At 40.1% G+C, this 72,089-nt stretch overlaps 2 protein-coding genes across 2 annotated transcripts; both read right to left on the bottom strand.

Moving 5' to 3' along the window:
* Positions 1–2,851: 2,851 nt before the first annotated feature.
* Positions 2,852–15,647, bottom strand: cnmd (chondromodulin). Its single transcript, XM_057851663.1, has 7 exons — positions 15,343–15,647; positions 15,126–15,251; positions 9,022–9,162; positions 8,816–8,929; positions 8,568–8,721; positions 5,337–5,512; positions 2,852–4,288 (listed from the first exon to the last, which is right to left on the bottom strand). The coding sequence occupies exons 1-7, from the start codon at positions 15,397–15,399 to the stop codon at positions 4,043–4,045; spliced, it is 1,014 nt and encodes a 337-aa protein (XP_057707646.1). The 5' UTR covers positions 15,400–15,647; the 3' UTR covers positions 2,852–4,042.
* A 2,282-nt stretch (positions 15,648–17,929) lies between these two features.
* Positions 17,930–23,402, bottom strand: si:ch211-199f5.1 (protocadherin-8). Its single transcript, XM_057851656.1, has 3 exons — positions 20,754–23,402; positions 19,618–19,816; positions 17,930–19,548 (listed from the first exon to the last, which is right to left on the bottom strand). The coding sequence occupies exons 1-3, from the start codon at positions 23,187–23,189 to the stop codon at positions 19,235–19,237; spliced, it is 2,949 nt and encodes a 982-aa protein (XP_057707639.1). The 5' UTR covers positions 23,190–23,402; the 3' UTR covers positions 17,930–19,234.
* Between the last annotated feature and the right edge of the window lie 48,687 nt (positions 23,403–72,089).

A 72,089-nucleotide genomic window follows, 5' to 3' on the forward strand; every position in this document is an offset into this window, starting at 1 on the left:
GCTAGTGTGGGTAGCTCGCGGCATCTCAAAAAATATACACATATATATATATATATATTTTTTTTAATGTACCTAGTTAATTATGATTATGTTGTGTGTATGTTTTGTGTTGTGTTCGCACCCTCTCTATCTAAGCAGCTTCTTGCTCACATTTTTCTAGCTCTATAATTTCCAGCAGAGTTCACCACATTTCTCACAGTTTAATTAACGATAACAGTCGAAAAGAAGGAAACTGCTCTCTAAGCAGCTTCCTATACATTACATTACTTACAGTGGCTGCTGCTGGCCGGGAAAAAAAAAAAAAAATCCTTCTAATATTCCCCTCTTCGAAGGGGGCGAAAGAGGTGGCATGTTGTCGGCATGTATTTTTGTCGGGGCTGTGCGTGAGGGTGCATGTGTGGGCTGGGTCAGGTCATCAGCAAATGTAAGTTCAAACATAATGAAAATAATTCAATAATGGTAGGCTCAATTTTATCCTTACAATATATGGGAAGACAATCTAAATGACCTACTGAATATAACTGAACTAATTCTCTCATGCATATGAGGTTGCTTAAAATTTGGTGGGGACAATTTGAGCACTTGAGAAGTTGGTAGTGTTATGTCCCTACTGTCCCTATGCAAACCTACGCCCTTGTAGACGTCCAATCCATTTTCACTGGGCAGGGTTGGCAGCAATCGCTGATCTTCACTGGCATCCCTTCAGTGTGATCCCTTCACACCACCCAGGTCGGAAAGTCACCCTTGTTGTAGGAGACCGCAATCTTCAGTCCACGTATAAATCGGTGATTGAAGGGAGCGGTGTGACACGCAGCGGGATGATTTACTTTAATGACCGTGGCGGTGACAGTGCTGTGATGGAAATTGGACTCCCCCTGCAAATTTACATCACTGGAGGCTACTTCAGGGGGCTCTTTTGGCGGCTGCCATCCAGAGCACGAGCCGTCAGGAGGTCCTGGATATGTCACGCTTGTCACCTTCCTTTAAGTGCATGCGCAGATGTGGGAGAGGGATTAATATTCTATAGCCTACGGAAGAGCAGAGGACGTCTTATCAGCGACGCAGATGTGATAAGCACCTCTACCCACATGAAAACCCGCACAAATCTCCCGCAGAAGCGACAAGCATCTCTTTGTGTCGTTTCCTCACACCGCTGAGTTTCAATGCGCTTCTACGTGTCGCCAGATATGATGCAATTTCACATCTGTTGTAGTTTGATGTGCCTGGATCACACTGTGTGAAATCATCCTGATCGCAACACGGCTCCTCTCAATTATTTAGAGAGGTGGCATATGGCTTTGGAGATAGTAATCAGGTTTCTTTTGATTTTTTTTGGTCTAAGCTATTCAGAATAGCCTAAAAGCTCAAATAATAGCAGAGCAATAAAAGCCTGTGATCACGTTATTGGACCTATCAGCATCCACACCCTCTTCTCCTTTCACTGGGGTAAAGAAAAGAAAAAGGTTTAATCAAAATGTCACTTTTATAGAAATATTTTCCATCATCGCCGCGACACTCATCTCACATTAGTTCACATCAATACAGATGTCAGCATGCACAAATTGCATTGCCTTCAAACACATTGGTAGCTGTGAATGGAGGACGCGGCAGACCTCGCTGTCACTTCAGTTTTATCACAGGAATAGAGAGTGGAACCATGGAAACAACATGTGACACACAAAAACACATCAAGGCCAGCCAATACTTAAATGACAATTTATTGAAGATGCTGGACTCACAAAAGCGACTTGCTGCTTTGCTGACATCTTGCAGTCAGCTTCATTGTATATGAAGGCACTACTATGATACATACATTGGTTAAGTGAAAGACATTATTCAGTGTGTGCATAAAAGAATGGCTGCTTCCACCAACTGTGACATGTCTGCCTGTGATGTTTCACATGTTAAATGCAAAAAAATTAGGGAAACCATATGCAGCATGACAAATGCAGTATAGATACTTTAAAAGTATTGCAAAAAGATGGGGAAAAAATATAGTTAAGAAGATAGGGACTGCAATAATATTCCGGCAATATTATATTATATTATATTATATTATATTATATTATATTATATTATATTATATTATATTATATTATATTATATTATATTATATTATACTATATTATATCCATTACTTGCTGAAAATGTTTTGCCCAAATTCCTTGTACCTTAAGATGTGTGAAATGTTTAATTGTCAAAAATGTCAAAATTGATGTTTGTCTTGCTTAAGGTTTACAATGTAACCATTAAATATGTACAGTACATAAATTGATCAAAGCTTCTTGAATCGAATCAAATTAAATCTTGACAGATATCTTTGATATTGGCAAATATCACATTGTCCCAAAAATCAATATTGTATCATGTTGTCATAATTTGAGTTGGAAAGTCACAGGATTGTCTTTTTCAACTCTTCTAATTGGTACAAAACACCCAGGACATAAGACAGCACCAAAATTTTCAAAACATCGAAATTTCTTTGTATTTCATTGCTTTAGGCGAAATCTAACTGTTAAAAATGTACAAAGTCAATAAAACTCTACATTAAATCAATCAAAAGAAGGCCTTTGAATTAAATCATGCACACTTTGTAATACCGAAAAATATCGTATCATTGTTCAAAGAATCAATGTCTAAGGCTAGGTTCAGACCGCAGGTCTTAAAGCATGAATCCGATTTTTTCATGTTTTTCCGACTCGAGTGAGCCATTAAGTAGACGGTCTGAACTGGACAAGTCGCATATAAGTGGGCCATTTCAAATCCGATCTCGGTCACTTTCGTATGTGGTTTAAATCCGATCTGGGCCACATTTTTCCAGAATGTGGAGGCGGTCTGAACTGTCAAGTCTCCCAAATCAGAATTCATGCAGCAATTACGTCAGCAAAGAGCAAGAGCTGCAGGCAGGACAGCAGCGATAGCTCTGCATTAGCGTTTGCGCCTAGCTAACGGACTTGACCACAGCCATAAAAAATAATATGAAGAAAAGGATAAGCCTGATAGTGGTCGGTTTTCTTTCTGTGTGCCTAATATTAATACTTCAGTATTGCTTACATGGCCGAGTCGAGGCAAACTGACTTATGTGTGTGAGTCACGTACACACAGTGGATGCATGCGTTCTATCAATCCATGTTAACTTTGAATATAAGACTAAACGGGGATTATTAATGTCTGTTATTTGTGTCCTCTTTTTGGAAATCAAAATATGATCACCATGCAAACGTACAGCCAGCATGTGTAGTCATTTTTTTTAATGCTTCTGCGCATGTGGGTGAGTTTGCTCAGCGCGTGTCGGACAGCGAATTAGTGTGGATGGGTAATACTTGAAGAGGTTCAATGGACAAAGGCTGTCTAAACGGGCAAAAAAAAAACAAAAAAAAACAATGTGACAAAAAGTCGAGTTGTGCATTAAGACCTGGAGTATGAACCTAGCATAAGTGATGCAAAAGGTTTAGGGGCACTGATGTACATCGTGAACAGAAGGCAAAACCCTTTTTTCTATTGATAGTACCAGAAAAAAACCTGTTCTCCTTAAAATTTATTTGGAGCTTAAGCAGCCAGATTGTACCAATTGACTTACACATCAGCTCGACAAAGCATTTTTAAAATTCCAAGTGTGCTTAATCTTTTTCATGCATTTCTATGACATTGACAAGTCTAAAAAAATCCTTGTTTCTAGGATTTCCAGGATGCCTGGGATGTCTGTGAATCACACCTCTGTGGTGTTTGTTCAGTTATTTTCAATACGGATGGGAGAATCCTCATAAATGGACAGTGGACATGAACAGTACACAAGTCCGGGCATTCTTACAATAGATTTATTCCCCAAACATGAGAAGATGGGTGCACTAGAGATTTTAGGGTTGCATACACAAATGCAAAACTTGCTGATTTTTCAGGCCCAATCTCATCATTTTAAAAACCAGGGAGTCAAATTCGCAAGTAGTTCTCTGCAAGTAAGTTAACAGTCTAACTGAAAAAGAAAGTGTAGCTGCACACAAGCAAAAAGTTAAAGGACCTTTAGGGCAGTTTGCGTGCGCGCCTACACGATGCCTAAAATGCGTGCTACCCACCAGCGACAAGGCATAATAACTCTGCAAGCTACCTGACATCCTCTGTAGTTGTACGGCCACGGCCAGTGACCGCGCAGCGGCTCGCATATTCGCTGACAGTGCGTGTAGCTGCGCTGGCACTCGGCGCAGCAGATCCCCTGGTGGTCCAACATGGAGTCAAAGGTCATGCCGCCTTCTTCGCCGGCGCCGGCTACCGCCCCAGCACCTCCGCCACGCTGCAAGTTTTTCAAGCGGCGTTAATCTTGATGAGTGATCTTTTTTAAAATTCATGCTCATTTGCAATTTAGATGGTTTGAAGCAGAAAAAAATGTCCAAAGCTCTCATCCGGCCAAACATGTGACTGGGGTTCTCTTAGGCAATATGAATTTTTATAAGCAATGGGAGTTTTGGCGTCACTTTTTAAAGTCGAAAACTTGGGGTGGCAGCTGTTGCCTGGGAGACCTGCAATTAGAGTTGTTAATGCCACGCTTAACACCAAGCTTCTAAGGATTACCACTCTTGAAACTCTTGTTTATAGTTTTCTTTCTTGTCAGTGCTTCCCTCTGTTATTAATGCCTGACTGTCTCTTGCAGTTTGTCTGTTGACTATGTTATCTGCAACTATCTGTCTAGTTTTTCGTACGTTCACCCAGCTACTTAATGACTGAACAACCAACCTACTCTCTATTAATCCATTCATCCATCTGAAGAGTCTGATGTCATGTCTTTTTATGTCATACTCACCATTCATCCATTCATTCAACCGATCTTTGTCTCGCCACACTACTAACTTCTTTTCCGTCCATCTGTCCAGCTATTGATCTGTTAATCTTTATGTCAATCTTTTTGGACTGACCTATCATCATCCATCTATTAACTGTATACTCTATCCATCCACTCTAGTCCTTCCTTCTAAGCCTTTATCTTGGTATGTTTATCTGGTAAGCATCCATCAATTCATCCATCCGCCACTCTATCTGTCCTTTCAACCATCCAGTCATCTATTGAAATAATCATGCAACGGCCTTCCTTTCCATCCATTTCATTCATCTTCTCATTTTTACAAGTGTGTTGATAACCAAGCAATTTCGTTTAAAACGCTCTTTTTAACAAGGCAAGACACTTCCAAAGCAGTCATGTGTAAACGTGTTGACAAAACAGCCAAATTTGAATGGTTGACGTTGCTTTCAAGGGTTGCTGCAGGGCTTCATAAATGCCTCTTGATGGCTCATGTTAAATTCAGCAGCTTTGAAGCCTTGTTTCCAGTACGCCACGCTCTACTCACATGATACGGATTCTCAGGGTTGAATCCCGATCCCACATCCGACTGAAGCCCCTCTTCTCTTCGCCGTTCCCCCAACCTGGAGGAGTCTTCCTTTCTCGTCACCTCCGACAACTCCACACGGGTCTGCCGCTTGGCCCGCTGTGAGTCCCTCCTCCTTCTCTTCCTCCTCACCCCATCTGTCAGGGCAGCCACAAGAGGCGAGAGTATTGGGTCAGTGTTCACTAGACGCCCACCGTGTTCTCCCAAGTGCAATCCTGCATGGGCCCCAACCTCCGCAGACATTCTGAATTATTCAATTAGCAGCAGTGATATGAAGTGGCCTTGCATATTTTATAAGCATTATTTTTTCTATACAATACTTCAGTCTTTGTCGCTGTGTGTTCACATGTGTTTCACTCGCTTCTGTGACTGTCACAACTTTGTGCCGACATACAGCAGAAGCAAAGCTATCCAACAATTGAGACCTGAATAAATCATAAGCAACTTTCAGTGGTGAGCCGTTAATCACTTGGGTAGAGCGTCATACCAGAAAAAAACTACTGTACAAACAACAGTCTAAATCATTTGTAATTCAATTTATTTGAGGCAAAGTAACAGAATTTCATCTATTATTATTCCTGGTTGACATTAGCGATGGCTGAGTCAATTAGTGAGATTCACATCATATTTAAAAAGTCACGTCAGTCATCGGATATATAATTTCTTACACGTGTGGCATGACTCTGATGTTGGTGTATCGCTTTGCTGTACTGTGACAAATAACAATGCGATATGTTGTATCATGTTGTTCACAACAGCCAATCAAAGGCTGGTCATGCCCTTTCAATTTGTGGCTGACAGTTTTGCGATACTGGGCGGAAAGACAGATGAGGAAGAGGAAGTATAAATGACACGTTACCCCTTAAAGGGGAACGTTATTATTATTATTTTTTTGTAACTGTTTTGCTGCATTGACAGTGCTAGACGTCCAATCCATTTTAACTGGGAGAGGCTGGCATCGAATGGTCGCTCCTAGCCCAGTCTCCTGCTGTCAATGGCAGCCAATGATTTGATTACTGTAAAACACACACACACAAAAAAAGTATTGATTTTGATCAACATTTTATTCTAATTCTATTTATTTATTTGAAATTAATATATGAAAATACAATACAATATTGTAATAATAAAAAATAACAATGAATGATGATTTTTTTTTAAATAACCAAAGCTAGCTATTTGCGCTATAAAGGGTTAAATGTTTTGAAGAAAATTGAGACATATGATTTAGAATAAATGTGAAAATTAAAACCGTCAATACTTACAGAATACCATAGTTACTGCAAGGTCAGAGCACGCCAATTATTGTTTGATTATAAAATTACAGGTCTTTGGAAGATTAATGTCTTTCTTCTCAGAATGATACGACGGCAAATTATCACCCGTTCATAAGAGCTATCAGCACACCTTTTGAAGCTGGCTTTTCCTCTGAAAAGACCACTCACAATCTAAACAGATGAGTTTAGTGAATACCATAGACTTCATAATGTATTGACGGGACACGGGGCCAATTCACAGGAGGCCTATCTCCGTCAAAGCTGACCGAGTGGAAACACAGACAAAGAGCTTTTTCTGTTGAAAATTCCTGTGAATAAATGCTTAAATCCCTGAATTCTTTATAGATATGGACGTAAAACAGTCTCAATTCTTGGTTAAAAGCAAAAATACGTGCAGGTAACATTTATTTTACGTATACATTGTAAACTATGGGGCCAGTCAGTAAGGAAATTAACGCCCGCCATATGTGAACAAAGAGCTTTTTCCATTGAAAATTCTTGTGAATAATGCTTAAATCCCTAAATGCTTTATAGATATGGACGTAAAACAATCTCAATTATTGGTTAAAAGCAAAAAAAAAAAAAAAAAAAAAAACGTGCAGGTAGCATTTATTTTACATAAATATTGCGAAAAATGAGGCCAGTCAGTAAGGAAATTAGCGGCCGCCATATGTAAACAAAGAGCTTTTTCCGTTGAAAATTCTTGTGAATAATGCTTAAATCCCTAACTTCTTTACAGATATGGATGTAAAAGAGTCTCGATTCATAGTTAAAAGCAAGAAAACCGTGCAGGTAGCATTTATTTTACGTAAATATTGCGAACTATGAGGCTAGTCAGTAAGCAAATTAGCGGCTGCCATTTGTAAACAAAGAGAATTTTCCGTTGAAAATTCTTGTGAATAAATGCTTAAATCTCTGAATTCTTTATAGATATGGACGTAAAACAGTCTCAAATCTTGGTTGAAAGCAAAAACATCTGTGCTGTTAGCAGTTATTTTATGTAAATATTGCAAAGTATAATGCCAATGCTGTAGCGGCTAATAATGTTTCAAAATGCATTCATGGTACGAAAAATACAACAATTATCACTCCTCAGACAATCCTTCCTGTTTGTATGCGTACAGCTTTCGTACTTTTTCAACATAAATCCGGCATTGGATCCCTGCATGTGTTGACTAACTGCGACCGACTGCGAATAACTGAAGTGGACTGTAGGACAGCCCCCTACTTGAAGGTGTTGCGCAGTGCCTGACGGATGTGACCTGTTAACACAATTATGAAGTTTATGGCGAATACTTTAATCCAACGTTAAAGTAAAAATACGGTACAAATTCAATCGTTTCTTATTTTCAACATCGTCATATGATATTGTTCAGCCACAACTGGATTCATTACTCCATTACTATTCATCCTTAACACAGACGCTGGAAACAGAAATGTTATTCAATCCAACTGCAGGCGAATGGGAGATCAGGAGTTTACCATACTGTGCGCTGGTCCTCATGGGAAATGCAGTCTTCCTTCAGCCAAAACACTACCGCTTTTGTCCACTTGAACCGCTAAAATCAACCAAAACGGAAAGTTTCCTAGTGTTGCTTTAAATAAAGGAATTTAATTTGAATCTCTTGTGACTGCCGTCCTGCTTTTCAAACAATCTGTTATTGTTGTTTGACACCAACTGAGCAATAGACTGCTATTAGTTTCTTCCCTTGCCACCAGCCAACGTTACAGAGTGGATTTTGGTCCAACTTATTAAATGCCAAATAATATAATGATCTAGTGGGGCACTTTCCTCCATGCAGGGCTCCACTGGGATAAAATATGAAAGACTTTTGAAATAGACCAAAGCTGGCCAATACCGGGTCAGTTTTTCCCCAGACTTTGGAAAGCTGTGAGTCACTTTCTGAAATCAAACCTTTGGGAACGAGCGGTTGGAGCCAGTAAATAGGTAGCTCTCTGCACAGAGCCAGAATCTTGGGGCTCAAGAAAGAGATGTCCTTCAGCGGCTGTTCTGAAGAAACCCAGATGAGGAACTCTTCATCAAACCTCACTGGCATGTCTTCATCCGTCTGCCAGGAAAGGGACGAGAAGAGTTACTCGAACTGAAAAGTACTGATAAAAAGTGGAAATGGTGACATTCAGGAGAACGCGGCATGCATATACCAGGTCAGACATCAGTGAGTCTTTGTTGTGAGCTCCCAAGCGAGGAAGGTTGCCTTTGATTTGGGATTTTATATAACACTTGTCTCCCCTGAAGAATCGGATTGCAGTTATTCCCTGCGCCAAATCACAGAGACGTCATGTTTACACTCACTGCTCTGCGAAAGTGCGCAGACGGAGTTTTTTCACACAGGGGCAAAGTCACTCACGCTTTGAAAATCCCGAACCTCCACGGCCTCCTGGTCTCCGCTGCCCGTTTTGAACGTCTCCACATTGTCGTCGGAATCAATTTCTACAGAGCCTTCCCTCACCTCCCCGTTGATGTTCATGCTGTAATGAGCGCTGTATACCTGCAAGCATGCAACACAGGACGTTAAACGACTCATTAGTTGAAGCGGGAAGCGGTGGAAGTGCAACGGGGCATAGAAAGAAGCATGCTTCTGCTTTTACTTTCATCACGTTGGCTTCAATTCAAGAAGTCCTATGTGCTTTGTGCTCAGTGGGAACCCAGCGAAGGGCACCATAGGGGGGTGAAACCCACTGCTGATCTTTGCCTTACTGGTGAGTTCATTAAAACGAGTCAATTTTGAAAATATGCAGTGGGCTCCGTAACCTTTGTTGTGCTTTCAAAAACATTTCAAAATGTACATTTCGCATTTGCATTCAGGTGATTGACAGGTAAGCTTCATTATATTTTTCGTTATAAAACAACGTGGCAAGGAAAAACAATTCAATCGTGGTTTATACTGTCAAACTGGAACTCTCAATTCACAGCAGAAACAGCAGTCTGGCTTTTGCTACTTTTTCCCAGGTTAACTCTAGCTACTTCAGTTTCATTCCACCCTACACCCCCAAATTTCAACATATGCTAACTCATTGGATGCCATTGACGGCGATAGATATCCAATCCATTTTGACTTGAGGTTTTTGCACTGTAAAAACATTCTTACATATCATACTGTTTCATTAAGCATGTGGCGGTATTAGATTCTGACGGTATAATAACTTTAAGCCAAAATATCACGGTTTCACGGTATCACGGTATTGCAATGACAGCTCTAAAATGTGTTACTTTGGGATACCTGGGTTCAAAAAAACAAACTTTTTTCCATTGAACAGAATTTTTTTCAAAACGTATTAGCAAATTGGAACATAAGTATAATGTTAAGTTAAAATGAATTTTAAAAGTTACAATAAACAACTTAAATAGTAAAATTAAAATAAATGCAATCCTTTAGGTGAGCCTAAACCCACAGCCACAGCTCAACATTATTACCATTAGAACAAAATAATTGAATTATTTCCCATAAAAAGCACATGTGTATGACTCGCATCATGTTTACATTATACACACATATACCGTATTATTCGGACAGTTTTTTTCATAGTTTGGCTGGGGGTGCGACTTATACTCAGGATTGACTTATGTGTGAAATTATTAACACATTAGGATATCATTCACATGTTGTTTTGGTGTTTTGGAGTGACAGTGATGGTTTGGTAAACTTGTTAGCATGTTCTTTATGCTATAGTTATCTTAATAACTCATAGTAGCTATGTTACGTTGTCATACTGGCCACGTTCGCATTTCGTCGTTCATGCATCATGTAACATTATCATTCACTTATCACTTATTCAGCATGTTGTTCTCTATTGTATTTTAATATTAAATTGCCTTTCGAGATGACATATCTGTTCTATGTGTTGGATTTTATCAAGTAAATTTCCCCCAAAAATGCGACTTATACTCCGGTGTGACTTATATATGTTTTTTTCCTCTTCGTTGGACATTTTATGGCTGGTGCAACTTATACTCAGGTGCGACTAATAGTCTGAAAAATAAGGTATACTCACACTCTCAACCAACACAGACAGTTGTCACAAAGAAAACAACAGGTTTTACCACCGTTAGTGTTGTGATGGCAAGCCGTTGATGTGGATCCCAATCACAGACCGGAGACAAGGATTAGTGAACGTTTGTATTTAAAAACTGTAACAAAGAGAGCACGCCAAAAATGCGACTATGACAAAGTACAACTAAAGGAGAGCAACAGAAAACGCGAAATATAACGGTACAAAAAAAAAAAAAATCTGATTACAAAGTCTAAAATAGCACAAAAATAAAAAAGGATCAAACTAGGACACAACCATAGAAATGTCAAGAAGCACAAAGATGATAAGCCACACACAGCGGTAAGCAAGGCCAGCAAGCAAGCAATAGTCCGACCAGGGGCGTTACTCTGCCCACCCAAAGAAAACTGGATGTAGTACTAATGGCAGTCTGGGCACCGCGTATGGTATCCCATTCATATAGTACTGATGTGTTCTAAGTTTTAACCTTTGCGTTGTTACCTCCTTTTTGACCTGAAAAAAAAAAACAAAACAAAAAAAAAACACATTTACGCATATTTTGATTTTATTTTTTTTTTTATTTTTTTTTTACATTTTATCAAAGTTTTCACCAGTGTTCACCTGGCTGTTGAGTTTGGTGAGTTTTGAAGCATTCTGAGGGGGTCAAAGTAGAGCTCAAAGCGTCGACGGGACAAAGAATGACTGCTAGGGGGCGCTACATAGTGTATTTGGAATTGTTCTTCACACAGTATCAAAGATTGCATCTGTTTTGACCTGCCTGCCGATTTTTGTGCATTTTGAAGCATTCTTAGGGGATCAAATTGAGCTCAAAGGGGCTGCGGAACAAAGAATAACTATAATAATAATAATAATAATACTGAGGAACCACAATAGGTTACCTAAAAAACATTGTCACCTGCATGTCCATACTGTTCAGTTATGGATGTGTTCTAAGTCAAATAAAATCAAATAAACTTTTATTTGTTTTGACCAAATCACAACAACAGTTATCTCAAGGAGAAAACAAAATATGTTTTAAGGTGCAGAAGCCCTATGCTGGATTTTGACCTACTTGAGCATTGTAGCTTTTTTAGCCCCCCCCCCCCCCCCCCCCCCCCAATGCTCACCCACACCTGGCATCCTGGTAACACCACTGAGTCCGCCACTTGCAGATACATATTGCAGATAAATATTAAGTGTTCCTAATGTGCCACAAGTGAGTCGTATGGCCTCGCCCATTCGGCTCAATCAGGTGCTAAATGAGAAAAAGGAACTGAGAACAAACACATAACAGCTAGACACACTAAACATGCTGGAGTTAACTATCGTAGCTAGTGGGAAATGTTAATGAGAGTTTTTATTAACCTTTAATTTTGTACAAATGTGAAATCATATTGGAGGTAGGCTATTGCCTTCTCGGCAGCCACACTCCGCAAACATTTTTTACATGTCGGTTGGCCCTCCTCCTCTAAGCCACGGCCATCTGTAACTTTTCTGTAGCCGAAGTATTCCTATTCCAGCGATTTAGTTTTACCTCCTCCAGCCATCATATAGCACAGCTGACTCACTGACACTGAGCACCAACCGGTGGGGCAGGGTTTAGCCTTGCAGTTGCAAGCGCGGGATTTCTCCCATTTTTGGGACATTAAAAATAGCTAATACCTTAGGGACAGTATGACGGAAAATTTTTTGCGGTTTAGGAACCGTGACCATTTTCATACCACGGCATACCTTGAAACCGGTAATCGGCAAATGTCTACGTTTCATTATTCAATTTCAGAATGTCAGACCACATGACTAAAAAAGTCAATTTAAAATATCATTTTTTTAAATGTAGTAAACTATTCTTTTTAGGTTTACATAATTTACCTTCAGATTAGTTTTAAAGCTGTTCATATTTGAGATTGCTTGGAATTAGACGATTACAGGGTTTCACCATCATATACAATCCTCCGCTCTGCTGACAATATATGTCGTTAAAGTTAAAATGTATAGGTTTTGTGCTATAGGGTTTCTTTCTGTATTTCTTTCTTTTAAAAAATATTGATTTATTTACTTATTTTCAAATAATCCCTGAAAGCCCTCCCAGTCAAAATAGATTGAGCGTCCATTACGCTGAGTGGCACTGAAACATGATCATTCACTGCCAGCCCTGAAAACTCTAAACTGCCTGTAGGTATCTTTGACGCAATGCGCCACCCAATGAGCTTTCAAGCATTTTTTTGCAGCCAGATGTATTCATCAATTGAATAATAACCACGGCGAATCCAAAAGAGCCTGCACATTGCCTAGTGACCTCGAAAGCCCTTTACTAGCTCCTTAGTAAACATACCTTGCGACTTGAGTCAATGTGATGGTGTAGAGTGGGTTGACAACCCTTGAGGGGAGTCAAGGATTTGGCCTCGACCACAAAAGAACTTGCGGCATGGGTCTCTTCTTGAAAAGTGTTGAGCTTTTTTTTTTTTACTTTGGCGATTGCACTTCAGCTCAATTATAGTAAAGTTGAAGTGAGGAAAAACATGTGAGTGTTAGCTGGGTTTGTCCATTCACATCGGCATAAGAACATAGTTGTCTTTTGCGGAAAATACTCCGAGTGGAATTCTGCTGTGAGGCCTTAATTTGGGCGAATGACGGAAGTGAGGACAACTGTAAAACTTAATATAGACATTTATTGGCAGTTTCATCTGTAAATACTGTGAGATTAATGTGGAATGTGTCTTCTTAGACGGAGGGCTATGTGCCTGAACATATCTGGATGGATGCTTTCTGGACAAAATGATATAAATTTAACACGTTTTAACTCATTCACTGCCATTGATAGTGATAGACATCAATTCCATTTTAACTGGGATGGCTGGCATCGAATTATCATGTTTTAGTGCTATTGATGGTGATAGATGTCCAATCCATTTGGATTGGGATTGTTGACAACCCTCCCACTCTAAATAAATTGGACATTTATCGCTTTCAATGGGAATTAATATATGGAATAAAATTAAAGCCGTTAGAACAGTAGAAAGATTGATGATATATTTCCTTAATTTGAGTGTTGGAAGTAGTAAAATGCCATAGTTACTGTGCACTGAATGTAAAACAATTCATTTCTAAACAAATTTGGCTTGTCTGTCACCGTCGATGGGAGCCATTGAGTTAATAGAAAATTCTCTGAGCTGGATTGTGCTGTGACACCTTAAAATGGGTAAAAGTTAGAAGTGAGGGCAACTGGAAAATGATCATTTCAGCCATTTTTGAGATGCTTTCAGAAATAAATACGGTGATATTAATGTGTGATGTGACCTATAATTTGTACGGAATGTGTCTTTTCAGACATAGGGCCAAGTGCTAGATCATTCCCTGCTTTCAGACATGCAGAATGAGTTGGCACTCTCTTAGAGGTGAACTCTCAAGCCAGACTGAACAATGACGTGTTTCCCATAACATGGTTTATTTAACCCTTTCAGGGACAGCAGTCACTACAGTGGACAGCTAATTCAAGAGTTGGCACTTCAGACCTTTAACCTTTGAAAGGGCAAGTGACAATTTGTGCTTTTAAAAATTAAAGACTATCATTTTAAATTATGGTATTATAGTATTTTGTATAACTACATACTACTACAAACAAATACATGTATGAATTAAAAATACATTAGTGATATTAAAATGAATAAAATCTGAAATATACACTGGTTATAAATCCAAATCTCCCTCATAGTATTTAACTTATTGCATGCTAGTGATAATGATAGACGTCCAGTTTATTTAAACTTGAAAGACTGGCTGTTAATGCTCGTGTTTCTATGCCATCGAAGGCATTAGGTGTCCAATTCATTTTGACTGGGAGGGGCGAATGATGCCTCCCCCATTCAAAGTGGATTGGATGTATAGCGCAGTCAGTGGCAGCAAATGACTTAAAGGAGTGCCCTGTAAGAGTAAAAAACAAAAACAAAACTAAACAAAAAAACTAAATTTGTGCTTGAAAGGATAAAAAAAAAAAAAGACCAAAAAAAAAGCCAAAACCAAAATGCTATAACCACACCTTCCTTTTTATCCTGCGGTGCCACTGCAGCACAGATGGCAAAACTCCATTAGATTACCACATTCAACTCTTTCAGTGCCAGTGACGATGACCAATAAACAATTTTGTGGCTCTATTCATCCTTCTTATTAGTATGCCACCAGCACAGTCCAAACGGATCGGACGTCTATCGTCGCCAATGTCAGCCAATGAGTAAATCGTGCAACGGATGTAGGCTACATGATCATAAAATTCTCAAAAGGTGGAAACAAATGTCATCTACTAATTGTTTAGCCTGCCACTACATGTCGCTGGCATAAATAGATGAAGAAAAATACATTATTTGTGCTTTACTTTACATCGCAAGGCTATTTTACTCCTAACTTTGAAGCACTTTCCTTGGAATACTTAGTGTTGCCATTCTAGAAGTCACACTGTAGCACTTACATTCTTCTCATTTTCCTTCCTCAGGAGGAGAGCGGCTATTGAGGCACAGAGTATCAACAGGGCACCGACGGAGAGAGCCACAGCTCCGTATCGGAGCAGCCTGCTGGTCCCTGTGGGAGTTTTGACCTTTACAGAATTCAAAAGAAGCAAGTGTGACACATCAGTCAGTATCTTAGGGCTGGAGCAGAATGCCCACGGAGGCAGTTGTTTGTCTTACCGGTGTTGCAAAAAGCTCAAAATTACCACTTTGTGGAGTTTTTGGGTGATCTTCCATTGTTGTCCCTTCACTGGTCCTCTCTGAAACTCTCCTGCTTCTTTTTGGCAATTCTCGCTGGGCTCCAAGGTTCTTTCTGACAGGTCAGTGCGAATGACGTGCAAAGGAATTCCTTACCTGTGGGTGTGTCGTGTAAGGGCTCCACTTTTTTGGGGAGTGAAAGAAAAGGAAAAGTCTGAACCGAGTGATAAATGTCATCACTGTGGAGGCGGAGAGCTCGTTTCAGTTTGTGTGCTCCAGTGTGATTAATGCCGCCTTTATCCTCTTAATAGTTTAATGAGCTCTGTGATCCGCAGCACTGCGTCGTGGCGTCAACACGCACAATCAAACACAAGCACGGGGCTTAATTCATTAAGGTCGCGCTTCGAAAGCCGGCTCGCTGGCCGGGGCGAGTCGCATGATCTCGCTCATGCTTCAAATGGAAAAGAATGTGCAAGAAAAAAAACAAATAGGGTAAGACAGTCAAATATGCAGCGCTGCTGTTGCTTAGAAACAGATTGAACCTCATTTTCTGGATAATTGGTATGCTGGAAGGCAATCAGAAAGGTGATGGAGTTATTTGACCTTTCGGGAAAAAAATATGCAATTGTGAAGCGCATTTGATCAACAACGCCGTATTTGCATGCAAATTGAAGGCAGCACACGGAATGGCTGTGACACTGTCTTAGGCGTGTTATCAGTTTTTAGCACAAGACCACATTTTGGACCCTGATGAGGTTATTTAGCCTGTTTTCACAATCATTTTGGAGGGTGCCATATGAAAAGTAATGAACTGTAATGATTGGGAAATGGGCATATAGGAAATAAATGATAAAAATAAACACATTATGGCATTTGTCATGACTCATTCGTTGAGAATTTCGCAGGAATCGAGTAAAATATGACCATGTTGAATCGAAAAATTTTTTAAGAAAGTTTTTTTTTTCCCTTAAAAATGTTAAACTTGAAATGTATTTTATGTAGAGCTGCATGTTAGTAATGTTTGTGGAAGCAGATGAGGTTTCAATTGAGGTTTACTTTTAACACTGAAACTACTAAATGCATTTAGAATTTTAATAAGTAATGATCATTTTATTCATTTTAACGTCCTTTTTTACTGAAGGGATGTAATGATCCAATCAAATCAAATCAATCGAAATGCAAAACATCAGTCATCATTGTCATCTTTTAGAATTTGGATAGACCATTTTGTTAAAGGGTCAAGGTTCAAGGGTCTGAAATGTTTCGGCAAAAAAAAAAAAAAAAAAAATTAGAATTGCTTTGAATTTATGATTTCTTTAGGTGAAATTTAATTGTTTTGTGTGGAAATATTATTGAAGGCCACTGAACTGAATTGAATCGTCTTTGTATTATTATCAAATATCGTATCGTTTTTTGAAGAATTGATATTGTGTCATCAAAATTTGCGTCAGAAATGGACAAAATTGCTTTTATCAACTGTTTCGGATTCCTCATCAACTCATCAGCTGCTACTGACAGCGAGAGACAATACTGGTGGGAATCTTTGGGCACCTAACGATTAGATTACGATTACAATTCAGAGGCTACGATTCGATATAAATCGATTATTGATGCAAGCCCCTCCGAGCTATTAGCTGCTTTTAATGTTTTGTACATTAGTTACAAAAATTGTACAAAAATCCTCTGTCTTAAATAAACGACTATTTCAGTATAAAGTTAACAGTTCAAAACAGTATATAAAATACTATAAGTCCCCATTCTGTATCAGCAGCTTTAAACTACATTCAATTAATTTAATGTTTTGAATCAACCATTAAAGTTGTTAAAATTGCTCCCGTTATTCCGTAATTTCCCTTGTAGTCTACTTTCGACATGTGAAAGTTTTAAAACTGTTTTATAGATGGATTCAAGTCAAGATTTTGCCGATTTAGGAGTATTTTAGATAAAAAGTTAATTAGGTTCGCTTGGAAGGTTCACTACAACAGCCTTCCAGGGAAGTCTACTGCTTTAAGATGGCGGCTGTTTACCAACGCTGCCGAGTCTGTCATTTCGCATCTAGTTCTTTATACATGTGATATCTACCGTAGCATTATGTGTACGTAGTTTGTAGCAGCTGTCGGCAGCAGTCAGGTATTTATTGTTTTTACAAGTGGCATGAGTTGAGCATTTTCATGACCCGGGTAATGACAAGCAGGATGTTTACTATCCGTACGTTCCTCATTGCGTCCAAAAGACCGCGCTGACTGTGTTTTAGTTCCGCTTTACTTAATATATTTTAATAATCGGAATTTGGATGTTTGTGAATCGTTCTCGAATCTTCCAAGGCTGAATCGCGAAGAATTTAAGAATCGGAAATTTCGCACACCTCTAATAGACATCCAATTCATTTTGACTGGGAGACGCTGGCAGCCAATGGTGAGCACTCACAGTCAAAATGGATTGGACGTCCATTGCCATCAACGACAGTGAAATATCTGCATCGTTCCCGACTTCACATCCCAGCTTTGCTATACCATACATACATCTGAAATAACATTAAAGTAACTGGACATTAAGACGAACGCTCCATTATCCCTTTTTATTTGTGCAACAACGTGACCAAGAAAAAAAAACACTAACATTGTTCATATTGATTGTTTTTCACAGCAGAAGAACCCCTTGATGCCCCCACGTCCCTCTTAAATAAGACATGCCTTTGAAAAGTCATAATAAAAGTCATTATCATTTACACTGAAGCCTTATGAAAAATATATTATTAATGTACAAAATCTTGCATATTACACATGATCTTACAGATAGGCCAACAGACAAATGACATACAACCAATCACAACACTGAGTTGAGTCACTTTAGATCAGGGGTCTCAAACTCAATTCATCCGGGGGCCGCTGGAGTCTGTGTCAGCGTGGGCCACATTAAATATTCCACAGAAAAGTTTCAAGTATTAAAAAAAGTACAAGTAATCCAATCTTCTCAATATTTCAGTCGAGAACGCTTCTACAGAAGATTGTTGTTTCTCATCTTCACATCTTGCTGCTCTTTTACATATTCCTGTGTATGTACGGTAAAACAACAAAGCTATGCACCTGTACTCAACTAAAAAAAATATTCTGTTTCCCGCTTTCAAAGAAGTGACCGATGCTAATTCACATTGGCTAACTTCTTGACAAATCTCACTGAAAACTCTTTAACCTGAGCTATGCTAAGGTTTTTCTGTAAGGCTACGCTCACACAGCAGGTCAATTCCAATGTCTGTGCCCATGTGAGATATATACATATACACATTTTTCATTCAGTGTGAATAGTCCAATTCTATTGTTTTTTTTTTCATATTTGACCTGGGCTCATTCATGTATGCATAAAAATCGGAAATATTTCCAATACTTCTGCAGTATGAACGCATATCCATATGAATGCGACCCATACATCATCAACAAGTGAAATACGGCACTACTGTTTGACAAAACAATCAACAGACGCGAATGAGCAATGGTGGGTGAAGTTGCAGAAAATACCTTCTCCTTCTTGATATGATGAGAAACTATGATATTAAAGAAGTTCTGGTTCCAGTAGCATAAAACTGCCAAAGAAGCTTGCCAGCGGAGACCTCTCGTAAGGTCCATATTTGGGGTGCGGCCACATTCTGTTCACATTGCAAGTAGCGTATGTTTGTGCAATATAAGCGGCTACACACAAATAAAATGATCAAAAAATCTGAACTGGACATCACACCTTGCAGTGTAAACGTAGCCTTATATGTCAAGTAAGGGGCCACAAAATAAGGGGCGACCAAATACTGTCCCATGGGCCACAATTGGCCCCCAGGCCGCATGTTTGAGACCCCTGCTTTAAATGGAGTGTACATTTATATTTTTTAAGAGTTTGTGTACTCTGGGATAGAAATCTCGTCTGTTTCCTGTATTCTGGCTGGTGTAGGCGGCCCGACGAGAATATAATCAAACTCCTGGTGTTGGACTTTTTCATACACGCTTTGCAGGCCGTTGCCTTTGGGAACGTGCGACGGGTAGTAGTGGTCCCTCCTGCTGTCCCGGGGAAGCGAAGCCGTCTTTGAGAAGGTTGAGAGGTTGGACCCTGAGGCGGCGCTAGCGTTGGGCCTGGTGGCCGACGGGCTCCAGCATCTGTCGGAGTGGCCCAGCACTTTGCACTCGCTCGTGCAAGCCCACAGAGCTACGGGAATAAGAACATTGGTGTTTTGACCTTGATGCGAGATAATTGCCGCGTGCCTGTGATGCTCACCGTTGTTGGGGGGCGAGTCTTTTTTGTGCACATCCCCGCTGATGTCGGAATCGCTGTCGTTAAAGTCGCTGTCTCCTTTGCCGCTGTCCTTGCCGCTGATATGAGGGTCTCTGGCTGAGATTGTTGTGAAGGAATTACCCTTCCATATTGTTATTGGTCGGACCGCTTCTTTCCCATAGCCGGGTAGAGTGGAATAGCCCTGAAAGTCACAAGAGAGGACAGATGAGAGCTGTTCTTGCAAAGTGGCAAAATGAAATATGACTCCCCCTGGAGGAAATGTGTGTATTTGAGCAAAAATAATCTGGGCATCAATCAATATTGATAAACTCGTACCTCAGAAACTTTCACTTTAAATTTGCAGACATGAACTTGTTAAACCCTTTATAAGGCACTTGTTTAACTCATTGGTTGCCACTGACAGCACTAGATGTCAAATCTATTTTGATTGAGGGAGGCTGGCGGCAAATGATTGCTGCTAACCCTCCCAGTCAAAATGCATTGGACATCTATCACTGTCAAAAACACTGAAAATGACCATTCACAACCAGTCCTCCCTGTTAATTATTATGAAATAAAAAACAACAACAACAACAAAAAACTAGCATGTTAATGGGGGTCATAACCAGAGTGTATTTCTATTAATTTTAATTGTACAAAAAATTGTAAGCTGTTCTTGTCATATTTTATGATCTTGAATTCCTTCAAATTTGAAGTACAACCCCCCCCCCCCCAAAACATTACAATCAATCTGACTTTGAATGTCTTTTTAATGCACAAAATCTCATTTTTCAAGATTTGTATTTGTATTTGTAAGAAGTATTTGTTGCGACTTGAATGACTCAATAATAAGTCAAGACACCATACAATAAACATTTTCATTGCGTCATTTTCAAAACTGCTTAACCTGTTTTCTGATGACAGGTGAGCAGACTGGCTATCAAAACTAACTAACACTAACTTTCATAGAAGTCAGACTAGTTAACCATTACATTAACCCTTTGTGTCCATTATCAGTATAGCGTATATATCACAAATATCTGTGTTTGCTAGATGGAGTACACCCCGGACTGGTCGCTAGGGCACATATCTGGACAGATTTACACTGAATAAAAGAAGGCCTGCAAGGACTGACTCACCTTTAATTTGCCCTCCATGACTCTGTTGCTGGGTTCAAAGACGCCCGCCGCTTGCTGCCCATCCTCGCAGGTCCTCTCCGCCACGTTGCAAGCGGCCATTGGTGGCTGCTCCGGGAAAGGGTGCGGCTCAAAGACTTTCCCCACGTGGCCGCCAATTAACGCTTCCACGCGACCACTCTCCACGCTCTCGGCCTTTTTGGGCGCCTCCTCCCTCTCGTCGTAGCCCTCCCTCGTCTCCTTCCTGCGGCGGCTGCAAATGGTAGTGATGAGAATGATAGCCAGCAGGAGGAGGGAGCAACTCCCCGCCAGGATGATGATGACGGCAACGGATGTGTCCCATTCAAATAGGTAGTCACCGCCGTCCTGAGAGGAGGAAGGCACACTGGCCACGGTACCCTCGATGAAATTGAAATGTATGACTGCCGTGGAGGTCAGCGAAGGGGAGCCGTTGTCGCTTACTGACACCACCACTTTGACATTGTCCGTAAGGTCGTACGTCAACTGCCGGCTCACGTGCACCTTCCCTGTGTCTTTGTCTACGGAGAAACCTAGGAGCCCCCCTTCCGTAATCTTGTAGGACAACTGAGCGTTGAGGCCCTCATCTGCGTCCGTGGCCTTTATGTGTGTTACCACGTAGCCCGCAGGGGCATCTTTAGGCAGGAAGACATCCGCAGAGCCTTTGTACAGAGGCGGCTCGATGATAGAAGGCTCGTTGTCGTTCTGGTCCACTATTTTTAACCGGATGACCGCTGTGCTCTGCAGCTGCGGAGAGCCCCCGTCGCTGGCCTGGACGTGCACGTCTAGCTGCTTCATAACCTCGTAGTTGAAGCTCCGTAAGGCGTAGATTGACCCTGACACCGAATTGAGCGAGACAAAGGTGTTTACAGGGGATCCCATGATTAGACTGTCCACTAGTCTGTAGGTGATTTTGCCATTGTGGCCCAAATCTGCATCTGTGGCCTCCACAGTGGCGAGGTAGGCACCAGGGGCATTATTCTCCGCCACAGACACCTCGTACACGGGCTTGGTGAAGTGCGGGGCGTTGTCGTTCTCGTCGCTGATTCGGATGGTGTATTGAGTGATTTTTCGGAGTGGGGGTGACCCAAAGTCCTCGGCCATGACCGTGAGGTTGTACTCACTGATTCTTTCGCGGTCCAGTGGGGCTGCCGTCACAATCATATAGCTGTCTTCATAGGCTTGACGTAGTTTAAAGTGGTCGTGGCCATAGAGGGTGCAGTGGACCTGGCTGTTGACCCCCGAGTCCCGGTCCGAGGTGGTGACCAAGGCCACCAGGCTGTCCTTTTCTGCCGCTTCACTGATGTGCGCTGTGCCCGTGGTGATGGAGGTCATGGGGGTGATGCTGATCCCCGGCGCATTGTCGTTGACGTCGGTGATGTGTATGACAATTTTGCACACAGAGGGGGTTGGGTTAGGGCCCAAGTCGGTGGCCTGGACATCCACCTCGTACGTATGCTTGTCCTCATAGTCCACCGGGCTCCTGAGAGTCAGGCGTCCTGATTTGTTATCCACGTGGAAAAGATCCCGGATCTCGTGAGAAACCTGTTTTCCAAAACCGTACACGACCTCGCCGTTCGCACCCTCGTCGGCATCCACCGCGTTCAAGTCTAGGATCACGCTGCCGACCGGCGCGTCTTCCGGCAAACTCACCGAAAAACTATTTTGATCAAAAACCGGACTGTTGTCATTGAAGTCCGTCACTCGAATGGTTATCTTGGTGGACCCGGACCTGGATGGGTTCCCGCCGTCCGTGGCCATCAAGTCCAGAGAGAAAGAGGCTTGGGTCTCCCTGTCGAGCTCCTTCATCAGTACCAACTCCGCATATTTAACCCCATCGGCTCTCAGAAGCACATCAATAGTGAAGTGACTATTGACAGAAATCTGGTAGCTTTGGATGTAATTGGAGCCAACATCTGCGTCCACGGCCGGGTCAAGAGGAATATGAGAACCCACGGCCGCGTTCTCCGAGATCTCCACCACAGACTCGGCGCTGGGAAACTCCGGGGAGTTATCATTGATGTCTTTCACCTCCACCTCGACGTGGATCAATCTGTAGCGCTCTTTGGAGAAATTCACCACGTCGAAAGTGACTAGACACTGTGGAGTGTGTCGGCACATTCTCTCTCTGTCCATCCGCTCACCGACGCTCAGCTGGCCGTCGCTCTCCCTCACTCGAATGAACGAGTCATTAAACTGCCTCATCATCCTAAAATTGGTCCTGGAGGAGTGGGGCAAGCTCAAGGACATGTCCTTGGCCAGGTTTCCGATCACCGTGCCTGCAGCTTCTTCCTCATTGCACTGGTACCGGATCGTATTCCCGTCGGTCCGAACCAGAGAGGCGCATAGAAAGGGATGAAAGGAGAGCACAAATATCCACCAGTGGTAATGAGTCATAAACAGCATGTTGATAGTATCCATCGGGAGGGCAGCGAGGAAGAGAACGCGATCGGTCCACCTCTGGAGCCAACTCGCAGCGCACTGAGACTGAATGCTTCGAGCAGGCTGCGGGGAGAAAGTTACTTTGCGCCTTTACGCACACGCAGCGGCAGCAGCCAGTCACGAGCACGCGTGTCGACGCGCCTCCGACACCTCCGGATTCTGCACTGGCGGGGTTTGGAGCGCTCGTCGCGCTAATAAGAGCGAGTGTGGCCAATCGGCGTCTTTAGAATTATTTATATATCTATAAGAAACGCGTACATGCGAGCCTGTTGTTGGGGCGCGCGTCAAGGCAATTTCAAGACGAGCACTATCGTGGTGCACCAGCACCGCTTTGTGATAGTTTTGCGCTCCGTTTATCGCCTCGTGGCAGCATTTATTTACTAAGGAAAAAGACGTTTTCCCCCCTCGCTTTTGATGTGAACTTATTGTCTTCATCCCAACGCGCGTGTGTGCGTTTGTGCGCGCGCGCTGAGGCTCTGGAGATGAACGACAATTAAAACGCAAAACAACAACTTCTCTCTGAAATTAAAATGTTATCTGCAGATTTGGTCAAATTGCCTAAGAAAAATAAATGGGTGGAGTGCTTTTGTGCGGTTTTAATTCATTGCAGCACGTTATCAACCGCCACAGATGAAAATGTGAAGTGAGTTTGTGGACAATGAAAAGTGGAAAAGTTCCCCATACGAGTTTTGGTGGTTGATCAATTTTGCTTCATGTTTCAAGAATTAATTTCAGTTAAGACTGACCTTCACATACGCTCGAGGGAAGTGATTAAAAAGGAGAGGCATACACTTTCAGTGCATTTTTAGCTGTACTCTAAAACTCAATATATAGTTCATCTTAATGAAAAGAAATTAACATGACTTACACCTGTAAAGCAGGTATATATTCAATTCAATTCATTTGTATAGCCCTATATAACAGCAAGGTTGTCTCAGAGGGCTTAACAGAGTCAATTTCAGATACAGTAGATGAATGAGATGAGTTCATGTCCTGGGCATCCCCCATCCTTAGACCCTCCATGGCGGCAAGAAAAAACTCCAAAAACCCAATGGGAAAAGAGAAACCTTGGGGACAACCATAGTCAGGAGAGATCCACTCCCAGGACGGACAGGCTATAGATGCACCAGGACTGATGATGGATATTAGCAGGAGTTCCAGTTTGTAGAGATGCAATGGGGTGAGGGAACATGAGGGGGTCCATCTAGCCAGATGAGACGGGGGCAACAAGGACGTCCATCCAGCCAGGGATAGTCAGGCGGCTGCGGCTGAAAAAAACATAGCCCGTCCCCAGAGGGGAGGGAGGAAAGGGGACACCGGGTGACTAGTGATGTTGAGACTAGTCAGCTAGATATTAGAATTAGAAAAGAGAATTAAAGACAAGTGGTAGGTAGGGTGAAAAACAGGAGAGTATACTGTATAGTTCCTTATCTAAAAAAAAAAAAAAAAAAAAAAAAAACCCTCAACAATGACCTCACATTCCACAACCTAATTCATCTGATGTTTTAGGAGTTGAGCCTGCTCAAATTTTGGGATTATGAAGAAAAAAGTACCACATATGAGATTTTTTCCAGATATTTCAAAATGAGTGTGTGGGCAACAAGGAAATTTTGTGCTACAACAGTGGCGTTATTAGGTGTATTTTAGGCGGGCTTAAGCCCCCTAAAATATTATTAAACTTAGGCTTAATTTGGTGTTGTTATATTTAAAAAAAAAAAAAAAAAAAAAAAAACACTTTACAAAAAATGCTGACATATTCACTAAGAAATTGCCAGAACATATGTTTGAATCTGTAATCATATAACCTGTCATTATGTTTGAATCTGTAATCATATAACCTGTCATTATTAAGTTAAATGTGATCATACATCTGTCAGTTCCATCTCACTTAAAAGAGTAAGGTAGAAAGTCCCTTCAGTACGTCATTTTCCAATCCATTCCACTTGTTCATATATAGAACGCCCACATCACTGAAAATACAGTCCGCATTTTTCCTGTGACCTTGCCCGCAGTTGGTAGACTCGATAGCGCTGGGGTGTGTGTGTCCCTCTGACACACACAGAGCAGAGCATGAATAGATGGATGAAGGGTGGACATAAGAAGGTTTTTCAAGAAAGTGAGTATTTATCATTGCTGGTAGTAACAGTTAATTAGCTCTAGCCCCCAGCTAACTAGAGATAGTCCCATGTAAATAATAAACCGCATGCTCCGTGTTTGACAAATAAAAACCTGGCTTGCATGCTACAGACGTGGAAGCGATCGTTTTATATATTCAATTTTTAAATCCCGCGCCATGAAAATGAGTGACTTCCAGCTCCAGTCTCGGGTTTAGGACGAATGCAAATGTGACGTTATCCGGGTCAGCATCTCACAATACAGCATTGCGTTACAGCATGCAGATGGACTGTGGATTCAGCTGATTTTGTGGATTAATTCATTTATTTTTCGCATCACGCCAGCCAAACGGCCGCAGACTTATGTAGCTGCACCAGGGAGAGACGTGTGAGCCTTTTTGGGTTTCATAAAGGTTCCGTTCACCCCACGATTGGCCAAAACAAGTGTACGACAGCTGTGGGACCTTAGACTTACGAGAAAGTGAGTAAACATCGTGTTTTGTCTTATGTCAAATACTGGGGTCATGGCACATGTTTTAATATGGAGGTGACTTGCATTTTGTGGCTGACATGCTCCTTGTCCACCGAGAATGCCACTCGGCCGATGACTGGCGGCTTGTTGGCGGCCGGTGGCATAAAATATAGTTTGGGAGGTTCAAGAAGTGGAAAGTTTTGACCATTATGGAGTAGTTTTGCCATGTCGTACTGAATAAATGCATTTTTAATATTTCATATTCCATGTAGCACAAGACTGTTATGTGTCATGACCATAACATTTATTTAGCAATTGGGGACAAAATACTTCGATTAAAAGAGTATCATGTAAAAAGTAGTAGAGAGACTGAAACAATGACATTGTGCGGCTCTCATCGTCACATTTTCCTCGTTCTGAATAATTCACCCTCAATGGGCTGAATTCTAAAGCAGATGAAACCATGACCCTGCCAATGTCATCCTCCTGTTGGGGATGCTAGAGCCCTAAAATGGTGGGCGTGGCTAAAAGGCAGATTAAAAGACTAATTTCTTGTTATCTGCGTTTTGCCAAATTGTTGTTTATAGTTGAATCGTCTCAAAATATGATTCTAATTCACATAATAATGCTATTTAAGACTCTTTTTTATCCTGTCGTTGGCACTTTAAACTGGGAGAACTGATTTTTCAATGCTCATGTTTGAGTGCCATTGATGGTGTTAGATGTTTAACCGATTTTGACTGGGAGGGGTCAAATGAACAAACATTCATTCAGGGCAAAACAAGGAGGTCATCTGATGTAAGAGTGTGTTAATATTTTTTAAAAATTCAATTGTATTCACGAAAAAAAAATGCGGCAGCTGTAGACTGTGTATTACAATACTGCAGAATTCAGAAAGGTTAAGATAACATTAACCTCTGTTTAATTCAGCTCCAATTTTCTTCATGAAGAGACTGAGGGCAGCACACAGTTGCATTGTGGAATACAAGACAAGATCAAGGATAAAAAGGTATGTCTAGTCTTGTATAATTTTTGGGTCATTATCAGCAGTAGTTTTACATCACAAATACAGGGGTACCTCTACTTACGAACGTCTCTACATACAGAAATTTCAAGTTGCGACACCCCTCAACGGGGAAAATTTTGCCTCCTGTTATGAAATAAATTTCAGGATACGAAAGGCAAAAATACAGTATGGGCTGCTACTCACAGCTCCCAGAATTTACTGAACATGAGGCACTTATAGCTGCTTTGCCATTGGCTATTGCCTTGCATATTCCTGGCATCCATCTGGCTAAAAGAGGCCTCAACTGTATGTGTGTATCCTAGTGTCGTCTTCATTAGCCCCTTGGGCCATGAGGTATTCCGACAGCTTTATATGAGTGTATTAACTTGTATTCTTTACTCTATTCTTAGTTTTTTACACTATGCACTATGCACAATTCTCATTTCTCATGTTTATAATGCAAAAATGTAATTGTAACATGTACTGTATTTTTTACATGCTTTGATGTATTTTTATTCTGTATTTGGAACGGTTTAGGGTATTTACATGGAAAACATGTTTCTTCTTATGGAATTTACGAAACTACTTCCAGGACCAATTAATTTCTTATGTAGAGGTACCTCTGTATGGTCATTTAGCACAACTGTAGTATTTCACTGTACCATTTCTAGTATCTGGTTTTACCATAAAAAAAAAAGCATCAAACGCATGTAGAACCCTTTTGCACAGTTGGGCAAGCAGCAGAAAACATCCTAGATCGACCATCTGTCAATCACAGCACTGACAGTTTTCGATGAAGTGAATGTACATTTTTTTGGAATGTGGGAAAATACTGTGGAACACAAACACGCCAGGGTGTGTAGAGATTCAAACCCAGTCTATTTGTTGTGTGGCAACAGTGCCAAAAATCAGCTGAAGGAAAGGCTTTATTAAAGTGCATGGGGTGAGATAATAGATTCAACAACATTATTTTCCTCTCTCTCTCTCTCTCTCTCTCTCTCTCTCTCTCTCTCTCTCTCTCTCTCTCTCTAAATATATATAAATATATATATATATATATATATATATATATATATATATATATATATATATAAAGATGTATTTGAAAAAAAGGTCGAAAAAGGCAGAAAACATCTTTATTATTTTCTTAAATCTAAGGTAATTTAAAAAGTTTTTCATATTACTGTTCTGTTGGTTATTTAACAGGATGTTAAATAATAGAACATTTGACATGCGATACCAACTTAAGCGATTTGCTGCCATTGATGAATGTTCACAGCCAGCCTTCCCAGTTCAAACGGATTCATTGTTCATCGCAGTCAATGGCAGCGAATGATAATTTCGACGTATACTCAGGTTGGCAACTGCGGCTCAGTCATGTATTAAATAAATTAATATTTGATTACAAATTTATTCAGGTGTTAGCAAGATTTAACAAAGAAGTTTAACTTTAACACAGGCTGACAGGTTGTTATAATTTTGTCCACGAATGATTAACGAAGTGATAAGAACAATCATACAATCTAATCTACGTCGTGCTGAATCCATTTTTGGAGATTCTGTGGGTTCGTCTGGCTTGAGTTTGCAGTTTTAACTTTGTTAACACACTGCTTACTTCAACCGCAGTTCATGTTGTTCTTTCTAAACCGAAAGTTCGGAGCAAACATTTTCCAAGATGGCGCCGCCTATATTTCGCTCAGGAAATTTGTCTAAAAGTTAAGGCAGTGTTTTTCAACCTTTTCTGTGTCACGGCACGTTTTTACATTGGAAAAAATCTCGCGGCACACCACAAACCAAAAATGTTCCAAAATTACTTTCCGTATAGTATATTTAATTATGAAATAATTTCTCAATATTTATACTTACTCAGTGTGAAACTTAAGCCTGTATGGATGAACACAAAGCACATTTCCTTGCAGGAATATTCATCAACAGCTCTTAGTCTTTCTCAGTTTTTATTTTTTATAGCAGTTAGGCTTGAAAAGCTCAGAATTGTCAGACGGGGACTTTAGAAATGTCTTTAATCGCAAGCATCTCACTGACGATGGCCTTGCAGGTAGGTAGTATTGCCTCTTTTTGGATTCAGCAACAAGTTTAGCAAAAAGGTAACTGGCTTTGAGGGCTTTCTCATTTACCTTTGTAGTGCTTCTAAAAAAAAAAAAAGTTGCGTTTTTTTCTCTGTATTTTCATGGAGGCGAACAAAATAGTCAATCGACTTGGTTTGAAACGAGAGCAAATGCAACTGCTCGCGTAATGTTCAAGAACTGCTCGGATTTTTAGCGATCAGCTACCTTGCTGTCCTCAACAGTGTGTTGGAATAAAACACAGCGGGAAGATTGACGGTCTCAAATATGAATGAAATGGAAAGGACACTTCTGTGGATATTTACACTTGACGACTCTAATCAAATGATGTACAGTAAACGTGCTGGGGTCCACATTTTGGCGGACAGAAAGGTAGCTGATGGCTAAAAAATCTGTGCAGTTCTTGAACGTGACACGGGCAATACATTGCTCATTTGCACACGACCGCGAGCTTCTACCTACTCCTCCTTTCCTACTGCAACGTCTAACGCGTGGTAAGTAGGATGCGTTCATAAAGTAACAAAAAGAGGAGAAGCTTCCACTTATGCACATTTATTCACCAAAAAATAATATTAAATCCAACTTGACCACTCGTCACTCGGGAGCGCAGCGGTTCGCACACACGCGTTCGCAGAACTCCAAGTCTCCAACATAAAAGTAAGCAGCAACAGAAGACCAACATATTCAATGTAAATAAAGAAGCGCCATCGCGTGGTGGATTTAGGGAGGAACACCATTTAAGGAGGTGACCGTTACAAACTCCGTCCGACGACGTAAAAAAAATATATATACAGTGGGGAGAACAAGTATTTGATACACAGTCAATGGGAAAACCCATTGGCAGTGTATCAAATACTTGTTCTCCCCACTTAAATTGGATAACTTCTCGCGGCACACCTGATGATCTCTCACGGCACACTAGTGTGCCGCGGCACACCGGTTGAAAAACACTGAGTTAAGGTGACATTAAAAACGCTTTTTTATTTATTTTTTATTTTTATTTTTTTATTATTACTATTCATTTGCTTTGCTATTAGTAATTGCATCTGCAATATTTATTGAGAATTTAGTATGAGTTTTTGTGCTGTGGAACAAATTAATCGAATTCTAATGTATTCTTATGGGAAATATTAATCGTTGTCTCGCCCACCCGGGCGGTATGGTCTCTCCTTTCAAGCTCGGGTCCTCTACCAGAGGCCTGGGAGCTTGAGGGTCCTGCGCACGATCTTAGCTGTCCCTAGGATTGTGCTCTTCTGAATGGAGACGTCGGACGTTGTTCCTGGTATCTGTTGGAGCCATGCACCCAGCTTGGGAGTTACTGCCCCCAGTGTCCCGATCACTACTGGCACCACTCTTGCCTTCACTCCCCACATTTTCTCCAACTCTTCCTTCAACCCTTGATATTTCTCCAGCTTTTCATTTTCTTTTTTCCTGATGTTGCTATCGCTCGGGATTGCTACATCTATCACTACTGCTGTCTTCTGATGTTTATCCACTACCACTATGTCAGGCTGGTTGGCCATCACCAGTTTGTCTGTCTGGATCTGGAAGTCCCACAGGATCTTGGCTCAGTTGTTCTCAAACACCTTCGGAGGTGTCGCCCACCTTAACTCTGGGGTCAGGAGCATAGTGATATCCAGGTGGGTCCTTAGGCTTAGGTTCTTCATGCTATATGCCTATACCTCACAAGCGGAGCACTCAATGATAGAGTCATACCGGCTCGAACGTGTGAGTCAGGTGTTGGGGGACCAGGACAACCTGATGTCAAGTGGGCTACTGGAACAAGTCACAGATGGAGCAGGACGGATATAAATACAGTATATATATATATATATATATATACAGTGCCTTGCAAAAGTATTCGGCCCCCTTGAATCTTGCAACCTTTCGCCACATTTCAGGCTTCAAACATAAAGATATGAAATTTAATTTTTTTGTCAAGAATCAACAACAAGTGGGACACAATCGTGAAGTGGAACAACATTTATTGGATAATTTAAACTTTTTTAACAAATAAAAAACTGAAAAGTGGGGCGTGCAATATTATTCGGCCCCTTTACTTTCAGTGCAGCAAACTCACTCCAGAAATTCAGTGAGGATCTCTGAATGATCCAATGTTGTCCTAAATGACCGATGATGATAAATAGAATCCACCTGTGTGTAATCAAGTCTCCGTATAAATGCACCTGCTCTGTGATAGTCTCAGGGTTCTGTTTAAAGTGCAGAGAGCATTATGAAAACCAAGGAACACACCAGGCAGGTCCGAGATACTGTTGTGGAGAAGTTTAAAGCTGGATTTGGATACAAAAAGATTTCCCAAGCTTTAAACATCTCAAGGAGCACTGTGCAAGCCATCATATTGAAATGGAAGGAACATCAGACCACTGCAAATCTACCAAGACCCGGCCGTCCTTCCAAACTTTCTTCTCAAACAAGGAGAAAACTGATCAGAGATGCAGCCAAGAGGCCCATGATCACTCTGGATGAACTGCAGAGATCTACAGCTGAGGTGGGAGAGTCTGTCCATAGGACAACAATCAGTCGTACACTGCACAAATCTGGCCTTTATGGAAGAGTGGCAAGAAGAAAGCCATTTCTCAAAGATATCCATAAAAAGTCTCGTTTAAAGTTTGCCACAAGCCACCTGGGAGACACACCAAACATGTGGAAGAAGGTGCTCTGGTCAGATGAAACCAAAATTGAACTATTTGGCCACAATGCAAAACAATATGTTTGGCGTAAAAGCAACACAGCTCATCACCCTGAACACACCATCCCCACTGTCAAACATGGTGGTGGCAGCATCATGGTTTTGGCCTGCTTTTCTTCAGCAGGGACAGGGAAGATGGTTAAAATTGATGGGAAGATGGATGCAGCCAAATACAGGAACATTCTGGAAGAAAACCTGTTGGTATCTGCACAAGACCTGAGACTGGGACAGAGATTTATCTTCCAACAGGACAATGATCCAAAACACAAAGCCAAATCGACAATGGAATGGTTAAAAAATAAACGTATCCAGGTGTTAGAATGGCCAAGTCAAAGTCCAGACCTGAATCCAATCGAGAATCTGTGGAAAGAGCTGAAGACTGCTGTTCACAAATACTCTCCATCCAACCTCACTGACCTCGAGCTGTTTTGCAAGGAAGAATGGGCAAGAATGTCAGTCTCTCGATGTGCAAAACTGATAGAAACATACCCCAAGCAACTTGCAGCTGTAATTGGAGCAAAAGGTGGCGCTACAAAGTATATATATATATATATATATATATATATATATATATATATACAGGGGTGCACATAAGTGGTCCGCATGCGCGCATGAGGACCGGACATAGACAAACGCGCTGGCCCTCAACGGCTTCAATACGCTTTTGCGTACCAATGGCTGACAACTGTATTTGCGGCGGACACGAGAAAATCACTTTCTCTCGGCCCCACTGAGTAATTATTTCCGTGATCCCCCACCCCCGTCAAAAGACAGACAGACGACAGAGACATCACCGGAGCTACCGAAAAAAAGGACTTTTGCTAAAAAGTGGCTGCAGGAGGTACCATGGCTAGAAGCAAATGATGCTCGCACGGAAATGTGGTGCAACATTTGCCGTGAGAATCCCAATGTCGCTAATGAGAGCAGCGCATTTTATGTAGGGTCAAAGAATTTTAGCCATCCAAACTTTGAAAAGCACGAAAAAAACAGAGCATGTGGCAATTAAGCAAACTATCTATGTCAGATAGGACCCCACTCGCCCTATGGACAAGTGGCGGAATAAAGTTATTGTAGAACAGCGCCATGCGCTGACAAAAGTGTTTTTGCTCGCATTTCACAAAACTAAACATGCACGTTCGATGAGCTCGTATGAGGAGGATATCCCATTTTTACAAAGGCTTGGAGTTAATGTGAGAGCCGCATATGAATGCCCTTTATTTTGAATTGGTACTTTTATGTTTATTTCTTTACATTTCACCTCAAAGTAATGGCAATTTTGTTGTGCCAGTTGATGTTAATCAAGTGTTAATTGTTTATATAATTAATTAAAGGTAATTGGCTCTAAGTAAAGCTTGTCATAATTTTATCGCATCAGGCGGGTCGGCTCTCAAGCTCAATGAGGACCAAGTCACATCTCCAGGTCCTCCTCTGAGAACCTGGGCAAAAAAAATATGTGCACCCCTGTATATATACAAATATATATAGGGGTGCACATAAGTGGTCAGCATGCGCGCATGCGTACTGGACGTAGACAAATGCGCTGGCCCTCAACGGCTTCCATACGCTTTTGCGTACCAATGGCTGACCACTGTATTTGCGGCGGACACGAGAAAATAACTTCTCAAAATGTCGAAGAGGCAGGCCACACTGAGTAATTACTTCCGTGTTCCCCCACCCCCGTCAAAAGACAGACAGACGACAGAGACGTCACCGGAGCTACCGAAAAAAAGGACTTTTGCTGAAAAGTAACTACAGGAGGTACCATGGCTAGAAGCAAATGATGCTCGCACGGAAATGCGGTACAAAATGTGCCGTGAGAATCCCAATGTCGCCGATAAGAGCAGCGCATTTTACGTAGGGTCAAAGAATTTCAGCCATCCAAACTTTGAAAAGCACGAAAAAAACAGAGAGCATGTGGCAATTAAGCAAACTATCGATGTCAAACAGGACCCCACTCGCCCTATGGACAAGTGGGGGAAAGGGCGGAATAAAGGTAATGAACAGCGACATGCACTGACAAACGTGTTTTTGCTCGCATTTTACAAAGCTAAACATGCATGTTCAATGAGGTCTTATGAGGAGGACATCCCACTTTTAAAAAGGCTTGGAGTTAATGTGGGAGCCGCATAATGCCCTTTATTTTGAATTGGTGCTTTTTATTTCTTTACATTTCACTTCAAAGTAATGGCAATTTTGTTGTGCCAGTTGATGTTAATCAAGCATTAATTGTTAATATAATTAATTAAAGTTAATTGGCTCTAAGTAAAGCTTGTCATAAATTTATCGCATCAGGCGGGTCGGCTCTCAAGCTCAATGAGGACCAAGTCACACACACACACATATATATACATACATACATATTTATATATATATATATATATATATATATATATATATATATATATATATATATATATATATATATATATATATATATATATATATATTAGGGCTGTCAAAATTATCGCGTTAACGGGCGTTAATTAATTTTTTAAATTAATCACGTTAAAATATTTGACGCAATTAACGCAGATGCCCCGCTCAGAGAGTTTTAAATGACAGTACACATTGAAACGCTCACTTGTTGTGTTTTATGGAGTTTTGCCGCCCTCTGCTGGCGCTTGGGTGCGACTGATTTTATAGGCATCCATGAGCATTGAGTAAGTCATTATTGACATCAACAATGGCGGGCTACTAGTTTATTTTTTGATTGAAAATTTTACAAATTTTATTAAAACGAAAACATTAAGAGGGGTTTTAATACAAAATTTCTCTAACTTGTACTAACATTTTTCTATTAAGAACTACAAGTCTTTCTATCCATGGATCGCTTTAACAGAATGTTAATAATATTAATGCCATCTTGTTGATTTATTGTTATAATAAACAAACAGTCCTTATGTACCGTATGTTGAATGTATATATCCATCTTGTGTCTTATCTTTCCATTCCAACAATAATTTACAGAAAAATATGGCATATTTTATAGATGGTTTGAATTGCGATTAATTGCGATTAATTACGATTAATTAATTTTTAAGCTGTAATTAACTCGATTAAAAAATTTTAATCGTTTGACAGCCCTAATATATATATATATATATATATATATATATATATATATATATATATATATATATATATATATATATATATATATTAGGGCTGTCAAAATTATCGCGTTAACGCGCGGTAATTAATTTTTAAAATTAATCACGTTAAAATATTTGACGCAATTAACACACATGTCCCGCTCAGACAGTATTCTGCCTTTTGGTAAATTTTACAGCAAGGCATTTTGTGCTGTCTAACAGCGAACTCTTGTGGTCGCCTTGCGACATGGTTTTTTGTTTTCTTGCCAGTTGAATATGGCCGCACGACGTCTCGGGCTGACACCTACATTGTAATGTTGTGCTTATATGATCCTTGGACAAGATTTGTCCGTAAGTATGGTTGTTGTAAAGAATGTACATATTATGTTAGTAAGCGAAATGTTATATTTTTTGTATGAGACGCTTTTTGTTTATGTTTAGTGAACCTGTATAGCGTGCTAAGCTAACGTTGTTGCTAATGCAATGCTTGTGTACTTTTTTTTTGTAGTTTTACGACGGTCTAAAGAGGACAATGGTTTGAGGCCATTTTATTAATAAATCAGATGAAAAAGGAAGAAGTCTGATTATTAAGGCGTTGTTCACCAGCTGTCTAGCTTTGGAAAAATTAGACGCTTTGGAGTGAGGACAGCATAGACAGATTTAAATGACAGTAGAGTGAAATGCCCACTACAGTCCTCATGTACCGTATGTTGAATGTATATATCAATCTTGTGTCTTATCTTTCCATTCCAACAATTTATTTTACAGAATATATGTATAATTCACAGAAAAATATGGCATATTTTGTAGATGGTTTGAATTGCGATTAATTGCGATTAATTACGATTAATTAATTTTTAAGCTGTAATTAACTCAATTAAAAAATTTAATCGTTTCAAAGCCCTAATATATATATATATATATATATATATATATATATATACAGTGCCTTGCAAAAGTATTCGGCCCCCTTGAACCTGGCAACCTTTCGCCACATTTCAGGCTTCAAACATAAAGATATAAAATTTTAATTTTTTGTCAAGAATCAACAACAAGTGGGACACAATCGTGAAGTGGAACAAAATGTATTGGATAATTTAAACTTTTTTAACAAATAAAAAACTGAAAAGTGGGGCGTGCAATATTATTCGGCCCCCTTGCGTTAATACTTTGTAGCGCCACCTTTTGCTCCAATTACAGCTGCAAGTCGCTTGGGGTATGTTTCTATCAGTTTTGCACATCGAGAGACTGACATTCTTGCCCATTCTTCCTTGCAAAACAGCTCGAGCTCAGTGAGGTTGGATGGAGAGTGTTTGTGAACAGCAGTCTTCAGCTCTTTCCACAGATTCTCGATTGGATTCAGGTCTGGACTTTGACTTGGCCATTCTAACACCTGGATACGTTTATTTTTGAACCATTCCATTGTAGATTTGGCTTTATGTTTTGGATCATTGTCCTGTTGGAAGATAAATCTCCGTCCCAGTCTCAGGTCTTGTGCAGATACCAACAGGTTTTCTTCCAGAATGTTCCTGTATTTGGCTGCATCCATCTTCCCGTCAATTTTAACCATCTTCCCTGTCCGTGCTGAAGAAAAGCAGGCCCAAACCATGATGCTGCCACCACCATGTTTGACAGTGGGGATGGTGTGTTCAGGGTGATGAGCTGTATTGCTTTTACGCCAAACATATCGTTTTGCATTGTGGCCAAAAAGTTCAATTTTGGTTTCATCTGACCAGAGCACCTTCTTCCACATGTTTGGTGTGTCTCCCAGGTGGCTTGTGGCAAACTTTAAACGAGACTTTTTATGGATATCTTTGAGAAATGGCTTTCTTCTTGCCACTCTTCCATAAAGGCTAGATTTGTGCAGTGTACGACTGATTGTTGTCCTATGGACAGACTCTCCCACCTCAGCTGTAGATCTCTGCAGTTCATCCAGAGTGATCATGGGCCTCTTGGCTGCATCTCTGATCAGTTTTCTCCTTGTTTGAGAAGAAAGTTTGGAAGGACGGCCGGGTCTTGGTAGATTTGCAGTGGTCTGATGCTCCTTCCATTTCAATATGATGGCTTGCACAGTGCTCCTTGAGATGTTTCAAGCTTGGGAAATCTTTTTGTATCCAAATCCAGCTTTAAACTTCTCCACAACAGTATCTCGGACCTGCCTGGTGTGTTCCTTGGTTTTCATAATGCTCTCTGCACTTTAAACAGAACCCTGAGACTATCACAGAGCAGGTATATTTATACGGAGACTTGATTACACACATTTGGATTCTATTTATCATCATCGGTCATTTAGGACAACATTGGATCATTCAGAGATCCTCACTGAACTTCTGGAGTGAGTTTGCAGCACTGAAAGTAAAGGGGCCGAATAATATTGCACGCCCCACTTTTCAGTTTTTTATTTGTTAAAAAAGTTTAAATTATCCAATAAATGTTGTTCCACTTCACGATTGTGTCCCACTTGTTGTTGACTCTTGACAAAAAAATTACATTTCATATCTTTATGTTTGAAGCCTGAAATGTGGCGAAAGGTTGCAAGATTCAAGGGGGCCGAATACTTTTGCAAGGCACTGTATATATATATATATATATATATATGTATATATATATATATATATATATATATATATATATATATATATATATATATATATATATATATATATATATATATATATATATATATATATATATATACATACACATACATATGTCCCCCACACTGGAGAAGTAGCTCCAGCAGATACCTGAAGAAACATCAGACATCTCCGTTCAGAAGAGCGCAGTCCTAAGAACACCCTGAGGACCCTCAATCTCCCAGGCCTCTGGTAGAGGACCCAAGTTTAAGATGAACAGCCACCTACCCTCCCAGGGGAGATGGTGGGAGTGAATATATATTTATGCTTGTGTATACACACACACACATAAATATACATATACATACCGTTGTACGATTTTGGCGCAATTTGTACAAGTGAGCACTGATTTTTAAATGTGTACGGCGTACGTTCTCTGTACGTTTTTCTTGCATTTTTTTTTTTTTTTTTTCTCCGTTCGGATTTTGTCACCGTTTCGGCAATGGGACAATGTGTGTTGCTATGCGTTGCTATGCTATAGCTCCAATATTTCCTGACTGTAGCCGACAGCCTACAATCTACGCCTAGATATCACATGCATATAGAACTACTGTACATGCGAAATGACAGACAGACTCGGCGGCGTTAGTAAACAGGTGCCATCTTAAAGCAGTACACTTCTCAGAAAGGCTCTGTTGTAGTGTACCTTCCAAGCGAACCCAGGTAACTTTTTACAGTATATACTATATACTGTATGTAATCATGTGAGCTGCTCCCAGAGTTGTGGCTTCAGTGGACACTAGGTGGAAATGGCTCTTTAAGTGTTAAAGTTTGCCGACCCAACCTTATTCAAACACCACACATAATGCGCTCAAGGAGAAATTCCCATATCAGATGTAATAGTCTTCTCTGCAAAGGTGCTATTCATTACTCAGTGTGGAAGCTGAGCGCAATAACTAGAGGTAAATATGTACAATGCTCCAGCGTTAAGTTGAGAATAACCATGTGACACAGGTAGGGGTACCCTTTTTGAGAACGCATGACACTTAATACAGTACAAAGAAATGTTTATAGTGGACAAACAAAACGCAATGACCCTGACCACAACCCGTCCGCTTCATTCAATGTGAATTTGAATGTATAGGAACATGTTATACAATGGCATCATGAATGACTCCTGCCTTCGAATTGACTCTTCATGATTCTATTATAGAATTGTGTCTAAACAACTCCTATAGGTTTCCTACACTTGCTACGGACAAGTTTGTGAGGATTGTCGTAGTGTGAATAGGTGAAATGGTGCTTCCAGACCACTTTTCGTGACTGTTAGCACTATCTCATTTTATTGAAAACATGATAAAAATAAGTTGAATAACTTGAATTATTATGTATTGACTTTGTGGGCAATACTTAAACTCATGAGTACACTGAACTATGTTAAATCGTAAGAACTTTGCCTTTTTTTGATGCCTTCAAAAAAAAAAAAAAAAAAAAAAAAAATTGGCAACAGTGCATTTTAGCCAGGTTGCTTTAGTTCAGTTGTCTGCTCATTGTGCTGCCATCATGGTGGCACAAATCCCGCATGAAGTAACTTATTGTATAGATATATTTCAACTCATGACCCGTTTAGATAAACGTGTGTTTAAACCAGTCCATCTTAAATAGTGGGGCGCGTGAAGTGATTTCGTGGGGGGATGTAGGGCGTATGTGACCTCGGCGAACATACTTTTTTGCCGTACTAGAATAAAGTGTAATTACATATCCACTCATTGGAGGGCAGTGGCACTCTCATTTTCAGAGAGTGCACAGTATTTTTGCACCAAACAAGCACACATCACAGAGCAGAAAATATCAAGTACAGTGATACCTCTACTTAAGAACGTCTCTACATACAGAATTTTCAGGTTAAGACACGCCTCAATGGGAAAATATTACCTCTTGTTACAAAATAAATTTCAGGTTACAAAAGCAAAAATACAGTATGGCTGGTACTCACAGCTCCCAGAGTTTACTGAATGTAACATACTTATAGCTGCTCTGCCATTGGCTATTGCCTAACATTCCTGGCATCCAATTGGCTAAGGGGGACCTCTACTGTATGTGTATGTGTATGTGTGCAAGCACCCTTTTCATCCGCTCTTTGTGTTCAGACAGCTTTACATGCGTGTGTTAACTTTAAATATTTACTCTTCTTGGTTTTTTACATTATGCAAAACTCTCATTTTATGTTTATTGTGCAATAAACTAATTGTAACATTTTTTGTTACACTTTTTGGTGCACTTTTATGCATTATAAAATATTTATGCCTGAATTTTGCAGGGCTTGGAACAGATTAGGGGATTACATGGAAAACGCATCTCTAATTACAGAATTTTCAGGTTACGAACCTTCCAGAACCAATTAATGTCCTAAGTAGAGGTGCCACTGTGCATTGAACAAACCCTTCAGCGACACAATGAAGAAATATTTGACATAGATGTCGGAGGTGTCTCCCAAAAGTTAAAATAAGAAAATATGAAGAAGTGTATGTAGCATTTGGCTTCACTTTTAACAAAGCGGGAGACAAGGAAAGACCGGTATGTTTACTGTGTCTAAAAATGTTGGCAGCGGACAACATGAAGCCAAATCAATTAAGACGCCAATTCAAGAAATTACACTTCAAACAGATTGATAAGCTGCTTGATTTTTTTCTGCGAAAACGTGCCGAATATTGCCAACAATCGTCTCACTTTGTGAGTGTCAAATCAGTAAACCAGCGAGCGCTGTTAGCATCATATAAGGTGGCATACCATGTTGCTCAGTGCAAAAAAACTTACACCATAGCAAAGGAGCTGATACTGCCTAAAGCATTAGACATGGTCTCGGTCATGCTGGACAATACAAGTGCTGCAAAAATGAAAACTGCCCCTCTTTCCAATGACATTGTCGTTTTTGTTTTATTAATTTCTGAGGGGGGGTCAAATGGTTAGGCATATTGTGCTCTGAGTTAATGTTGCCAATCATTTTGAATTCATTATTATTTATTGATTTTATTTTTTTCAATATCAAATTTCAAAAAATGTACCTCGAGTGTACAGTATGTCTGCAGTTTGATTTTTTTTTTTTTAATTCAGGCAAATTGATGCACTAACCCTAACCCTAACCCTAACCCTTTTCTGGTACAAACAAAAACAATGTTAATGAAGTTCCACTTTATTGTAAGTTGATCGATATTACTTTTTCTCTTTCATGAAAAATTTAGCGTGGGAGAGGGGGTGTGAAATGTTTACTTATTCCTTGGGTGTAACAGAAAACAATTGAGAAGCTCTGGTGTAATCTACTTGACTAAAATGTATTTTAAAAAATGGAGTTTAAGGCATTATCTAGATTTGGGGAGTTCTCTATCAAAACTTGAAAATTCAAGTGAAATAGGTTGACTTTGAAATTTCAAGTTCTGCAATTTTTTTTGCCAAGAAATAATTTCATTCAATCCTCACTATCGGGAGTAATTAATGAACAGTTATTAACCAACGGCCACTAGATGTCTTGGTATGAATAAAAAAAAAAAAAAAAACTACAACAGTGGTGCCATAAGTGTACCATACACATTGAAAACCATTGATGCATGAATACAACAACAGTTCGTGAAAATCAAAGAATGGTGGGTGACACATAGCAGCTACCACAAAATCAGGAAAGAAACGGCCACTAACAAAAGCAATTAAAATAATTAATTTGTAACTTTTTACAAAAGGTCACTGTAAGTCAAGTTGGGACTAACCCTAACCTGCGTCTATCTTGGTCTCTCTCACTCCCAACCTGTGCAAGTAGTTATTCATTCAAAGTAATTGGAAATTGCAAAGTTAATAATCAAGATGTGCAATCCACACAGAACATACAGTATACAACCAAATTTGTTACATGACCAATATTAAATAATTAATTATAGTTAACCCCATAGAGTAGTTGTCCCCAACCTTTTTTGCACCACGGACCGGTGTAATGTAGGCCTTTTTTTTTCATGGACTGGGAATATGTGGCAGAAAATTACAGTACATATAAAATAACACCACAAGGCTGAAAACGAACATTAAGTGCAGGGAAAATGTAACTCACCATACGCTGAATCAACCTATATTAACAGCGACCTCTCCCTAAACTTGACGGCAAATATTCTTGGTCGCAGGCATAATGAGTTCTTCTCCAATCGTGAAAGGTTTCTTGGCTTTAGCAATATGGTTCGCCACAAGCTATGATGCTCTCAGTGCATTCACTTTTGTTGCCTCGTTTGCTAGCACACAGCCATCAGCAGCTAATGTTACTGTCTCCATTGACTGACGCTGGGCTGCTATTGGTATGCAAACACCCCAGTAATGGCAGCCAACCACTCGATGGTGATGTAAACAAATCTCTCTTTGGATTAGTCAATAGAGTAGACAGGCATATTCATGTGTCAAGAGGCACAGGCCAGATTCCGGTCATTAACAGATCATTTAAAATTTCTTGGCAGCCCGGTAGCAAATGCGCCACAGACTCTGCCTTATCACTGCCTTAGAGGGTATCGTGAATGGCAGCATTCACAACCAGTCCTTCCAGTTTAAATGAATTGGACGTCTATGGCAGTGGCAGGAAATGACTTAAACTGTATGAATTATGTATTTGGGGGCCATAAATAGAGTGTATTTCAGTTTTTTTTTGGTATTTTAATGTGATTAATTTTGTTGTTATTACCATTTCATTCATAATTGTATTTATTAAAGAAAATAAAAAAGTAAAATTATTAATAATAATAATGATAATAAAAAGAGCAATATACTGTAATTTTTGGACTACAAGCCACGACTTTTTTCCTTCATTTTGAATCCTGCAGCTTATAGTCCAGTGCGGCTTATTTATTGATTTATTTGCGTTAATAGGTAACACTTCATTTGACAGACAAAGTGTCATAAGACCGTCATAATTATGACATGACACTATCCTGGGCATTACTGAAAGCTTATGATATTAGGTGTCATCCAGCAGATTATGTCACTAACTCCATTTATGTCCAGCTCTTTTACATGCATTCAAAAATGAAATAATTTGCTGGATAACACTAAATGACGTATTTTATAAGCATTCATTAATGCTCATGACAGTGTCATGTCATAATTATGATTGTCTGACGACAGTCTTATGGCACCACTGTCAAATAAAGTGTTACCAAATACCATAACTAGCAATTAATGAAACAACCGGAAAAGTAACTGAAGAAATAATTACCATAGAACATGACTTTTGATTGTTATTCATATCTGTAGCGCTGCAATGCATGCTAGGAGGCATGTTAGACAACAACATTGTTGACAGCAGGTGGCAGCAGATTGACTGTCTCCCCCAAGGGAGCAGTGATGGCCAAAGGAAGCTTCTTGAAGCAATAAAGGTTTGCAGCCAATTGGTTCAAAGCTTCATGGAGGTTAATTTGGTCTTATGACAGTCGCTGTCAAATAGTGTTACCGGTGTTCGGCAATTCCTTACTACGCGGCCAAACGTCCTACACAATGCTCAGCGCGCTTGTGCAAGCATCCGCACGCATGCGCACATCGGTTAGAAGTGGCGAGTACTCACTATTTTTGTTTAGTTTTTTTAGTACCTTTTATTGCCTTAAAAATACTTTTAGCATGTATTACCCTCTCATAGTTTTAACCATTGTGTTTTTTTGGTGTGAGCTTTGAAGCAGTTGACCGCAATTGTCACGTAGCGTATTTAAACCGTCCTTATTTGTTATAACTACATTTAAGTATTTTCTTAAGGCATTTTTTTAGTACGTTGTGCCTGTATGTGTAGAAACAAAACAAGTTGAGAGCGCACGGTAGTACTTTGGGTGTCAAATTCGACTCATGTAGACGTTTCGCCGATGTAGGAGATTTTGGCAGACCGTTTAATATCTTTTGGTGTAAATACAGTGATGAAAGCTGTGTCTTATAGTCCAGTGCGGCTTATCTATGAAAAAATGCAGTTTTCGTGCCAAATTTGGTGGGTGGCGGCTTATAGTCAGGTGCGCCACATAGTGCGAAAATTTTGGTATAATAATAATAATTGATCAAATATGAGTTTTTTTAAATAATCCTAATTTAAAAAAAACACTATATATATCATGGCATATCATTATTGTAATATGAATTTTTTCACTGTTGCACTACTCTACTGTTAGTTAAACCTACAAAATCACAAAACCCAACAACGCTTTCATAACGGCTGATAAATTTGTAAAAGAAATATTACATATTCACTTCCATTTCTTTTTGTCCACAGGACAAAAGAAGAAAGGACAGTTTTTGCAATTTATTTTTCCACAGTAAAGGCAAATAAGAATGAGGCAGACATTGCAACAAAGCCAGATGATAGTGTGGAACGCTAAAAAGAAACAAGTACACATAACAGTTGTAAGAAAGTGAGACACAGATTGTATGTGGAAATCAATATAAACTGCATTATCTGAAAAATCTGTTATATATTCTCAACGTTCAACCTCCTCCGTTATTTTTGCACTATTTTGTACTTTTGCCAGCGTGATGAGCTGAAAGAAGTGACAAACAAAGCTTTTTTTCCTCCCACTTCTGCCTTGCTGTTTCTTTTTGTATGCCTTTATTTTTCGTCTGCAATACATCTTAATGAAACGATGTTGAGGATGACAGATTGTGTCCATTTGGCTGTGAGTGATCCGCCATCAGTCACGGCGTGTGCGCGCTCGCCACCTAAGACAAAGACTTTGACAATAATGAAGTGAAACGTCGGGAAAAGCCCACCGAGGCGCGTTGAAGTGGAAGAGGATGCAGTTGACAGCGGCGTGTTGAAGCCGCGTTACGCTCACGATCTTCATGTTCCTCAAAGAAAATATCACACTGGGGAGAAAATGCTTTGGATTAGCATGTCACAATTGCACAGTACGAAACTGGGTGTCAGCAATTTATCACCAATTTATCACCTGCAGAGGGTTGAGATGTAAATATGAATTCTGAAGGGATGTCAGTGTCATTTGGAGAAGAATAATGCTACCGTATTGGGCTTTTTCAGAAAACAAATTAGTGGGGACTGAATGAACAACAATTCAGCTCAATTCTGAACCAGCAATTTATTTCAAGTGTTCTATAGATCCACTTTTACAGTGTTTAATATTACCATGTTATTACCGTAATTTCCCAAATATAAGGTGCACCCGTGTGTAACGCGCACCCCCAATTTACCTGCAAAATCTAGGGAAAATTCTTGTACCCGTGTATAACGCGCACCCTAATTTTAGCACCAATAAATATGGTAGAATACAAGAAAACAGCTCGTGTAGAAATACAGAAATGTCATTTTAATTTAACAAATTATAAACAGACATAACACAGCACAAGCATAGCACAGTGATAATTACCGTTCCGGTAGCGCAAAACATTACTGTAACAACCTTTAACAACTTCTCCAACTTAAGAGAACCCGTGAGAAAACAAAACAGCCATATCTGTATTATACATGAACATCTAAAGCATTCTTATAAGTGCTTTTCTGCCCCTACCAATTGCTTTTGCTGATGACTTTGCTTGTTCCAGCTGCTTCTTCATTCGTTTCCAATACCGCACACTCGATTCTCCGACGTCATACCGTCTTGCTGCTTCACGAATTTCAGCTTCCTCAGATACGGAAATTACTTTCCTTTTGAAGGCTGCCGTGTAGCTTGCTCGTTTCATCATCATGAAATACCGCAAATGTATCTTCCTTGGAATTATACTGTTAAGTAAAAGTGATGACTGAAGTGGGAAAACGAAAGGAGCTCATAACAGTGCAGACGAAACGAACTCACGGAAGTCATTCGACCAATCAGAGTGAAGTATTACCAAAACAAACGGTGACGTAATATACCGTAATGGCGGCAACAGATCACCGTATGCGTTTTCTTCAACACAACATGGCCGTGTCAATAAAGAAAAAGTCTTAAAATATACATATTTATATGTATTTATTTCTGTCTCCATCCATATACCCGTGTATAATGCGCACCCTCGATTTTACAAGTGGATTTGGGGAAAAAAAGTGCGCCTTATTTTCGGGAAATTACGGTAACTTTCATATACTTTATGTTAGCGGTGTAAATAAACAATTTTAATGCTAATACGATGTACCGTGTCTGAACGATACAATATTTCCTGAAGTCTGCCACCGTGCCACGATTCGATCAAATCCAGAACCTTTGATGGATTCAATTGATATAATATACACATTTAACGCAATCATCTAGAGCTCAGGTGTCAAACTCAAGAAAATCATGTGCATCGACTTCAAGTCTCGACCGCAAGTGCCAAAACCAGGCTTCCTTCAGGTTTCATTTAACAAACTGTACGACTTTTAAAAACATAACGTAACTTAACGTAAACATAAACGTAACTTTTCTTGGAATAGAATTTCATTCTATTTCTGGGGCAAGTTTGCCAGACCAGTGCGCCAAAAAAAAAAAAAAAATCAAATCTCGTACAATTTCTCAAGCATAATTATATGCAATTGAAGGAGTTGAAGACCTATCAGATGAAATTCAATGCCTTTTTACCCTTATCTGGCCATGTGTATGATCTTTGCGCTATTTTGCATTATGAAATAATTTATACATCTCATCTCATCATCTAATTTTACATCTAAAAAATCTGATGCGTCATATAGACAAGTTTTTTGAGCGAAACATGGGTGGCACCATCTTTGTCATTCTCTGCCACAGACTTCCGGTTTAGACACAACAACATGAAGTATGGCTGAAGTAAGCAGTGTGTATACAAAGTTAAACTGCAAAATCAAATCAGAGGAACACACAAAATCTCCAAAAATAGATTCACTACGACATAGCTGAGGCTCCGGGACTTTCTATGCTGTGCGTGGTTTTGTGAACTCCTGGAATATATATTTATATGTGTGTATATTTATATATATATAGCTGAAAACACTCAGGTGACTTGAAGTTCCGCTCTGAGACCCCCAATTTGGCCAACTTCAAAATTGTCCGGTATGCATGTGTGATACATCATTGGAAAGTTTAAAATCCCAATTTTCTGGGGGAAGAAAAATTTTGAACAGGAGGGCATTTAAAAAAAAAAAAAAAGTTTTTTAAACAGCAAAACACTATTTACTAGTGAGCACGTGAGAGCAGAATTAAAGACGCCATGATTTTAACCAGATATTATCGCGTACTTACCTTGTTTCGATCCAAAAACTATAAAGCATGTATCCTCGAGTGTCAAGACACAGATGTGAATGGCTACAGCTGGATTTTTTCGGGATTTTATGGGTGAAACATGGTAATAAAACAAGGGTCGCGATGCAGAAATTGCAGACGTCAAGGGGTAATCGAGATTTTCGTTTTCATATATTTACCCTTTTAAACACTTTTTTTTCAATTTTTTCTTTGTTTGGATCGATTATCATCTAAAATATTGGGGAAAATGCGACAGTAACAAAAAAAAAAAAAACGGTACAATTAAGTGATAGTTATGAGGTAGATATCAGTGTCTATTATACAGACGCCTATTTTTTCATTGTGATGTAATTTGTTTAAAACCTTAAAATATGCCAGTTAATAATATTTTTAAAGTCATTTTTTTAATGAAATATTAGACATCAATTAATGATTCTAAGCTAACAATGACATTTTGAATAATAAATATAATTACTTGCCTTCGTTTTATGGCTAGGTTGCGCGACATCTGTAAACGGGGGGTTTTCAGGGTAAAATGAACAAATTAAAAATAGTTCGGGGACTTAATGCGCCATGAATCTGCAATTGCAGCATATAGACATATTGTTCTATCAGACACAACAGTTCTTTTGGCTTAAAATACAGCAGTTTATTTTATAGAGGGGTGCGAGAGCAGAAACTGCTTTTTCAGCCTTGTATATGTTTTCCACCATATATATATATATATATATATATATATATATATATATATATGGTTGGAAGTGGAATGTTTTGATCAGCGACCAGCTACAAAGCGCCAGTGTGGATCTACCTCGCTATACGCCTTAAATCGAAACCAGCAGCAGGCAATAAATTAAGGATATGGCTTGCTGTTTTAAACCTAAAGGATCCACCTAAAAAAATGTATGTTTGATACGCCGGCCACCCGAGTGACTAAAATGAGGCGAAATTACAACTAATATGACAATTGCCAAATGAAAAAGTGCTGACATGGATTTTGTTGTTACAAGTAAATACTACAAGGTATTTTTCACCTGGTTAGATTGCAGTTATGGTTTTTTTATCACACATTTACAGCCTCTCATAACACAAACAGTATGTGATTCACCTTTATTGCAGATAAAGATCGCAATAAAACTTTTGGACAACATGATTCCATTTCTTGTTTCATGTATAACAATTGGTGCATGTGCAAAACAATAAATCACAATTTACAAAATTATTAGAAAATTATTAACAAAGGTGGAGCATAAATCGAGCCTTCCATTATTAAAGTAGAATGTAAGTAGTCTCGATATATGTCCATCAACATTAGTGTTGTTGTGAGGCACATCAAGTTGTCTTCCCTTGCCTAACAGCGTTTTCCACCTGTAAAAAAACGAACAAAAAAACGTATAACACTTGCATTTATGCATTTACGGTAAAGAGCCCATGTATGACTTGTAGTAGATGAGTGTTTGTTTTCCATTTCATTATCGTTGTATGACTACATTTAGCAAAGCTTATGATGTCTCAGTTGTGACGTAACACACAGAATTGTAGACAAATTGTAGACAAATTGAACATAATTGTACTATCACATATACCACAGACAGTACACATATTGATTAGTAGCAGGCTAGCAGCAGTTCTACTAGCCTAGTAGTTGTTAGCATGTGATGCAGCTAAAGGAGTAGTTGTAGTAAATAATATCAAACATCATCATAATAACAATATCAAAGTCAACAAATCGATTCATGCGCAAGATTTTAACTTAAATATTGCACTGGACGTATGAACATCCAGGAATAGGAAGAACATAGCTTCCATAACACAGCAGCAGGATGGCTGCAGCCTTCAGTCTCGACGTCTCCTACCTCTGTTATTAACAGCAACCATGTTATTGTTTTGTGTTGACACTGGCTTGGTTCCACATAAGCCTTCATGAAGACAAAATTTCCATGTTCATGTATTAGGACACATTCAACTTTGTTGCTGTGCAGGTAGTTGATGCCTTGGAGCTTTTCAGGTTCCTGATTACGTTTCCTTCCACTGCCATCAATACAAAAATATTCTGGTTGTAGTGACGCTTAGCCGTTTGTCTTCATGTTGTCCTCCCATGTGCAGATGGATGCTTGCCTGGCACGGCCAGACTGTTCTCCCTGTATTTTTCAAACACTGAGAGAAAAGTCTGGGAACCAGCCCATTAACGGCCTCTCGAGCAGGTACAAAATCAATCGACAAATCAGATTTGTTTATTTGCGTAACGTGTTCTTGACGAGCAACGTCACTCTTGCGCGTCGAAAGTCGTCTCCACAACAACACAGATGGTGAACGGAAGAGCCGAGAGTATGTTCCAAACCACAGTAAAATCAGTTTTAAATTACCAAAAACACATCGACACGAGTCATTGACAACAGTCTGTCTCGCGCTAGCCATGTTAAATAAACTCCGCTCTCTTCGTATGTTTACTTCCACGCGCAAGTCCCTCGTCCTGCCCTCGTCATTTTACTAACATCACGTCTGCCCGTCACTGATTGGTCCACTCTGCTGTCTGTTTGCTGTGGCTTGCTCCGCCGTGGAAATTGTATCCACTGAATGGTGGCCAGACTCAATAGCTGGAACAGCGGTGAGTCTGGTGTACCAGGCAAGATGGATGCAGTATTTCTAAATTGCCTTTTTAAGGGATTTTGATGAGTAATGCCACTCCAGTTTCATTGTTGTTTTGGTTAGAGAACGTGTAAAACGGAAATCGCGAGCAGAAATGCGGAAGTAAGGCGGAAGTACTTCGGAAACTTGTCTGTAATTGTGGTACAAAATTTATGAATAATGATGTTTGAATTTTTTAAGCTTGTTTGTTCCAGTGGCGAAAATGGCAGGTTGACAACAATTAAAGTTTTGAGATATTGCATTTTTTCAATCAATCAATCAATCAATCAATCAATCAATCAATCAATCAATCAATCAATCAATCAATCAATCAATCAATCAATCAATCAATCAATCAATCAATCAAATTTCTTTATATAGCCATTTTCAAAACCTGGAAGGCCCTCAAAGTGCTTTACAACAAAACATGACTCAAAATAAATAAAAGGCAGGAAAGTATTATACAATGACCTTAAGAAAAAAAGAAATAAAACAAAAACAGCCCACTGCTATAGAAGTCCAGCAAATAAAACAATAAAACCGATAAAAACCAAAAACATTAAAAACCCTAAAGCAAATAAAACCAGGCTATCCTAATCTGTATAAAAGGCGAGTCTAAAAAAGGTGTGTTTTTAACCGAAACTTAAATAGACCTTAATCCGTAGTGGTGCGGATTTCAGGGGGAAGGCTATTCCACAGGCTAGGGGCAGCAACCACAAAAGATCGGTCTCCCCATTGTTTAAGTTTCGACCTCGGAACATGTAAAAGAAGTTGGCCGGTCGAACTAAGAGTCCTGCCAGAATTACGGCAGGTTAAAATTTCCGATAAATAAGATGGAGCCTGGCCATTAATAGAATTAAAAACAAACAGTAAAAGTTTGAAATCCCAATTGTAAAATGGACTGGAAGCCAGTGGAGTGATGATAGCACGGGGGTAATACAGTATGCTCACGTCTAGGTGTACCTGTTAAAAATCGAGCAGCAGCATTTTGAATAAGTTGCAGACGAGAAATTGAGGACTTGGGGAGGCCAACATAAAGTGCATTGCAGTAGTTTAGCCTTGAGCTTATAAATGCGTGAATTGCTTTTTCAAGGTCGTGGCGACTAAGAAAAGGCTTCACTTTGGCCAAGAGACGGACCTGGAAAAAACTTGCTCTTACAACAGAACTAATCTGCTTTTCAAAAGTTAGCCTGCTATCGAATATCACTCCGAGATTTTTAACGTGTGTCTTTAAAATGTCAGCCGGAGCCCCTGAGTTGGGCTCAAGGGCATTCATCATAGAAGGTGTGCCAAAAGTAATACATTCAGTTTTGCTCTTGTTAAGATGTAAGAGGTTTTGTGCAAGCCACTGCTTCACATCAGATATGCACTCCATCAATTTAGCGAGAGCAGTTTTTTCGTTGGGTTTCAGGGGCAGATAAAGCTGCAGGTCATCAGCATAAGATGAAAAGCGATATTATGTTTTTTTCATAACTGATCCTAAAGGCAGGAGATAAAGCGCAAAAAGAACAGGCCCTAAAATAGAGCCCTGCGGTACCCCGCAAGACAGAGAAGTTTGTGAGGAGGAAAATTCCCCAATCATTACCGAGAATGTTCTATGTTGTATGGACGATTTAAACCATTTTAGAGCGTTACCACGGATATCTATGAAATGTTCTAAACAAGATACAAGGACTGTATGGTCGACTGTATCGAATGCTGCTATGAGGTCTAGTAAAACAAGGATAGCCGGGTTATTAGGCTTCTGATTTCAAAACATGTATCATTTCATTTTTAGGGATTGTAGTAATATGAGGTGTCCGTCCGTCCGTCCATCGGTCCGTCCATCCATCCATCATCTACCGCTTAATCCGGGGTCGGCCGCTTGTATCCGGGTGATCACACATTTATATGCTACAATATATATTATGATAATATAATAATATATATAATCATCTATTACAACGTGGCCTGCGACAAAAATGACTTAGACGTCTCTGACCTAAAGCAATGAAAAAAAAAATCTAAAAGCAACTGTGACATTTTTGACAGTTTTGTTGCCGGATATTTGTATGTAAACCACTCTATATATATATTTTTTTTAACAAAAACTGTATACTATATAAAATATAACGATGTTGATCGATGTTTTGTATTTTAATTTGATTGGATCTTCACCAATTGATGTAATGATCCAAATGGACATATCGTTACACCAATGTAGAATGTCATTTTCATTAAAATCTTCATGCACTATCCCAACAATGTTTTAAATAACATTACTAACTGTCAAAAATGTAAAATTACGTAAACACTTTCTAATAAACAACATATGCTGCAGTCAAAATGAATTTGATATATATTGCTGTCAATGGCAGCCAAAGAGTTCAAACGGATTGGACGTCTATCACCATCAATGGCAATATATGACCTGACTCAAACATCATCATTCACTGAACTTCATGAGAGATAGCAACATCTTTCACATGTGGCATGTCAAATTGGAATTGTTTAAGGTTTCTTTGTAAATTTGATGAAAATCTGTTCAAAGCTTTAGAGGAAAACAAACAACAGTGCGCCGAAAAAACATTTCCTCCTCGGTTGTTGGAGGTAATTATATTAAGCTTAACACTGGGCAAGCGTTAAGAGGTGATGATGTTGTCATGTTTCATATTCAGTGTATTCCCTGGGCAGCACTAATTGAGGACGTGTAGTACAAGCTTCAAATTCTCACCCTGAAACAAACTTCTTCCACTTCACATGCATTTATCCCCAAAAGAACTACGTTTGATAGGACTAGACATGTTCTCTCATGGAGACACAAATTGGGGCTGACTGTGCTTATGGAAGCATGTCCAAAAGTGGCAACAAATCCTTCAACATTCCATCAGTGTAATATTTTGATCATCTCAATTCTCTCCATGAAAAATGATATCTTTTTAACTCGCTTGTTTTGTTCTTGTTTCTTTTGCTTCTTTATCAAATGTCCCTTTTCCTTTTTCTTCCTTGCTTCTCTCCTTCCTTGACAAGGTGGTCATGCTCTCAAGACCCATCATAAAGATTGCAGCCTCTGTATAGTTGTTAGTTCTGCTGCAAGGTAAAAGCAACATTATATACAATGAGTACACCCTGAAGGCCTAGTTCATATGTTGCAGCGTTTTTGTAAAAGCAAATATCTTGCTTCCTCCATTCAGAAAAAATAATTACATCCTCAGCTTCTCGAGTAAGTGTGTTTTCCATCACCTCCATTATCATGCCAGATTTTTACATTACATAAATATATATCTAAATAGCAGGGCACATTGTACAGTTCTCAGACCTCGTTCTCAGCACCTCGTAGCCTAATGGGTGAAGCGGCTACACCAAACATGAGTAACCTGGTTTGTAAACACTACCAAGAAAAAAAAAAGATGATAAACTACAGTTCGTAAAAATCGCTACAAGGGCATACGTACTGTTTCTGAATGTAAAAACCAGAGGTTAATTTATGCCGGATCCTGTCAGAACAGGATACGATGCTTCTTGTTTTTGGCCTCACTGTGTTCCAGGAGTTATTTCGGCCAATCCAGTACCTTGATAACCGGTTCTGCCGCAATCGACTAGGAGTCTTTGCCACAGTTGTGGAGTATTACATTCAACAGCCTTTGTTATTGGCTGTGAGCGATAAGCATTGCTGCTGTACAATGTAGCATAATATATTATCGTATCTGTAAATATGTGTGCAGCCCAGACCCGTGCGGTCCACAAGGCAAGCTAGGCAAATGCTAGGGTCGTCGCAGTGTCCAAAAGGGCATCAAGAAAAATTTTCAAACATTTGATGATAGCAGTATTAAAAAAATATACAAGACAATAAAACAAAAGAACAACAATACACATCATAACAAGTCTTTGAATAATAATTAATTCATTTTTATAATGCGCCTTCTGCCCGTTTCATTGTTTCCTGTGATGAGGTAATTTCACCATGGTCTCTAATCTCACTCACCCACCCGCAGACCAGCGAGCTACCTGAAGGTGTTATTTTTATCCTCCGCAATTAAGCGACGTTACGGTGACGACGTCATGAAAGACAAAAGCCCTTTGAATTTGATAGAAAAAATTATACTATTTACAGCGGTGGCAGAAGGTTGGGAGGTGGCGTTTACTTCTTCCTCGGCATGGCGTAACAGAAAATAATTGAGAAGCACTACTATAGGATAATCATTTCACTTTCTCTAGCAATATGTAGCAGATCATTTATACAGTACTCATCAGTAACTAATCAAATACACCATCAAACAACTTTCAAAGGCTCATGTGGACAACTGATGGGTTGCGCAGTCACCCTGCTGCATAAAAATCATTCACAAGACAGTTGTTTTTGTTCAGAACGCTCAGAACTACTTTCTTTCATTTTCTGGAATCACTCAGCAAGCACATATAAATGTCATCTATTAGCATGGACAATCCACGTACCTTGTGTCTAAATAGAACGCTGAATAGATCACCCGGTTGCCTGCTGTGCTACTCCAATGAGAGCCCGATCCAGTAAAATCTCAAACACTTTTCAGCACGGATTAGATGCCGTGTGTAGGGATGACAATCGAGAACTGGTTCCTATAGAGAACCTGTTCTGTGTGTTCCAATTCCAGGGAATCCGATTTTTTTTTTTAAACCTGTCCTGTTCAGCTGTTTGACACGGAGAATGGAAGTCTAAGTTCCCGGATGGTCTGAACAGTTTTCATGTTTCACATTGAGAGTCTGACATACTCCCATTGTGATCATTCAACATACCTCGTTTACTATGACAAAGCAGCGAACAGGAAGGGGTATGGAGGAACAGAAGAAACACAAGAGAAGAAAGAAAAGAAACACAAACTACAAAAATAAATACATTGAACGTCTACACTAACTACTAATACGTTGGTGCTATCGTCAGTTAGATGTATTTCTGGTTGACACCATGTGGGGGGCCTGTTGACCAGGGAAAGAGGGGGATGGGGATGGGGGAGTCTATAAGATAAGTGATTGAAAGGGGTAGAGTGTACACAAATCAGCTCTGTGATCTAGAAACCAGTAATCGTGTGAATCCCTTGCGAGTGTAAGCCCGTTGGCGACCGACCCTACGCCGCCCAATCGCCAACACGGCACCGGGACCCCCCACCCAAGCGCGCCCCATCACATCCAGCCGCAGCCCCACCAGGCGCGCAACAGCCACGCAGACAAGCAGAGATGCCACGTGGGCGCCAACCCAGGGCCACGGCCCCCACCCAGCCAGGCCAGGGAGGGAGGGCAGTTGGGGGTGGGGGGGTTCAGCGCAGCCCGTGCCTCCTCCCGCAGCCCAGCAAAGGAGCCATCGTCCCTCCAGGGTGGTCCCCTGGGCCACCCGCGCACCCATCAACCGGCCTTCAGGGATAACAAGACCCCACCGGCCGCAGGGCCCCGATAAACCCCCACCCCAGACCACCCACGGCACACCCGCAATCACCCACCCTTCCCCCCGCCGCCCGAACACCCACCCCGCATTCCGAGCAGGCGCTACGCCAAGCGCCGGAGACCAGGGGACATCCACCCCACCGGCAAGCGACAGCAAGCCCCGCCCAAGGCCCCGCGGGCCCCAAGAGGTCCCGTCAACGCCCCGCCGGCAGGAGGGCAGCGGCAGCCGCCACGGTCCAGAAAGGCGGACGGGGCCGGAGACAGACCAAGGGGACGGAAGCGCACCCCCCTCCAACCCACCCCCGGCCTGGCCCGGAGGGGCACGCGCTATGACACCAGGGGGCACCTCCCTGGCACCCGGTCCCAGGTGACGTGGCTTGGCCGGGCCGACCCGGGAGGGTACTATGGCTGCCGTGTACCCCTCCCGGCCCACACCCCAGTCCACCCCACCTCCATCGGCCGGGGAAGGGTGGCGGCCCCGGACCGGCAGTTTATCTGACGATTCTCTTATCGATTCCAACCATTACAATTTACGTTTCGTAATTTGCGCATGTTACACACATCCAATTCGGACTACATGATAAGTCAAAGAGAGACTACTCATCATGTATAATCTGGAGAGTCGTCGCCAAATGAGTTTGCAATGATTTTCACAGGCAAGGTCATTATTCATGAGACTACTTAAAGAAATTGTGATTTTTTTTTTTCCCCAAAAAGTCTATTAATGGGTCTATCGTATTCCTTGTCGAATACTCTATTAGAAAAATACAACATATCTGCATCTAAAATAACCCTTTTTATACTCCTGTTAAAGGATTCCTCGGGTATGCGTTCGTTCCCATAGCAACCAGTCAATTACTTCCTGTTATTGTCCTACGTCACATACGCTGCGTATTCTGGGACTGAGAATAGGCATAAGGTGCGCATTTCCAGCAGACGACGGCCACTTGTGCGAGGAAGTATTAATCTGTGTGCGTCCATGAACGAATGTACTAGTATGTATTTCCTCTTCATTACATAAAGTTCTTAAGATAAATTAGAGCCGTTATTAGCGCGACCGTTTTGTTTTTTTACTGTTACGTCGGCTGCGTCTCCCGCTCGTCCTCGTTGCGTCGATGAGAGCGTGTTTACATTGTATTTGCATTGCACATTTGTGTTAAGAGGGAATGTGTTAGTTTAGCATTTTAAGGTGATGTTGTACATCCATGACTGTAAAGTGCTTAGTTTTCGCCACTTTTATGGCCAAGATGACCGCACTTACACACAGCGTGCTTCCTTGTTGTGCGCGCACTCGCGCCCCACCCCCACCTTTGTGTTCATTATACTGTGCAAGTCATACATGTATTGACTTCTTTACAGTCCATTTGCATTGTTTATTGCATCAGCACTAATATGATGTAATTTTCTTTCGTTTCTGAACCACGCATATGCCCACACATTCCAGTTTTCTTCCACGCACATACAAATATATCAACATCTTTCCACGCATGCTCTCATCTGCTCATTGAGTGATTCTCATATCAAGTGCCATTGCCTATATATACTTGTGCCTGTTGCCAAGTTGGATTAAAAGTGCCAAAGACCAACTCCACTCTCTGCTCCTTGTGTTCTAACCGACACCTTGAGGCGAATGAACCATAAAACATATTGAACCCAGAACCCCATACAGTCCATTTGTCCAAATTAGAATTGATAAGGGAATCGATAAAGAATCGAATCGTTAAGCAATATCGATAATGGAATCGGAATCGTAAACATCTTATCAATTCCCATCCCTAGCCGTGAGTTCCCATAGGAGCACAGTGTTGAAGTTAATTCTTTCCCCGCTCATCCACCATCTTGTTTTCCCTTTTCCACCTCAGGTATCAGGGCACAGACTGGTAGCATGCCCAGATAGGCTCTGTGTCACTGTCCTTATTGTTTTCTTGGATGTGTTATAATTTAATGGGGAATATGTTTGCTCTGCATTTGGCATTTAGTTTAAAAAAATTATAGATATTGACACAAATGAAAACAAACTGATAAAGCACAGAGGTCAGAAGTATTGTTTTCGCTTCCTTTTGTGCGGTAGTTTGTTGGCCATGACTTGCATGTGATTGGCAGCACGGTGCCACAGGGCATCCAGACTGCTCAAAAATATGAAAAAGAAAGTGAAGCACTTATCTGTTTGTTTTTCCACTGACGCAACATCAACTAGAATGCCACTATTACACAACAGATTCTCAGTTTAATATTTATGTTTATCTTTCCAGTGAAGGATTATGTTTTAGTGCTGTTGATGGTGATTGACACCCAATTCATATGAATTGGGAGGGCTGGCAGCGACCATTCGCAAATGACGTCCATCGGCGTCATTTGCAGCCAACGAGTTTAAAATCTATTCCTATGAAAACAACCTGCGATAGCACGAGTTTAATGTAATGTACTTTTAATGAAGTAAATAAAAGAGCAGAGTGCATTGTGGATGCTTCATTAAACAGGCGGATAAACACTCGCCGCTTGTTTCAGCACCATTTAAACGCGTACGTTACGTAGGCTGATTTTTACTTTAATGAGAACAGAGGTGATTATAGCAGCCGCGTAGGCGCCTTTTTTCTTTGGATTACATTGAACCGGGTCAAACGGCGTCACCGTTAGATGGATTATCACACAACAATGGAGCATTATTTTTAACTGGTGCTACGAGGTAGTTGTGTGTGTGAATTTATGATACATAACTGCATGATTGTTTTAGGGTGTTGAGAAGCTATTTAGCAGATGGTAGTGTGTAGATGCAGACTTGGTGTGAGCCTCATTTGCATTTTTACTTTTTGACTCCGTTGTATGAATTCATTGGCTGTCTTTGACAGCGATAGATGAACCGGAGTTACCAGAGATTAAATTGAAATGTTTTTAAAGTGACCACAGAAACTATGGCACAGTATCACTTAAATGATCACTGAAACTAAGGAAATACATCAACCTACGGTTCTAACTAGAGTTGGCCAATAATGACTTTTTACCCGATATTGTCCAACTCCAAAACCCTGATACCGATATCAAACCGATACCGATATATACGATCGAGCACTTAACGTGTTAGTGCTAATTGTATTGTGATGCCCAACTGGATGCTTTAATAATGAGGAATGTAACAACTTCAAGGTTTTCCAAATTAAATAAATATTCTGTGAAAAATAACAAACAACGTTGAGCTGAAGTTATAGGAAATAAATGTCCCATATAAATAATATAAATTGAGGTGTCCCAAAATGTCCATAATTAAATAAAATGAGTCATTCACAGTTAAATCACGTTTACAGTAGTTACCCCAAAGAGCCACTTGTGGGTGACCAAAGTATTAAAATACAGGCAAGAAATTTTAGAACAGACCATTGCAATGACAATTCCCAAGATGCACTTTGGTGGGCTTTTGCAAAGGTTTATGTATTTTATTACTTTTATAGTTTTCTTAGTGACTAGTTCTTTCTGGAAATGCATTAGTTATATGTAATGAGTTTATAATTCCTTATTTTTCAGTCATTTAGGGCCCTTTTACATTGACCGGGGTCTGGTTGGAGAGCTACCTCGCAACAACACTTGCAAATGACTTGTTGAAAATGCTCAGTATTCACACTGCGTCAACTGAACTTTCCAAGTGGCATCACGTGGATGAATGGCGCACACATTAATTGGACAAATTTAGAGGAGGTAATACCTCCCTCCTGGAAGAGGAGGGAGCGTGGAGCTTAACAGTATGGTGCTGTGACGCGGCACGTAATGGAGCACAAGCACACTCTGCTCCTCTTGCATTCACAAGCAGAGCAGGAAGTGCTTAAAGCGGACTGAGATTCACGATTTTTGAGTGGACCAGAATTCGTTTGTTTGGTCCGAACTAAATTTTGGTTGCGTGTTCACATTTACAAAATGAAGTGGACTAACTGAGAAGCGTTTATTTCATTTTTGCACCATAAATGCAAATGGTCTGCTCACATAACAAATCCAAAGCATCTTAGTTTGGAGCTACGGATTGGTCAATAAGCATAACTGCTGTGCTAAACTGTGAGCAGCCCTTGTACAAAGGCAAGAGGCTTCTATATTACCTTTGAGGGCAACATACTGTACATATTGGCCCAAAACCAATGAAATGGAAAGCAAATGTCGAAATTATTCGATGCCATTTTAAAATATTTTAATCAGTTTAATGTTATCCGCTACCCAATAATATCAGAGAGGGTCTAATGGCTTTAAAGTGCCTCTGATAGCAAAAAGCATGTTTATTTCATATTTCATGAGGAATTTTATGTTCCTGAATGAAATGGACCGCTTGGATGTGTGTGAAAGCAATCTTTTTTCTTTTTTTTCAATTTTTTTAATCCCACGCCATCAAAATGAGTGACTTCTGGCTCCAGTCTCGGGTTCAGGACGAATGTTAATGTGAAGTCACCCGGGTCAGCATCTCACAACGCAGCATTGCTTTATAGCATGCAAATGGACAGTGGATTTAGCTGATTTTGGGGATTAATTCGTTTATTTATTGCATCACGGCAGACAAATTCTTTGCAGGGTTTTGTTGCTGCACCAAGGAGAGGCGTGTGAGCCTTTTTGAGTTTCAAAAGGTTCCGTTCACCCCGAGATTTGCCAAAACAAGTCTGACAACTGTGGGACCATTGGACTTATGAGGAAGTGAGTAAACATCGTGTTTTGTATAATATTAAATACTGGGATCATAGCACACGTTTTAATATGGAGGTTGCTTGCATTTTGAGGCTGACAATGCTCCTTGTCCACCGAGAATGCCAGTCGGCCGACGACCGGCGACTTGTCGCACACCCCCCTCGGTCGTCTTTGCGTGCCCGCCGGGAGAGCGCTATACTCGGCTTATGCTGGTGCGGTTCTCCATATAATCTGGACTTCCAGCACCCTCTGCCCTCTTCGTGTGTCTGGCAATAGACCACTATCCTAAGCGCTCCTCCGACGTCGGCTGGTTTGTCCGGTGGTCATTCTCTAGCTGCTTCCCCGGCAAACGAGCTCTCCTGCTCGCAGCAGGGGAACAACGAACTGTAACTTGCTCGCCGCCGGGGGCATTGCCAATCCATGAAGATAATCGACAACCCAGCTGCCATATGATATGATCCGGGGTATTTTTGTGTGATTTCTCAGTTTCAAAGGCGAGAATAAGACTTGGAAACGCTGCTCGGTTCGGGTTAGCATGTCGGCTAGCTGTCACGCCTCCTAGTTTGTTTAGCACAAGACTGTTATTTGTCATGACCAAACCATTTGTTTAGCAATTGGGGAAAATTTTAACAATTGGGGAAAATACTTAGATAAAAAGAATATCCCGTAAAAATATTGGAGGAGAGAGATTGAAACAATGACATTTTGCTGCTCTCTTTGTCGCATTTTCCTCATTCTGAATAATTCCCCCTCAATGGGCTGAATTCTAAATCAGATGAAATCGTGACCCTGCCGATGTCATCCTCCAGCTGGGGACGCTAGAGCGCTATAATGACAGGCAGGGGCTAAATGGCAGATTAAAAGACTAATTTCTTGTCATTTGCGCATTGCCAAATTGTTGTATAGAGTCGAATCGTCCCAAAATATGATTCTAACTCACACAATAATGCTATTTAAGATTTTTTTATGCTGTCACAGGCTCTTTAATGCCATTTAACAAATTAACTCATCTGATTGCTGCCTGTCCTCCCAGTCAAAACGGATTGGACATCTACCGGCGTTACTGGCAGTGAATCATTTAAAGCAGGGATGTCAAAGTCATCTTGTCAGTGGCCACATAGTGGTTATAGTCTCCTTCCTTGGTCCTTTTACATCTATCAACTAGGGCTGCCATGTTTTGTGTTGTTGTTTTTTTTTTTATTATACCATCCCTTGTATATAGTTTCTTTTGTTGTATTTTTCACATACGTTTCTTTATTGAATGGAAAGCTTTTTTGCGCAAAAAAAATTAGTATAAAATTATAAATTATAGTCCCATAGATAGAAGAAACACTAAATATTCATAAAGACTGAGACAGCTGTTCTTTCTCAATGATGTAGTGTTAGACATTCCTCCGCACCAAATCCCCAGCAAAAAAAAAAGTGCTCTGATACCGTCCAAATTTTGTCAAATCATGCCCAATTTGATCACATTAGACAACCATACTTAGCAGTTACCAAACACTAAAACATACTGTAAAAATGTTGTCCGCCCGATTGCCTGCCTGAACGGTCCACTGTCCGACAAAGCCAAAGTAGGTGCCCTGCAAACACTCATTATGCTAATTGGAGCAATGCAATGGTTTTGCGAGTGTGAATGGGAATGACTAATGAGGACCTCAATGCTCACAAAAGATATGCCAATTAGAGTCAGATGACCCTTGTCTGGGTATAAAAGTAGTTGTTGGTAGTTCTAGTTTAATCAACAAAAAATAGAGGATCACACTATTTTGATAGTTGTTGAATCGTTTAGAGATGTTGACTTAAAAAATTGTCCAAAGCCTCGTTGGAGCCTCTTTCTGTTATAGCAAATATGCTGTGTCACCCCTGTTTTGTTTTTAACAAAATAACAGTTTCTCACAACGGATTGGACGTCCGTTGCCATCAATGGCACTAAAATATGATCATTCAATGCCAGCCATTACAGTTCAAATGACTTTGACGTCTATCACTGTCAGTGGCACTAAATGTGTTAAATGCAGATGTATTTCAAGCTAGTATGTCCTAGATGAAATATGTCTCAGTCTGCCATAAGCAATAATTACAGTGCAGGGGGAAAACACTTTACATAAATCATTAATCAAGCGAATGACTTATTCTTACTTTTTGCATGCTGCATTATACATTATGCTTCATTATGATCATTGAAGCAATTTATCCAAATGTTTAGAATGTTCCTGGTATGGTGATCCATCATCAAAATGAAGCATGACACAAATGGAAAAATTGTGCCAGTGCTTCCAATGATCATTCTTATTTAATTGCACTATTTGTAGCTCTTTCCTTGGAAGTTAGTCATATTACCGAGCTAGTTAGAGAGCTAAGCAGTTAATGGAAAATGTAGGCTAATAAAAGAAAGGATCTTTTAAATTTACAGTTGGCCCACAGACACAATTCCACGTTTAATGGGATTGTAAATGGATTCCGTTTCAAGGAGTTGCCTTTGCATTTAAAGTTGTCTAATCACAGTGGCCTGTAATATGCCTGAAGAAATGCCGTGATAGTGCGCGTTTGTGGAGGGCACTCTGCCGCACGCTCTCTCACTGCGATTAGAACACGGCGGCATATTACAGTGGGGCTCGGCTCAATTGAATATCGCTCTATTGGGAGCGCGCTCGCTTTAAAGAACTCAATATTCCGGCTCTTTGAGGCGTCACAATTCACTCTTTTTTCTATCTGTCTTCCACTTATGTGCCACTACCGGTACACTGGCCTTCAATATAACTTTTTTTTCTATACATGGCTTATATTTCTTCAGTGTTCAGGGTTAGCTATGCAATGTTTATTGTAGAGTGCAGGTAAATGGTGAAACACTTTTTTTTTTTTTTTTTAAATTTATTCGTATAATGCTAAACCAATAAAAATACTTATCTGTATGGGCATTAAAAGGAAGTTCTTACTTTATTATGTGCACCGGTATCAATTTCTGTTGTTCTGCTGTTTTAAGCCAATTCAAGAAAAATTCTAGGGACATTTTTTTGCTTGAGGAAACAGCAAAACTTTCTCAAAAGGAGCTGAGAATTGAGGCCATGCCACACTAACACACAATAACAAACAGTACAGCTGCGTTAGAGGCATCGGCCTTGTTTGCCTGCAACTCCAGTTTTTGTATTTGGACTTCATCTCAACGCAACCACTTCAAATGTTTACTAAAGTGAGGCAGCCAAAACTAGAAACAAGCTGTTTGCGGAATGTTATAGATGTTGTAATTATAACGAGTGCATGCCAATAGCTACTTTTTACCTTTATAGAGTGTATTAGCATGTTTATGTCCTGTAGCAGTGTGGCGTGACCGACATCATGTTCTCAACACTGCACTTATAATCTGTGTCCATTTTTCAGGGGTACAGTGACCCTTCGCTACTTCGCGCTTCAAATTTTGCGCCCTCAGTTCATCGCAGATTTTTTTCATTAAAATAAAAAAATAAATAAATACAGATGAGCCGTCCCGAGCCGATTACGTAATCTCACTCTCCCTCTTGCTGCTCTTTGTTGGTCAGGCAGTGAACTGGAGTTGCTTATTAAAGTTAACGATGATTTATAGACGTTTAAAATTTTTAATCTTGCCACAGATGCTTGGAAGCTGAAGCTTCAAAATGCCGCATGCGTCAATCATCGTATACGTTTTTAAACTGTTGCTGTGGCAACTCATTGTTTGTAAGTGGGCAGCTTGAGTGGATTTGAGTGGACTCACTCAATGAAGCATATGATAGAGACAAGCATTTTTCTACTTTATTCTTGTTTGACAATAATTCAGTGGGACAATAACATATTTAAAGCTTATTAGTTTAAAACCATTTATTCCCCCCCCCCCCCCAAAAAAAAATATATATGTATATATACTGTATCTACATAAATGTTTACTTTGGGGAAAAAGTGGGGAAAAACATGTCTTTTATGTATCTCTTTCCAATGCTAAATATGAATAAATAAATTGAACACAAAAAAAAAAAAAAAAAAAAAAAAAATTGTGTGTGGGGGCTCTACGTCGCAGTTTTTTCGTGGCGGGTTCTGGTCCCCAAAAACCACAAAAAATGAGCAATCACTGTACTTTAGACATTAACTTCATCATCAGAGGTCTAATAAATGCTTGATTCAATACTTACTGCAACTGTATTTCACAAGAAGGTCATTTATACTAGAAGTTGATTTGATTGTATCTATGCTTAAGGCAATAAACAATCGAAACAAAATAACACTCGCTGACTTGATGGATGGATCAGCATTGTCATCTTTCAGACATGCCATTTCGTAAAAAAAATAAATAATAATTTTCATTCAACAGTACAGTACAAACCTATCTACATTACCTACGTGCAGTAGCCTACCTGCCTACTCGAACCATGACGGGCTTTGTAATTTTGGAAAATAGCCTATTGTTGTCCAAAGAATTGATGCATATGGAGGTAGATTTGTGTCTTTATTATCCAATTAAAAAAAGTTGCTTCAATCAAAAGATATATTTTCAATCGAAGAAAAAGTCACTTCAATAAAAAAAAAAAAAAAAATGTATTTGAATGCAAAAATAAATTTGAAGCTCAAAAAAATGTATTTGAAAACTATTTTTCTTTGAATTTTTTTTTACAAATTTTAGTCGTTTTTTTTTTTTTTTTTAATTGAAACAACTTTTTTGAAAAATCACTTCAATCAAAACAATAAAAAAATCAAAGAAAAATAAGGTTTAAATGTGAAAAAAATATTTTAGACTCAGAAATTCGCATTTGAACATGTCATTTTTCATTGAAACTTTTCTTTGATTGAAGCAATCCTTTTTGTGTTCGAGCCATATTATGGGTAGGACATTTGTGTCTAAATCATTCAATCCCAATAAAAGATGTTTCAATCAAAAAAACTATTTTTAATCAAAGAAAAAAATTATTTGCAAAAATATATATTTTTTGAAAATATTTTTTTATTTGAAATATATATTTTTTTTATTGAAGTGTCACTATTTTTGAAAAGCAAAAAGTTTTGAATGCACTTTTTTTTGAAGTGGAAAAAGTTTTGAAGGCACTTTTTTTTCGATGGAATCATTTTTACACAATGATCCAACTTCAACGCTACTTCCGACATGTTTGAGCGGCAGGTGACTACGCCAATGGCATAAAAGTATGAAGCAAGAATAATGGCCACCAGGGCTCCATCCAGCCATCGGACTCTGCTTGAGTCCAAGCCGAAAATAGGGCACCGGTACGGGGGTGTGACATCGGCATCTCACCGGAGTGCCCGTGATGGTACGGTGCCCTGCTGCTTAATGTGATTCAACACGGGGAACTTCACCCACTGCCCTGACGTGACTGTTGGCAATTGGGTCCAACCGGAGTGTCCGCGACACGCCGGTACGGGAGTGGCCGGCAAGTGACCCGACACTAGCCTACCCAGTAAGCCAGTGGACTACCGGCGAGTCGCCGGCGTCCGCGCCGGGAGCCCCATCGGGAGCCCCGTTGCTTCAGCTTTGAATGAGTGTCGTGTCACTAGCGGGCCGTCCACTCGACAGCCGGCCTCCGCGCCTGGGGGGTGATATCGGATTCCCACCAGTGTGCTGCAACAGGGCAACGTACCGTTGCGGGTACTCCGGTGAGATGCCGATGTCACACCCCCGTACCGGTGCCCTATTTTCGACTTGGATTCGAGCAGAGTCCGATGGCTGGATGGAGCCCTGGTAGCCATTATTCTTGCTTCATACTTTTATGCCATTGGCGTAGTCATCCTGCCACTCAAACATGTCGGAAATAGCGTTGAAGTTGGATCTTTGTGTAAAAATGATTCAATCGAAAAAAAGTGCCTTCAAAACTTTTAAACTTAAAAAAAAGTGCGTTCAAAACTTTTTCCACTTAAAAAAAAAGTTTAAAACTTTTTGCTTTTCAAAAAAAGTGACACTTCAATAAAAAAAATATATTATTTCAAATAAAAAAAATATAAAAAAAATAATAAATTCTTGCAAATGATTTTTTTCTTTGATTAAAAATATTTGTTTTGATTGAAGCAACTTTTATTGGGATTGAATGATTTAGATTTAGTGAGGGTAGGAGGGAGCGGGAGATTGACAGGCGGATTGGTGCAGCGTCTGCAGTGATGCGGACTCCGCACCGGTCCGTTGTGGTGAAGAAGGAGCTGAGCTAAAAGGCGAAGCTCTCGATTTACCAGTAATCTACGTTCCTACCCTCACCCACAGTATGGTCACTAGCTGTGGGTCGTGACCGAAAGAACACGATCCCGGACACAAGCGGCCGAAATGAGTTTGTTCCGCAGGGTGTCCGGGCTCTCCTTTAGAGATAGCGTGAGAAGCCCGGTCATCTGGGAGGGGCTTGGTGTCGAGCCGCTACTCTTCCGCGTTGAGAGGAGCCAGTTGAGGTGGCTCGGGCATCTGGTTTGGATGCCTCCTGGACGCCTCCCTTGAGAGGTGTTCCGGGCATGTCCCACCGGCGGGAGGCCCCGGGGTCGACCCAGGACACACTGGAGAGACTATGTCGCTCGGCTGGCCTGGGAACGCCTTGGAATCCCGCCGGAGGAGCTGGCTGTAGTGGCTGGGGAGAGGGAAGTCTGGGCTTCCCTGCTAAAGATGATGCCCCCGCGACCCGACCCTGGACTAAGTGGAATATGATGGATGGATGGATGGATGGATGGATGGATGGATGGATGGATGGATGGATGGATGGATGGATGGATGGATGGATGATTTAGACACAAATGTCCTATCCATAATATGGCTCAAACTCAAAAAGGATTGCTTCAGTCAAGGAAAACAGTTTCAGTGAAAAATGAAGTGTTCAAATGCGAATTTCTGAGTCTCAAATATTTTTTCACATTTTTTTCTACGATTGAATTTTTCTTTTTTTTTTTTTTGGATCGAAATTATTTTTCTTTTGAAAATAAATATTTTTTTGTTAGAAGCAACTTTTTTTTGGATTGAATAATAAAGACACAAATGTCCTAGCCAAAATGTGGTCCAAACGCAAAATTAAATTACTTCAATCAAAAATGTTGTTTAAATAAAACAAAATTGACTTAAAAAAAAAAAAAAAAAAAAAAAAAAGTAATCAAAGAAAAATAGTTTTCAAATTCATTTTTTTTGAGTTTCAAATTTATTTTTGCATTCAAACACATTTTTTTTTGATTGAAGTGACTTTTTTTTCGATTGAAAATATATATTTTGATTGAAGCAACTTTTTTTTGGATTGAATAATAAAGACACAAATGTACCTCCGTAGATGCATGTTATCATGAAATTGTCAATTTACCTACCACCATGCATATAGACAACGACCAGAATGTAAGCACATGCCGAAAATGCCATGAACTCAGCTAGCATATGCGAATGAGGAAAGATGTTATAGAAAATTGTTGGATTGAAAATAACAGCGGTATTAATGTAATGTGAATAACTTCGTTACAGGCTTAAATGACTCATTTGCAGAACAAAAACAATATCAAGGGCAATGAAACATCACCATTCACTGCCAACCATGTGGTCACCTGATAGCCTTTTAAAAGCTTTGCTGGATTCAACAAAGCCTTGTGATTTCTAATTAAATACTACATGTTGCTCATAATATCCGAGGCAACCATATACTTCAATAAGTTCAATTTAAAATGCTTCGGATCATCTTTTTTATGATGACAGCATAAAAAAAGCTACTTCAACTACATCTTTGAGATGCTTACGTGACCTCACATACTGTATTTATCCCGATTGTAAATATCTAATTATTTTGTGTGCTGGCTTTGTCTCTACAATGAAATGATGATGTTTAACATTTCAAGGCATCTTTTATCACCTGTTTTTGTTTTCAAATTCTTTCTTGGACAGTTTTCAAACATAAAGCATTTCAAGAGTTTATTGGCCAAATCATTTTCTGCAGTTGCCATGTCGACCAGCAATATAAAGCAAAAGTGAGTTAATGGAAATGTATTATATGTTTTTCTTTACAGCGATGTATAAATAGGTTCTGTCAAATTACACACAGGAATATAGAATTATAAGGTACTCTTGTTCTTTAAGTCAGGTTGCCAAGGACGGTGATAGACGTCCAATCCATTTGAACTGGGAGAAGTTAGCAGCGAATAATTGCTCCCAGCCCTCCTAGCTCAAATGAATTGAACACCTATCACCATCGATGGGGGCCAGTTTGTGAAAAACAGTTGCGTGCTGCTCATTCATTCATTGCCTCCTCCACTTCCTGCACTTTTACCTTCTACCCATGTACCACTTAGACAAGCCTCAATACAGCAAGTCTTTAAACACAGAAACCATTGTTATTTGTTAATCATTTTTTTAAAACAACAAACCAAAATTACAATAATTTCTACTGTTAGGTCATCAGTTAAAAAAATAACTCTAGATGATAGGTAGAACATAACCGCAGCGACTGGAAAGTGTGTAAAGAAGATAAATATATTTCTGTGAGTTCTCTAATCTAAAATAAGAAGAGGTGTTGGGTATAATCGCACAGGTGTTATCTCCCCTTACTATATATATATATATATATATATATATACTAGTGATGCACGATAATGCATTTTTCAACCGATACCGATAACCGATAATTTCCTCCTCATTCCAACCGATAACCGATAATGTCAAGCCAATAATTCTATTAAAAGATTTATGTAAAATTTTAGAGTATACACAAAAGAAAATATTACTGTGCAAAAATATAATTTATTGCTCTTTTTTTCAACACAATGTATGAACAAGTCGTCTATTCAAACATCTAAATAATGACAGATTGTCTGACATTGTGTAATGGTAAACCTTTGGCAACAATTACTTACAGAGTAAATACCTAAGTTGCACAAAAATGCGTTTAAAAGTAAGCCATTCCTAACATATATAACATTAATCCGCTGCAAAACACACCTCCTTAAAACTAGTCAGTTTTAAGTGTAAATCTATTGGCAATAAGTGAAATTATCTGCCATCGCTTCAAGTGTATTTCTCTCAGATTTCTTGGAAGAAAAATAGCTAGCTGAAAATAATCTTAACAGCCTTGTTTTAAGCAATACATTATTATACTTAATCTTAAAAAAAAAAAAAAAAAATTGAAGAAGGAAAGATTTTGAATAATATTTGTGGCTACAGAATATTGATTTAAGAATTTGATTATCTACTGTGACTGTAATTGAGCAAAGAAATAAGTTAAATAATTTGAAAAGTGATTGCTAATGTTATATGCTTTGTTGCACACTGTGAAAATGATTACCTCAAAAGAGCGAGATGTCATGTACCCATTCTGCAGCGCTTTGTTTACATTTGCGGCTTTCACGACATTTGCGTTACAGCAGCTAAACTGCTACACGGCAGTACTATTTGGACGGAGTTTGCGCTCGCATCCGTGTGCGTGTTGTTTTGTGCCTGAGTTTTATTAAGCCGAAAATAAAGGCAGCGTTACAAAGTCATCTGACCGCTCGTCATTTCACATTCTGAATGCATTATTGACTGGCTGACTTCGTTTTCTCCATGTTTAAATTATCTTATAACCTCTGTGCCGTCATGATAAGCTTGCTTACCGGACATCACTTTTTCATGAAGAATGGTGGTCGTATAAACTGCATTATTTCTTTTATCCAGGGCTTTGGTTCTCGTGTCATTAGGGTAAAAAAAAAAACTGTGTCTCGTCTCGGCGGCAGCTACATTCGTACTGGATAATCCGCCCGCCCGCCCCGGCCGGTTCGCCGCGGCGTATTCGGGTCCTGACTCTGCTCGCACGCCGTGGGGGAACGCTCGAGAAACCGGGGTGTTCGCCGGAGGTCCAGAGGCCGGGGAACCGGGCTCGGCCCGCCCCGCCTATGGCGAGGCGGCGGCGGCCTGCCGGACTGGCCAAAGCGGCGGGCTCCGTCGGAATTTACCACCTGCCTTGGGCTGCATTCCCAAACAGCCCGACTCTGTATCGTCACAAGCCCTGTAGTTTAGCTTAGTGTTTACAATAGCTTTAGCATTCATGCTAGCAGCAGCCTCGTATATGTTCCAAAATTCTTTGTGATGCAGTTTTAAATGGCTGCTGGGTTAGTGGTTTTGAATGAGGACGCGTTCTTTCTGCCTCGTGGAACTTGTACGGTACATGTTTCGCAGATGGCGAGAGCGTCGTTTTTTTAGTAACAGCCGCCATAATATTCAACTACTTCTTGTCTTGTAACTCCGCCTCCTCAACCCCTCCTCCCTCAGGGGCTTCAGAGAGGGGAGGGGTTGAGGAGGCGGCGTGCTGAATTCTTCGGTTGAGCACATTTGGAGGCCAAATCAAGTATATAATTATCGGATTGCATTATCGGTTGAATTTTTTTATTATCTGGATTATCTGTGTGACGTCATAATTGCCATTATCGGCTGATAATTATCGGTGACCGATATTATCGTGTATCTTTAATATATACCCATTGTTGAACGTGTCAAAATCCATTTTCCAGGATTATTACAGAATTTGAGGATACTTCACATCCTATTCTTTACATTTTAAATTTTCGAAATACAGTAGTACCTCGACATACGATCCTTTCGACATCTGACGTAAAATTTGACTCGCCATCTTTTTCGACATCTAATGACATTCCCGAAATAAAACGATTTATGACAGCTTTGCGATTTCATTGTTTTCCCGCAAGACGGAAGCACGGCGGGTTTTCTTGTGAGAGACATCAACATGGGTCCCAAAAAGGTTTGTGCAGGTGGTGAAAAAAGGTAAAAGGTGACAGTTACCATTGAAATTTTAGAAGGAAATGATTGAAAAATATGAGCGTGGTGTGCGTGTGAGTGAGCTGGCTAGACGAGGCGGCTAATCGGTTCCCCCCACCACCGTGAACAACAACAGAACATCAAAACTTCCCACTCTACCACACCTCTCTCTCTCATCATTCACACGGTGCCTTCAAGAACAGCATGCAAAACACAACGGCCACATTAGACCCCGATTTGTTACATTATTATTATTGTTATAATATTATGATTATTCCGATTATATACTTTATTTGTATTGCTATGTGTAATTGATATTAGTAACTGTACCTGTATGTATTAAGGATTTTGCATAGGTTTTTGGGCTGTGGATTGAATTAATCGAGTTATGATGTATATTTATGGGAGAATCCCGCTCGACCATTTCGATTTATAAACCAGGTCCTGAAATGAATTCAATTCCTTTATTGTCATTGCAAGCCGAGCAAACAACGAAATTGGAAAGCTACTCTGTGGTACCATAAAATACTCACAAGACACAGGACAGTAAAATAACACACAACTTAATCAACTTAAACATACTACTAAATTATAGACAATGGAATAAATTATTGTGCAAAAGTCACTAAATAGCAGCATCATGAAACAATTAGTGCAGTCCAGTGTTGAGAACAGTGATGGCCCTGAATCTGGTAGTATGTGTTCTCATCGCTCTATATCTACTGCCAGAGGGCAACAGTTAAAAGAGGTGATGACCAGGGTGGGAAGAGTCTTTGATAATGTTCTTAGCTCTATTAAGGGTATGCGCAGCAGCAATGTCCTCCATTGGTGGCAGTGAGCAGCCAATGATTTCCTCAGCCACTTTCACCACCTTCTGCAGTGATTTTTTTTTGTCCGCTATCGAGCAGTGTACACACCACATTGAGATGCAGTAGGTGAGGATGGACTCAATAGCTGCTCGGTAGAAGGCAATCATCAGTCCCTTGCCCGTGTTGTTCCTCCTGAGGCTCCTCAGAAAGTAGAGTCTCTGGTGAGCTTTCCACACTATGGCCGAGGACTTAGCTGACCAGCAGAGGTCATTAAAGAGATGGACACCAAGGAATTTGAAGGACTTTACACGTTCCACACATACTCCGTTTACCCAGAGAGGTGCCGGTTCTGAGTCACGCACCTTCCTGTAGTCCACTATTAATTCTTGGTCTTGGTGGTATTTAGAACCAAGTTGTTCACCGAGCACCATGCTGACAGTCGCTGTATCTCATCTCTGTAGGTGGATTCGTCACCGAATTGACATAATTATTACATTTTGACTCTTCGGCCAATCATAAAGCGAGAATGACAGAATGTCACTTGCATCGCTGTCAAGCGCAGTCAAGCGTGTGTCGCATGCTATGACGCAAATCTTCGTTGACAGAAATGTTGAAATTTAATATTTATTCTACACATTTTTACAGCATTGGAAAATGTTAAGAATGTTTGTGGCATTTTTGTCCTCCTATAGAAACCATATAAAAAAAATACTTCCCTCAACCATTTTTTTCCATTTTCAGACATTTTTAAAAAATGTTCCAGGGAGCCACTAGGAGAGCGCTAAAGAGCCGCATGCGGCTCTCAAAACACGGGTTGCTGGCCCCCGGTTAATGGTCGCCTCACCACAAGAGGGTTGGCGATTTTCGCCTCGTCGCGCTTAGGGATGGGAATCGAAATCCGATTCCAATTCCGAACCGGTTCCGAGTGTTTCGAGGCCTCAACATCACAATGAAAAAGCCTTAACGATCCCTTTAACGATTCCTAAAGACGCATATTGCGTTGTGACATGTCTTGTTGTCCAGACGCATCAAACTAGCATGGCGCCAAGAACCACTCGCTCCAAAGTTTGGCTACACGTCACCAGGAAAATGTGTGAAAATGAAAGGTAACGATAGTTTAGCACGAGCATTGCCGCCGTAAACATAACAATGACAGCACGTAGGTTCGAACGCTCGAAAGTGTGTCTTCACTTCACGAGGAAAAATTACAACAAAGCGACTTGCAGTCATTGCAAGGTGGAGATAACTGTATCGGGAGGGAATAGACTGCACTGTCCTCACCGAGACGCTAAAGCTCAGTCCTGGCTATACAGCTAGCTAAACTTCCAAATGACAATGCAGAAGACGTTGGAAAGTTTGCTGACTTTATTCAACCATCACTTGAAACTAAAAATAGAAATGAAACAAATCAATTTCGTCCCCAATAACAAACAGGTTTGCATCAG

This window comes from Corythoichthys intestinalis, chromosome 12, assembly GCF_030265065.1.
Source record: "Corythoichthys intestinalis isolate RoL2023-P3 chromosome 12, ASM3026506v1, whole genome shotgun sequence".
Lineage (NCBI taxonomy): Eukaryota > Metazoa > Chordata > Actinopteri > Syngnathiformes > Syngnathidae > Corythoichthys > Corythoichthys intestinalis.

Coding starts and splice junctions, on each gene's coding strand:
- cnmd (XM_057851663.1), bottom strand. CDS start 15,399: ATGGAAGATCACCCAAAAACTCCACAAAGTGGTAATTTTGAGCTTTTT. Junction 15,252..15,342: donor TTGAGCTTTTTGCAACACCG/GTAAGACAAACA, acceptor AATTCTGTAAAG/GTCAAAACTCCCACAGGGAC. Junction 8,930..9,021: donor AGGTTCGGGATTTTCAAAGC/GTGAGTGACTTT, acceptor GATTTGGCGCAG/GGAATAACTGCAATCCGATT.
- si:ch211-199f5.1 (XM_057851656.1), bottom strand. CDS start 23,189: ATGGATACTATCAACATGCTGTTTATGACTCATTACCACTGGTGGATA. Junction 19,817..20,753: donor TCATGGAGGGCAAATTAAAG/GTGAGTCAGTCC, acceptor TGTGACTTTCAG/GGCTATTCCACTCTACCCGG. Junction 19,549..19,617: donor AGACTCGCCCCCCAACAACG/GTGAGCATCACA, acceptor TTATTCCCGTAG/CTCTGTGGGCTTGCACGAGC.